General features: G+C 43.8%; 1 protein-coding gene across 4 annotated transcripts; it reads left to right on the top strand.

The window, feature by feature from the left end:
* Positions 1-48,825: 48,825 nt before the first annotated feature.
* Positions 48,826-60,702, top strand: TBXT (T-box transcription factor T). 4 transcript variants are annotated; one of them, XR_010305517.1, is made up of 8 exons: positions 48,826-49,623; positions 49,799-50,063; positions 50,623-50,757; positions 51,431-51,492; positions 51,585-51,646; positions 52,569-52,745; positions 54,782-54,854; positions 55,170-55,245. XR_010305517.1 is itself a non-coding variant. In XM_064158227.1 (8 exons), the coding sequence occupies exons 1-8, from the start codon at positions 49,418-49,420 to the stop codon at positions 58,616-58,618; spliced, it is 1,308 nt and encodes a 435-aa protein (XP_064014297.1). In that variant the 5' UTR covers positions 48,826-49,417; the 3' UTR covers positions 58,619-60,702. The 4 variants fall into 4 exon arrangements, 3 of the variants coding, with proteins under 3 accessions (XP_064014297.1, XP_064014298.1, XP_064014299.1); XM_064158227.1 differs by lacking the exon at positions 54,782-54,854 and adding an exon at positions 58,351-60,702 and having other exon boundaries at positions 55,167-55,299; XM_064158228.1 differs by lacking the exon at positions 54,782-54,854 and adding an exon at positions 58,351-60,702 and having other exon boundaries at positions 55,170-55,299.
* Positions 60,703-71,166: the final 10,464 nt, after the last annotated feature.

A 71,166-nucleotide genomic window follows, 5' to 3' on the forward strand; every position in this document is an offset into this window, starting at 1 on the left:
GGCTGAGATCAGACAGATGGAGGATGTGCTCCATCTCACGTGTGCCAGCAGCTAGCAAGTATTTCAGTCCACAGAGCCAGATTAGAGGTAGCCTGAAGGAAAAAAATCCCAAAGTGGATGTTGGGTCCTTGGCACTAACAGGGGCAAAGATGTACACCCAAAATACACTCATTCCGTTGCTTTTAAAGTGTCTGCAGTGCATCTCAGGAGGTGTGAACCTCTTGATCCCAGTGAGTCATTTGTTCTGATAGAATCTGTAAAACTCTTTTAAGACTTAACACTTTTAGCTTGACTAAGTGATGTATTGATACATGATGAAATAATCACTCACTTTTAATCCCAACAGCTATTTACTTTAAGTAACCAACAGACTGTGGGCCTGGTTGTGCAAATCTGTGCTATAAAAATGTCTGGAGGAGGAAGAGAAAAAAAACTGACTTCAGGGGGAACAGAGCAGGGTTTTGCTCTAAGCAGAGAACCTGCCAATATCCATTTCTCTGTTGGATGTAGTGCATATAAGGAGAAAACACCTACAAATTACATCTGCAGTGAAGCAAGGCATTTAAACCAGTGCTTTAGTTCTTCAAGTTCAATACCTTTCTTAACTCAAACCTCACGGTTGCTCTTTGTAGGAATGTATCTATGTGGTAAGCATGGAAGTGAATGGATGTATACAGTGTAGGTGCTGCTTTGCTCAACTCACTGCCTGCAGATGCCCAGGCTTTGCCTGCCTGTGAGATAGTGTCATTGGAAACTGGGGCTGTAAAACTGTGGTTTGTGACCTGTTAAGCTCTGTAGTGTCTCCTGGTACTCCTGTTTTATGATTCCTTTACATCTTTCTAGCCTTCCTAGTGCTCAAATTACTGGAAGGCATCACCAACTTTGGGATGAGACAGGTGAATGCTAGTAAACTAACAAGCAGATTAAAGCTTTTGCTCCTTTCCTCAATCATATCGGAGTTCAGTAAGAGTATTAGTGTGACAGGATCATAGGCATACTTGAAGGAACACAAGATGTGAAATACTGTATGGAGGCCAGTGTTTCAGTTGTGATCATGACTGTTACTTAAACCTAAATATCAGTATGGTGCTAGTAGGTATCTGTTCATATTTTCAGCCACAGCAATGCAGTGAAAGGCAAATCTCATGTCTACATTTTATCTGTTTTGTGAAACTGGGCTCTGACTTCTAAAATTTGTAGTTACTTTCACTCAGATGCTCATTAAGTCACATTTTTATGCTCTCTCCCCATTTTGTAAATAATTGACATCAGAAGAGAAAATCCTAAAGGGAAGGATAGTAGGAAATGAATGGAGGAAAGCAGTAAATGCAGCGTCTGGCCACCTCTCAGCTTATCTTTGAGTTGAGCTTATTCAGGGCTTGTGATGTAGCACACTCTTTCCCAGGCTGGGAGAAACTGGGCAACCAGTAACAGAATACATGTTACTGGCACCATTTTTCAATTCATTTGACAGCTAGCCTTGCAAAAATGACAGGCATGAATCTCGTCAAAGTATAAAATACCATTCCTTATTTAAAGTAAATACAAGTGGCTTAAAGAAACCTGGAGACTGTCTGTAGTTGATCTGAGCAGGTTTTTTTGGTTTGAGGGGATTGTTTGTGTCTACTTACCTACATTACAAGTAGTAAATGCTAGTGCATACACTTGGGTACCATGAAGAGAAACAGTCATTGCTATCTGGTTTAGTAGTGCAAGACATACCATCAAGAATTACTACTAATAGCATCTATTCTTGCTATTTGCATGAATATTATGCTAAATCTAAACAGAAGCTTTGCACTGCTGAAGAACAGTAGATGTGAAAAATCTGCAATTGACACTGTGGTGTCAGGTGACCTAGAGCAGCAAGCTAAACAAGTTCCTCCTCTGGGTTTGTGTCTCAGGACAGCTCTTAGGGCTTCATCGCTAGTCTCTTGGTTGATGCTGTGTTCTCATCTTTTCCCTTTGGCTAGTGCTCACAGATCTGTCCTTTACTTGCTAAGCATGCTCCCCCAGAAGGTTTAATATATCTTTGTTTTATATGTCTTTGTGTTATATATGTTTCATATAGCTTTGTCATATTTAAATTAAATCAGCCAGCGGGTTTACAACAAATAATTTCTTGACATTCAGAATGTGAACCTCATTTCCTTGGGAAAGCAGAACAGTGTGAACCTTGTTTCTCCAGGAAAACGTGCAAAAACCCTCACACCCTTTGAATGCAATAGATTCAGTGGTCTACAGCTTGAAAGATGGAGACTCTATGATGATTTCTTTTTTTTTCATGGGGCAATTGAAGTTTGACTGGCTTTGATAAGTCACATATCAAGTGAATTTTTCACAAGCTTGTGAGCCTGTATAATCCTCTCTAATCTCGTAGCATGGGATTCCTCTTAACATTAGCTGCTAGAAGTTAAGTGTCTCTTCTAAGCTAGTCATCTATGACGCTCCCTCCCCCACGTGGCCGACAGCAATGCCAGGGTGATTCATCTCACCTGTTTTACTCACCTATCCTAGAATGGGATAAATGGCAATCTGGAGGCGCTTATCTCTCTTGCTTGACTACAGGAGGTGCCTAGATGACTGGCTTCAAGGAGCTACCTGATTTGTGGGTGACTACAAGCCAGAAAGACTACTTCTTTCGATCTCAGTTGTATTTTTCAAAGATGTTCTCCTAGTGCTGAAAGGATTGCTTATATACATATGCACATAATTCATGGAATCACAGAACTCTGTACTAGTTACACCTTTCTTACTACTGAGTGGTTTGTGTATGGATTTGTGTGCATTTAAGTAATCAGTATTAAAGTGCATAATTTTGTGTCCCAAATTTCTTTTTTGAGAAGTAGTTAAGACAAAACTGAGATGTGTGTGTGTAGTACAGTTACACAGATGCAGTAGTGACATTTCCACAGAGAGAGTGATTGGCATTGGAATGGGCTGCCCAGGGAGGTAGTGGAGTCACTGTCCCTGGAGGTGTTCAAGCAAAGCCTGGCTGAGGCACTTAGTGCCATGGTCTAGTTGACTGGACAGGGCTGGGTGCTAGGTTGGACTGGCTGATCTTGGAGGTCTCTTCCAACCTGGCTGATTCTATGATTCTATGATTAAGGCTTAAGGCATATAACTGCTAATTCTCTGAAGCTCATAGAATCATAGAATTGGTTTGGTTGGAAAAGACCTCTAAGGTGATAGAGTATGACTGTCAGTGTAACATCACAATGGCAATTGAACCAGGTCCTGAAGTATCATGTCTACACTTCTTTTGATCACCTCCAGGGATGGTGACTCCACCACTTCCCTGGACAGCTTCTTCCAATGTCTGACTACTCTTTCGGTAAAGAAAATTTTCCTAACATCCAATCTAAACCTCCCCTAGTGCACCTTGAGGCCATTTCCTCTTTTCTGTCACTTGACAGTAGGAAGAAGAGGCCAACACTCACCTCACTACAACCTCTTTTCAGGTACCTGTAGAGAGCAATAAGGTCTCCCCTCAGCCTCCTCTTCTCCAGAGTAAAGAATCCCAGTTCCTTCAGACAGGAATTCTGGAAAATGTTGCAGAGTTTGTCCCACAGTGGCTGATGTTTTTTAGCATGGTTTGTAGGGGTTGCTGCATGCAGAGACTGCATGTGAACTGCTCTGGCAGGCTGTTGGAGGAACAGGAGTTGGGAGCTTTGGTTAAGAACTGACAGCAGAGGTGGGTGTAAGGAGCTAGAGAATAGCTGGCTGGGCATGCCTTTGCCAACAGGAAGCAGGGATCTTGCATAAATTTCTGTTGTAAATTTACTCCCCAATCTGCTGATGTTTGCTGTGCTGGTTTTCTGTCTGTTTGCTTGCCTTTCTTTTGTTGTTGGCTTTTTGTTGCTGTTTTGTTTTGTTTTGTTTTGTTGTTTAGGGTTTTTTTTTTCTTTTTTTTTAGATTTGTAGATGGCAAGAGGCAGGGAGAAAACAGACCTAAACTGTTAAGAAGGAAAGAGAATTCAAGTGAGGCAAGCATGTGTTGAAAGAGTTGACCTGATGTGGAGAGGTCTGAATTAGCACAGTTGAGGTCTGCCTGCCTTACTTTCTTCTAATGCCAAAAAGAAATGATCAAACATAACTGATAACATTTTGGTTAACTTTCATCTAGCAGTGATAAGGGAAGCAGAAGTGGCATATGAGAGTACCTGGGATGTTGGTGGCTGAAAAGGCAAGGTTAATTTAGTGGAGCCAAGAGGATCATTCCACCCACATTGTGTTACATCATGACACATATGCTGGAAAGAGCTCTCAGTTCTCTGGGCTGGATTCTGGTATGCCTGTGACTCTTGCAGTGACGTAATGCTGTGGAAGTACTTTTGTGCTTGGTCAAAATAGTGATTAAGTGGTAAAATCGTGGTTTGAGATACTCCAACCTTCCTTTTCTTCATTTTATGGTGTTAAGATGAAAAAAGAAGAACCTAGTTTGAGTCACATTTTAATAAGTTGTGCCAGGGGAAGTACAGGCTGGATGTTAGGAGGAAGTTCTTCACAGAGAGAGTGATTGGCATTGGAATGGGCTGCCCAGGGAGGTGATGGAGTCACTGCCCCTGGAGGTGTTCAAGAAAAGCCTGGATGAGGCACTTAGTGCCATGGTCTAGATGACTGGATAGGGCTGGGTGCTAGGTTGGACTGGATGATCTTGGAGGTCTCTTCCAACCTGGTTGATTCTATGATTCTAAGACTGTATCTTTACCCTAATAATGTGAGACACAGTTTGTTATTGACTTTAAAAGGCTTGAACTGTTTTTCTTTTGAGGTCCTTTTGAAAACAGGCAAAATATAATTAATAGAAGGACCTCAACATTGCAAGGATTTTGTGGAATATATTTTGGCTGAAGTAGAGTGTATTTCTGTGTAGTTCTTTGTTGAATTATTTAAAGTCTTCACTTAATCAAGTGGTAAAATCTTGGTTTGGGGTACTCCAACCTTCTTTTTCTTCATTTTACGGTCTTAAGATGAAGAATAAGAACCTAGTTTGAGTCACATTTTAATAAGACTCTGTATCTTTACCCTAATATTGTGAGACAATCTGTGATTGGCTTTAAAAGGCTTGAACTGTTTTTCTTTTGAGGTTCTTTGGAGAACAATGACAAAATATAGTTAATAGAAGGACCTCAACATTGCAAGTATTTTGTGGAATGTTTTTGAGCTGAAGTATATTTTTCTGTAGTTCTTTGTTAAATTATTTAAGGCTTTGCTTAATCTTAAGAGCAATATCCTTTTTGCTCTGTTTTACCAAAAATGTTGTGCTCTGAAAAAAAAAAAAATATAATGCCCTTGTTGTAAAATCTGAGAATTCATAGGTATTGTGTTGTGCCTTCTCCTGCCAAAAAAAAAGAAAATTGAAAAGGGGAGACAAAGAGGACAGGGATCACAGTATCACAATTTTATTCTCTTTCCTGAAATATATTCTCTTTGGACAGACAGTAATTGTAGTTTCTAATGACACAAACTTGAAGGGAAACAGAAGACGACTACAAACAGGTTTATGGGCCTATCAGCAGGAATATGTGGCTACAAATTGCTGAGTAAATGAAACAGCCTGTTGTTTCCTAAGACTGAGCTTGTGAGTGCTATGCCAAAGTATTTGAGGAGGAGCTAGAGCACCAGGCGGTGTAAAGAATACCTGCTGGGTCCTAATTGGTGCCCACTGTTGTTAATGGCTTCCTGTGGCTGAATGTTTACTTGTCATTTGTTTTGTGCTTTGTTTCCCAGCTACTGGAAAGGGGAAAAAAATACTGGCCAAAACTTTATTTTGCTTTCAAGTGGACATCCTTAAACATCAAGTGCTGAGCTACAAATTGTTTCACAATGTTAAGTACCACCAGTCACTTCTTCAGTCCTGCCATTAGCTGGTATGCTTCGAAAGTTAGATTTGCTTTGGATATTTATTTTTGGTTTAATTTGGATTTTTTTTCTTCCTTTTATATATATATATTAAAAAAGGAATATATATGTGTACATACATATATATATATCTAATTATATAACAAGACAATTGTGTGATTTAAAAGCCTACTGCAAGGCTTTGCATGGTTAGACATTAAAAAAAAAAAACAAACCAAAACCAAAAAAACTCCACTAACACAGATCTATTTTTAAACACCTGTGTTCCCAAAATGGCAATGTTTATGATAAATTTCAATTTTTATCATAAATTTCAATTTTTGTGTAGGATACTTGGGAAAGATGAGGAAGAATGAAGCCTTACACACTCAGCCCTTCCCTGCAAGCCTTCCCACGTGTGGCACAGCCACCCTCTGGGTTTTAGCTGTATTTTTTTTTTCTGTTCTAATCCAAAAAGGACTGGAAAAAATATATGTCCAGGTCAATGTTTCAGACCCTTTGCTTACTCTGTACTTGGTTTCCCTAACAAGACAGCCAGTTACAGTGTGAACACCTCCCTGCTGGAAGAAAGGGTGTAAACCGCTACTTTTGCCTAGGCCACCAAATAGTTTGTAGTGAACAACCACGTACGCACATTACTGATCAAGAAAGAATTAGAACTAGTAAAAACATTCCAATCCTGTAATTCTAAATCATTTGCTTCTCCTGCACTGGGTTGTGGGGTTGTCAGATTGTGGATTTTTGAGTGGTGTCAAGGGACATGTAGTTTCAGTAATCCTAGACAGCAAAGAAGACTTCTAAGAAAAGAAAATCTATATCTCAATTGGGCAACTAAGTCTTATTCTGCACACCTCTATCTGAAGAGCTTTTAGTTATTTGTCTTCTGTTCAGAGAGATATGAAGCTTGAAGCAGGAAAGAGTAGTATAATTGCAAAGAACTGAATCTCTTTGTGATAAGACTACGTTTGAGAGCCACTTCTCCAGCAGTCATAGATTTCAGTTAGTGTTTGAAATGCCCTTAGAGGCAATGCAATATGGGAGAAGTCTTCAATGAAGTAGAGTGTTTTGTCTGGAGATGTAAATCTAAGTCTTCCATTAACACTGACTGTCATCTCTGCTTTTTTTTCACATACATATCACTTCCATATGCATTTGGCTTGTAGACCTTGCAGATGCACAGTCCACAAAGTATTATCTCATGCTATTTTGTGTTAGCATTCCAGATAATGCTATATGTAGCTCTTCTTTTTCAGGCACTGAGTCTAGAAGCTGCTAGGAGCTGAAGGAAATTTCACCCAGTGTGAAAGATGGGAACTAAATATTGAGTTCCATATAATTATTTCTTTTAACAGAGTGGTAAAGAGAGGAAAGGAGGATGGGTCTAAAATTGTTCATGACAGGTACCTGGGCAAATTTCCACTTTGTAGGCTGATGTCAGGGAAAGGAGGTCTAACTAAGTAACCCTGTAATTCCTGCAGGCACCTAAAAGAGGCACCTAAGCTTCGTCCCCCTGAATAGAAAGATGCTGTTTTTAAAAAAAAAAATGGAAGGAGGAGTTAGCAGGTTTCTCTAAGACAAAGATGTCATAGAATCAGTCAGGGTTGGAAGGGACCACAAGGATCATCTAATTCCAACCCCCCCTGCCATGCCCAGGGACACCCTACCCTAGATCAGGCTGGCCACAGCCTCATCCAGCCTGGCCTTAAACACCTGTGGTAAAGGGTTGGGACTTGATGATCTATGAGGTCTCTTCCAACCTTGATGATACTGTGATACTGTGATACTGTGATACCTCCAGCCATGGGGCCTCAACCACCTCCCTGGGGAACCCAGTCGAGGCTCTCACCACTCTCATGCTGAACAACTTCCTCCTCACGTCCAGTCTGAATCTCCCCACTTCCAGCTTTGCTCCATTCCCCCCAGTCCTGTCACTCTCTGAGAGCCTAAAAAGTCCCTCTCCAAATTTTTTGTAGACCCCCTTCAGACACAAGAAGGTCACCTCATGGTGGCCAACTGAAAACAAGTGAGCAATTTGTATTGTCGCTAAAGAAAAGACTTGTGCTTTCAAACTGTGCTGCTCAGACTGGAATTATGTCATCCAAAGTAATTTCTTGCTGTGTCTAAACTGTGCTTGGTGTGGGAGAATAGTAGAGGCAGCTACTGTGAGCCAGTCTAGCAATAGACCTAGATTCTCAGTTCTTGTAAAGCATCCTCATCTGTGTTTCACATGATTATACAAGCAAAAGAACTCTTTTGCTGATAGATGTTCTCTGGACACAGTAAGTAGAAGAAGATTTTTGACTGTCAAGCTGTGTCCTTACTGTGGTTTTGCTAAAGGAGTTGTCTTCCATGGTGCTGGAATTAATTTCCTGCCGTCCCTGTGGTATTCTTAAGTTATACTGCTGCCTGGCAGGGTTTAAGATGTGGAGCTAGCTTTAAGGATAAGTTCATTGGTCTTTCCAATTCTTTGTAACTTGTGAAGAATGAGAATGAACTCCTTATCCTTTCCCTTGTGGACTAAAGATGATCCTCTCATTTTACTATTAATTTGAGAGTGAAATCATGTCCACCTGCATATCACTACATTGTATGATGGGAAAGGACTGATGAAGTTAGAAGAGAGGAATGTTGATTATTCAGGTAGTGTTTTGAGGCTAGGGAAGTTCTCTTTCAGATTCAGGAACCTGCTGCTTTTAAGGGAAGGTGAGAGACCTAAAGAAAAGAACCTTGGTAAAAGTACCCAGTTTTTCATTGCTATACACAGGAATTAGGGAGAGTGTTTGAAGATACCTGAGTAGAAGAGGAGTGATGCAGAGGTAAGGAGAGTGCAAATGCTTAAAAGATTTAGGGATGTTTGCCTCTGGATTCTTTGTAGAACACCTACCAGCTCCTTATTGCCAGGTGTCCTGTGCAAAGGTGGCGTAGATTGAAAATGCAAAAAGAAAAGAAGGCAAGAAAAAAAGGGCATGTTCAAAGGATGGTAATGAAGAATGCGTGGAAAGACTCAATAGCACTCTCAGTTGCACTTAATGGAGAGATTGCTCCTACTATCTGAAAGCTCTTTTGGTTAAACCCCTCACTTTTCAAATAATCTGCCGATGAAAACTGCTGGGCTGAAACAGCAGCAGGATATAAAAGAAAGAAAAAATATGTCTCTATGAATTGAGAGGCCGTTTCTCACCTCCTCCCATCAAACCCACTTGTTTCTCCTCTTTGTGTACAGTTTGACAGCTGTGCCTCACAAGATGAGCTGGGGTGGGCCACGTTCCTCATACCCCTGTGCAATGCACACATTGCTCTCCCAAACTGCCAGACTTAGCAGTATTTCTTGGGCCAGACAGTCAGATTGCTGAGTATAACTGAGGGATAATTTGCAGTTTGCATTCTTTTCCTAAGTACTGCTCTGGGGAGAAGTCATAAGCAGTTGCATGATTATGAACTCAATTGCTCCTATCCATCAATCTTCTAATTTAAGAAGGTCAGTTCTGCCCGAAAGATATTTCACATGTTGGGCACACTAAGCTCAGTTACACTGCAAGGGGCAAAAATATCTGTTTCTAGGGGAATGCAAAATCTGGTGAATCTCCACCTCTTCATGACAAATTAAATATTCTAACCTTAAATCCAGATTTGATTTTTTTATTATTACATGTAGATATGCCTGCAACAGTTTTTGTGCATGAATTTACCTCTCGGGGGGCATATAATTTGCTGTATATGTTGCTGTGTTTGCTATAGAATCATAGAATCAGTCAGGGTTGGAAGGGACTGCAAGGATCATCCAGTTCCTGCCATGGGCAGGGACACCCTACCCTAGAGCAGGCTGGCCACAGCCTCAGCCAGTCTGGCCTTAAACACCTCCAAGGATGGTGCCTTAACCACCTCCCCGGGCAACCCAGTGGGGCTCTTACCCCTCTCATGCTCAACAACTTCCTCCTCATGTCCAGTAAGAGAAAGGGAGATTTCAATCTTATATGTCCCCTTTTTTTCCCTGCAATTCCAGAGATGGAACAGGAAACAGAAGTGAATTTTGTTTCAAATAAAGGTATTTGATTTGTAAGAAATAGGGAAGTCTCCTCCAGGGATGGCAACTGCACCACCTCCCTGGGCAGCCCATTCCAATGCCAATCACTCTCTCTGACAACAACTTCCTCTTAACATCCAGCCTAGACCTCTCCTGCCACAACTTGAGACTGTGTCCCCTTCTTCTGTTGCTGCTTGCCTGTGAGAAGAGACCAACCCCACCTGGCTACAGCCTCCCTGCAGGCAGCTGCAGGCAGCAATGAGGTCTGCCCTGAGCCTCCTCTGCTGCAGGCTGCACACCCCCAGCTCCCTCAGCCTCTCCTCACAGGGCTGTGCTCCAGGCCCCTCACCAGCTTTGTCACCCTTCTCTGGACATGTTCCAGTATCTCAACATCTCTCTTGCATTGAGGAGCCCAGAACTGGACACAGCACTCAAGATGTGCCCTGAGCAGTGCTGAATACAGGGTCAGAACAACCTCCTTTGTCCTGCTGGCCACACTGTTCCTGATCCAGGCCAGACTGCCATTGGCTTTCCTGGCCACCTGGGCACACTGCTGGCACATGTTCAGCAACCATCTGCCAGTACCCCCAGGTCCCTCTCTGCCTGGCTGCTCTCAGCCACTCTATCCCCTGCCTGCAGCACTGCTTAGGGTTGTTGTGGCCAAAGTGTAGAGCCCTGAACTTGGCCTTGTTAAGTCTCAACCCCTTGCCCTCTGCCCACCCATCCAGCCTGTCCACTCAGATATGGACTTTTTGCTTTTAGTTCACTGCACAGTAGACAATATCAAATGGTGTCTTTTGACTGTAGGCTGAAAAAGAGCTTGGGTAGAGAAATTTCATTCTACTTTCTCTTTATAGATCTGACAGCTGCAGTGTCCAAGCTGAACACAGGGTATTTCACAGTGAACTGCTCTGGTGAATGGACATCCTCTGCAGACAGTGCAGCTAGGTGCTACTGCATGGTTTTGTGTCGCCTGATAGGAAATCTTACATGGACAGCCATGTATGAATAAGACCAATTTATTTTATTGCCATTCAAAGCAACTTTGAGGCCACATTCTGGATAGATGATGCCTCTCTAAACTGCAATCTTCTCTATTCTTAGCATTACTTAGGCCCCTGACGAGGCCTTCAGGAGGATTTAGATTGGCTGGTATGCAGTGTGCAGATCTCGCCAGAAATCAACATGGAAGAAAGGTTCATTTCACTCCCATAAAAAGCAAAAGCAAAAACAAAAACATGCAGTTGTGATTTGTTTCATTGTTAAGGAAAGAAAAATACTATGGGTAAACTACTTCTAGTCTAGATTAGCCATAAGGAAGGCAAGCAGTGTGCCCAGATGAAGTCCTACCCAGTTTCTCTCTCTGAAAGCACACTGGCTAAGCCCCATGTCTAAGTGACCACGGAAAATAGTTTTTAAGTGCTGGAGGCAAAAAGCTCTATCTCTTAGCTTTTGGAAAGAGATTTATTTGTACACACTTTCAGGTGACTTTCTGTAATCGTTCTCAAACGAAGGGAAGATTAGCTCAGATGTCACCAAACTGTGAGGAGGCCTGGTTGGCCTTTCATCCTGCCCCAAGCTGAAGGTGGGCTGCATAGGCCCTGTTTGCCTGACCCAAGGCAAATATGTCTTGGCTCAGTGCTTGTTTCTATATGGTTGACCAAAGCAGAAGTGATTGTTCACAAATAGGTGCAAGAAAAATAAAGCAGAGAAATGAAGGGACAGCCTTTTGTGCACAAAAAGAGGAAAAGGCAAGCTGGAAAATTGCTAGCAAATCTCCAGACTTGTCAGGCTCTTATATTGGCATTATGATAAGAAGCAAAAGTGAAGTGTAGTGAAGATATTTTTTGAGGCTCTATTATATTTACATATATACAGAAAATAGTTCAGTCCAGAGTTTTAGAGATGATGGTTGGGTTGGCTTCTTTTGGCATACTCAGCTTGGGGCAGTGTCCCGGGTTAGGGTGGACCCCTCCCCCAGTAGAGTAAACTCACAGGGATGTTCTTGGAAAGTCAGGAAAAGTGAAAATTGTATTTCATGTAGTTTAAATATAACAGTATAAGGAGAATAAACTACTACAGCAATGGAATAACCTCAAGGAAGATGGGGAAGGGGTCAAGCAGTGGCGAGGCAGCAAAAGCAGCAGCAGCCAAAACAGTGGTGGGGGGAAGATAGCAACAGGCACAGCAGAAGCAGCAAGGGGAAGGTCCAAGCTGTGCTTCCAGACATAAAGCTCTTGATGCTCCAGTGAAATGCTATTAACTTATCCATTGTTGCCATTGTATGGCCTGTCCCTAGAATGGTCACCTCTCCACTCAGAGCTTCCACTTCTAAGTTTCTCTGTTCCAAATTTATTTCAATGTCTGAGCTAGAAATCTAGCTCAAATGGCCACAATCTACCCCTTTAATATAATTCCCATTGGAGCATCAAGTCATTCCATCTAATAAGGGACAACATCAGTGTTATGGATGGTAGTTGTCCAGGTTTCAGGCATTATCTCAGAGTTGATGACTCGGAGTGGATGACTTTTGTAGCCAGGTGAGGGTCGGTCTCTTCTCCCAGGCAGCCAGCAGTGGAACAAGGGGACACAGTCTCAAGTTGTGCCAAGGAAGGTATGGGCTGGATGTTAGGAGGGAGATCTTCTCAGAGAGAGTGATTGGCATTGGAATGGGCTGCCCAGGGAAGTGGTGGAGTCACCATCTCTGGAGGTGTTCAAGAAAAGCCTGGCTGAGGCACTTAGTGCCATGGTCTGGTTGATTGGACAGGTCTGGGTGCTAGGTTGGACTGGATGATCTTGGAGGTCTCTTCCAACCTGGTTGATTCTATGATTCTATGAAATTTTTGGGAGAAAGGGCAACAAGGTGTACTTGAATATAAGACTATAGGTCCCCTCTTCCCCGTCTGTTTCTAATCACAGTAAAATAAATCCCAAAATGTCTTCACTTCATGATTCAGGCACCCTTCTTTTCCCAGTACAGTATCACTTTGCGTGTTTCCAATGCCTCGTGTCCTGAAAAAGCCTTAGGAGCTTGAGGAGGAAGAGACACTGTGTGAGTGGTGGATCTGGCCCCTTGGTGCTGGGGCAGAAGGAGAGGATGTCCCTCTTGGTGTCAAAGAGCTTTTGAGGAATTGCATTTTCTGAGGACCAGCCTTGCCATCCCCAACAAAATGCTCTTTCACTTTTAGGTATAGAAATTTCAGAAAAGCAGCCGCTGATGACATTAGTTGTATAAATACATTCCCTTCCCTTTGCAGTACCTCACAGAATCAATTAACCAGGTTGGAAAAGAAGGGGACACAGCCTCAAGCTATGCCAGAGCAGGTTTAAGCTGGACGTTAGGAAGAAGTTCTTCATGGAAAGAGTGATTGGCATTGGAATGGGCTGCCCGGGGAGGTGGTGAAGCCTCCATCCCTGGAGGTGTTTAAAAGGAGACTGGATGAGGCACTTAGTTTAGTTAATTAGAAGGGTTAGGTGATAGGTTGGACTCTTCTGCTCGTACCTGTAACACTCAAACCAGAGGTACTCCAGGCACAACAGCTAAGGTTAACGTGGAATTCTGTTATATGAAATTGTATGTTTTAAAAATCACTTTAAAGTCATTGAGAATTAAAAATAATCAAATTGTTTATTTAGAACTTTTAAGGCAGTTCATCCTAACATAGAGCAATGTTTCGATGAAAACTGCTTTGGTTTTTTCCTGTATTGGAGACAAGTCATGGTTTTGGCCTTGGTTTAAAGTTAATTTTTATCCTGCACTGTACTAGCTTGCTGGTTATGAAGCAGGTGGATTATGGATGTAAAATAACCCATGCAGAAAATGGTGCGAAGCAGCTTGTATATCTACACATAGCTGCAGTTGCCCCTAGAGTGAAACTTGATCATCAGGGGAAAAAAAAGTCCAGAGTTGTGAACCACAAATGCTTCCATGAGTGGAGGAGTCTGGGATGTGATATTGGTGGTCTCTTGACACTCCAGCAGAGGAGATTAATGTGGAGAATGTGAGACCTGTGTTAATTCCTTTTCAGTGGATGAAGAAGGCTGGAGAGCACCGCAGGTCTTCAGGAACCTTACAGTGAAAAAGCAAACCACAGTATCATATAGCTCCTTTCTTAGAAAACCTGGGTTATTCAGCCATGTAGTTTACAAACAGTAATGGCTGAGGTCACAAGCCAGCGTGGCCAGGGAGTTTCATACTTAATCTTGCAGATGCCTGTAGTGTGCCCTTGAAACTGTGTCACTGGGGCAGATGCTTGTGGGAATTGAAAGTGCTCTCCAGGAACCACGATGCCTTGTGTTGCCAAGTCCTTGATCAGTGTGGACTGTTCTCTTTATCAAGAGAACTGCTTTGTGTGCATATCAATGATCAGCAAACCTCTTATAAGTCCAGTGTATAAAATGTGTCATGTATGTTGCATCTAGCTCCATACTAGTATTAATAGGTGGACTTAGGTCTAGCTTGCAGTATGTTAGAATCTAGAACAAGAATTTGCTTTGTAAAACGTTTGCAGGTGTGTTTGGCTGAGCCACCTTGCAGACCTGTTTTGCCAAGTCCTTGATCAGTGTGGACTGTTCTCTTTATCAAGGTGGCTGCTGGGGGAGCAGGTCCTGCTTCATCTGTGCCAAAGAACAAATCCCTATGTGTTTTAAAGTGTGCTTAGAATGAAACATGTCAGCAGGGGCATTTTACTGGTTTGTGTGCGTATCAGTGATTAGCAAACCTTTTATAAGTCCAGTGTATAAAATGTGTCATTCATATTGCATCTAGTTCCATACAAATATTAGTAGGTGCACTTATATTCTAATGTTCTATATTCTCACATAGATCTAATATAATATTCTATACTCTAATATAAATTAGCTATATTCTGATCTAACATTCTAATGTACAGCAAGCAAGACCTAGAACAACAGTTTGCTTTGCAAAAGGTTTGCAGGTGTGTTTGGCCGAGGCTATACCTTGCAGACCTGTTTTTTATCACCTTGCTTTTGTGTTGTCATTTATGTCAGTGCAAGTAGGTGCAAACTGCTCAGCTAATTCTGGGAGGTGGCAATGACAGCCCAAGGTGCAGAGACTAGAGAACTGGACTCTATTTTAGTAATACCTAGTATCTGGTATTACACTCAAAAATATATCCACCTTAATTTCTCATTCAGAGCACTTCTCACACAGAGACCTACATCTTGTGGCGTGGGATTTTGGGTTGGGTTGGGTTTGTTTTTTGGTGTTTTTTTTTTTTTTTTTTTTTTTTTTTTTTTTTTTTTTTGTGGGTTTGGGTTTTTTTGTGGGATTTTCTGTTGGGTTTTGTTTGTTTGCTTGTTGTTGTTTTGTGTTGGTGGGGTTTTTTGTTTGGTTGAGTGGGATGTGTTTTGTTTTGTTTTTCAGATTTTTTTTGTTTGTTTTGTGGGGTTTTGTTCTGTGGGTCTTTTAACAGAAGAGCAGTCAGAGCGATTTTATCCAAACCATTTTTTTTTTTGAGCACCTCAGAAATAGTGCTGAAATCAAATGCAAAAGGAGCACTTAGGGGAATAGTTATTAAAAGTTGTCTTTTGCTAAGTATTTTTTAACTCCTCCTTGAAAGCATCCTTAGTTTTGTCTGACATATGGACATAAGACCCGCACATTCCATTGTGAAAGTATCCCTAATGATGTGCTAGTTCTCAAGGATGTATCAGAGTGCTGCAGCTAACACCCGGTAACACTGCTCACTCCAGTGCTGGCACACTTTGCCTGCTGGGTGCAAAATCTCTCCTGAAACAGATCTGAAGCAAGAAGTGGGGATCTGCATTGACTTGCAGGACCATGCAGTAAGCAGCACAAAAATCAGCTCTCACTCATACTCCTCTTTGTCAGGAGGCTAGGTGGAACGCCTGATCCTTTCTCTCTTCAGACGTCTTCTCTTCCCCCTGGTTTCCTGTGTGCAGGAAATGCAAGTGTTACTCATCTTGCAAACACTTAGCTTTTGGTTTTTAATAGAGCAGAGCAGAGATACACTGTGGCAAGATTTTGCTTTTATTTTTCCACAGGACTGAAATTAAAGCAGACCTACATTTGACACATCCACAAAGATGAAGGGGAATTATAATGAATATCTTTGCTCTGAAACTGACACTTCCTTACCTTTTGTTTTGCATAACAAACGTGCCGGTTAAAGTAATTAATGTCTCAGAGTTAAGGCTGAGTATGCTTCTGACAAACTATGGGATGCACGGGCTCGTGGAGGTTGCTGCAAATAACTCCCCTTCCTTTCTTTAACTCATGTTTGCCGGCTGCGTGGGGTTTTCTGCAGGGAGATAGCTTCAAGGACTTTGTTGTTTACAAAGTACACCTCTGGCACTGGGGCTGGGAGGTTAGTTCACCGCTTTCTCTCTTTGCTCAGCTGGCCTCCTGCCTAATCTTCCTGCTCTAACTGAGGAGTTTGTAGGTACTTTCCCTCCCAGTAGCAGCTTGTTTTGCTGTATGGCCAGAAAGACCGTTTGCATGTTTCTTAAATTAGACCAACTGCAAAAAGGAGATAGTTTCTGGGGCACACAAACTCTTTCTCCAGGCTGAGACTAATAATCTTGAAGATTGAAGAATGTAACCAAACCTGAAAGGATGTTTTTTTTCCTTCATCTAATCTTGTCATTATAAATCGCATCTTAAGGCCAAGAGAGCCCAATTATTGACCCTGTCTCCTGCTCAAGAATCCAGTCACACAGGGCAGTGACTGCTGTTTGGCTAAGGAGGTGGTCCAGAGAGACATTTAGTTTTGGTAATGACCTCAAACAATGCTATTTATAAGTGCTTTTGGTAAAGTGCTCAAGAGAAGCAGGGAGGGTGACTAGGTTAAAGCAACTAGATCAAAAACACTGCACTTTGGCCACAACAACCTGAAACAGCACTACAGGCTGGGGTCAGAGTGGCTGGAGAGCAGCCAGGCAGAAAGGGACCTGGGGGTACTTATAGACAGTAGGCTGAACATGAGCCAGCAGTGTGCCCAGGTGGGCAGGAGAGCCAGTGCCATCCTGGCCTGGATCAGGAACAGTGTGGCCAGTAGGACAAGGGATGTTATTTTGACCCTGTACTCAACACTGGTCAGGTCACACCTTGAGTGCTGTGACTGACTGGATGATCTTGGAGGTCTCTTCCAACCTGGTTGATTCTATGACTCATTGTTTCCTTTTCACAGCCTATAATCTAATTCTTCTCACCAAAATATTCCAGCTACCTTCAAACTAGCACAGTATAACAGCTATTGCTGTTCCACTCCCCATCCCATCCTTAGACTTTTGCTAGTGCAGTCAACTAGACCATGGCACTAAGTGCCTCAGCCAGGATTTGCTTGAACACCTCCAGGGATGGCAACTCCACCACCTCCCTGGGCAGCCCATTCCAATGCCAATCACTCTCTCTGGCAAGAATTTCCTCCAGCCTAGACCTCCCCTGGCACAACTTGAGACTGTGTCCCCTTGTTCTGTTGCTGGTTGCCTGGCAGAAGAGCCCAACCCCCACCTGGCTACAGCCTCCCTTCAGGCAGTGGTAGACAGCAATGAGGTGACCCCTGAGCCTCCTCTTCTCCAGGCTAAATGTTATGCTGTACCTTCTGCCTTTCAAGATTTTTAGATTAAATGTTTTTCAGACATCAGGTAGCTAAGCCTTTGAAATCTAGTTGAGTGGACAGTACCTGAAACATGGTCATGTCTGCTGTATTTGTACCAGCACGTATGAAACTCATTCTAGAGCTTGCAAAGTTAAGATAACAAGGCAAATTTTAGGAAGCTAGTGAAAGTATCTGAATTGGGTTAATGTAACAGCTCCTGAGTGGTGTTGGAGGAATCACAGCATGAAGAGGACTCATGTTTCTCTACAAACTTTCTTCATTCATCTCTTCAAGATGGTAATGCTTTTTCTCACTGTGCCTGGGAGTCCTTGTTCCCTTTGATCACCATCTCATCATCTTGCAGTTTCACTTCTCACTCTGGCTGTTGTCTCAGAATTCCTCCCACTTTCCTCTCAGTTTCCAGATCAGAACAAGCCTAGCCCTTGTCATATAATCACAGAATCACAGAATTGCTTAGATTGGAAAAGACCTTCAAGCTCATCGAGTCAAATCATTAGTTTCATACTGACAAGCCCTTGACTAAACCAAATCCCTCAGCACAACATCTAATCACTATGAATCGCTATGGTGGGAAAGAACCACCAGGATCATGGATTTATCAAGTTCTAATGTTCTTTAGCAATTCATTGACTGGAATTAACTGAGGGGTGGGTGGGAAAGAGAAAAGAATAAACGGGAAACTCTTATATGCTTGAATTCAAAATTTTTTCCACTGTGTTTTATTTGATTTAGAGTTCACGTACGTACTTCACTGTGTTTTACTTGATTTCAAGTTCACATACTTCAGCACTGTGGTAGTTTTTAAATTGTTGCAGTTTGAAAAGAGTATTTCAGTTCAAAAATAAAAGCACATAAGCTTGGCTATAGCTTATACTTGTTTCAGTTGTTATAAGCTGGCCAGTTGGAATTCAATAAAAGGTGGAAAACCCAAATATTTGTAATTGAAAAGTTTGCAAACAAGTCTGGATAAAACAAGGTGTAGTAAAAACTTCTGGTTGTTTAAGTAAACTAACCGAGTTACAAGAAGCAGGATAGCCCTTCTAAGCCTGGTGCTCCATCCAGGTTCAGATCTAACCTCACAGTGCATTGTGCTGCACCTCATTCAGTCTTACTTTTGATGATAAAATTAGAATGATAATGTCATAACAACATAACATTAAATGTTGAACAAGCAAGCTGGTAAAAATCAACATTTGCTATCACAAAGGTACTTAATTACATCAAAATATACCCCACAGCTGCACTGATACAAAGCAGAGAGATGCTAACAGCAGTCTCCAGAAACTATTTTGCCAGGGTATAACATTGGTGACCAGTATATATTTTAAGTAGCCTATAGGATTTAATAAAGTAGAGGGTGCCCTGCTGTGGTCACTTGCAGGCTGTGTCACTTGCAGGCTAAAAGTCTGTGTAGCATGTGGCCAGGAGCTGCAGTTGCCACAGCCCCAGCTGTGCAGAGAAAATCCCATCGCACAGTCCCCTTAGGATGCTCACAGCTGAACCCAGATAGACCTTTTAACTGCCTATGAAGAACGGTGAGCATATCTGGAAGCCAGATGCTTACTCCGTGAGGAGAGACAATGTTTAACATGTATTAAGTTGCCTTGAATTTGTCTTCACAGAGCTGGACTTAGAGGCAACATGAAACACACAGACATCATTCTCTAATGCCCTAAGAAAGGGCACCTATCTATTTGTTTGTCAGCAAAGCCAGGGTCATGTCAGTTCTGTAGCTGCCAGTAACTTCTATGCTAGTTGCAACTACCAGCACAGAGAGAACCACACTACATTCTTTGCTCCTGCATACAGTAAGGTCCCTTCTGCCTCCCAGTGACTTTTCTTAAAGAGAACTCCTGCTATCTAGCAATGTCTGATGTCACTCAGTAACACAACCAAGTGCTGGAGTGGTAGCAGAAGCATAACGTTCTGCTTCCATCTGATTTATGCTTGGCATTGCCTTTGTTCAGCTTGTGATGGCTCCTAGTCCTTGTTTGAGTTTCTAGAAGTTACTAGATCAGAAATGATTGTCAGGAAAATAAAGCCTTGGGGGGAAAAAATCCAAACATATGTAAGTAGGTCAGGACCCTGAGATTCATCTATCAATGCTTGCCATAGCAGGCACATCCATCATGTAGGTTGAGGTGGATATGCCATTCCAGAGCTGAACTTCAATCTTTCAGCTTTGGGCAGTGTGCCCAGCAGCTCTGTATCTTTAGAAGCTGCAGCAGAAAGTGTAACTCTTTTGCAGAACGATGTGCAGGCAAATCTCTACCAACAGAAACTGTAACTCTTTTACACAGTGATGTGTAGGCAAATCTCTACTTTGCTAACCTTTTGGTGTAAGTAAATGACGTGGACAAACAGCAGAGGTGACAGTGTACCTGGCACTTTTCTGCCTCAGTGTCTACTCTTAAACTTCTCCTTCCCTCACTGCTGCTTCTCTCATCTCATTCCTACTTTAATTACTTCAGTATCTGAAGGGGGCCTACAAAAAAGATGGGGAGGGACTCTTTTGGCTGTCAGGGAGTGACAGGACTGGGGGGAATGGAGCAAATCTGGAGGTGGGGAGAGTCAGACTGGATGTGAGGAGGAAGTTGTTGAGCATGAGAGTGGTGAGAGCCTGGATTGGGTTGCCCAGGGAGGTGGTTGAGGCCCCATGGCTAGAGGTGTTTGAGGCCAGGCTGGATGAGGCTGTGGGCAGCCTGCTCTAGGGTAGGGTGTGCCTGGGCATGGCAGGGGGGTTGGGACTAGGTGATCCTTGTGGTCCCTTCCAACCCTGACTGATTCTATGATTCTACTCTTTGTTAGCACCAAAATTTTGCCCAGATTTAAAACACTGGTGCAAAGGAACAGGGCTAAAATATAGATGCTTAAGGATCAGGGTGCTAGGGGATCTAGGATCTAGGGGTAGCGGAAAGTGCTAGTGTCTTAAAACTAGCCAGGGGTTTGAGAACAGATCTTAAAGCCCAAAATGCAACTGCTCAGGCTCTCTCTCCTAGTGGGAAGTAGGGACACTAGTTGAGATTAGGCACTAAATATTTTGTGAAACCTGGTGCATGCCTCAGTGTTTGATCTGCAAGTTTGTGCCACTGATTCTGAGTGGCAGAGAATATAATGTGTTGCTGGTTAGTTTCAGGCACCCACGAATAAAAATCTTGAACCAGAGTTGCTTAAAGTTGCTTTTTGGGCACACTATAGAATCATCATAGACTCAGTCAGGGTTGGAAGGGACCACAAGGATTCTCTAGTTCCAACCCCCCCTGCCATGGGTAGGGACACCTTACCCTAGATCAGGCTGGCCAGAGCCTCATCCAGCTTGGCCTTAAACACCAAACTTTTAAGTGACTTTTTTACAAGCTGAGAGCTGTAGATAATATTTATTTCAAGAAGAATAGCAAGTGTTTGTGGGGTTTTTTCCCCATTATTGTTTGTTTGCTTCAGCAATTGGCTCTCTCTGCCTTCATTGCCTACCTTGCCTAAATGTACAAGATTAAAGTTTTTTGACATAAATGAGCCCCATGTGGTTTGAATTTTGTCTTCCTCTCTTACAGCCTCATAACAGGAGCTGGCTGCTTATCACTGAGTAAGATCATGGAATGATTTATTGTGGGGTTAAATAAAAAAGTAAGAGTTTTCATACTGGTGCGATGAAAATCCTTTGTCCAATTAAAGCCTCAAAGCATCTTTTAAAAGCTGTATAAAAAGTGAATAATTTCTGTAAACAGCCCTTAAAGTGAAAACTCAACACCTTTGCTGTGGGAGAAGTAATACAATCTTAAATACCTTTGCAAACAAAGAGTCCCTGGCCTTCTGCAAGCTGCTCTCTTTTTTCAGCAGCTCAGCATGGGGTGCCAGAAAAATCATTAACGGGCCCATCTTACACTTCTGGCTTTTCCACACCTGTGTATCACGATCCCTGCTGTAACTTTATGGACCGTGAGGAGGCAGCTTTGACGCCATGAAACACAGGCTGAGCTAACAGCTGCAGGATGGGCAGAAAGCCAGACAGTAAAATGTAAAGGGGAGGAAGGAGAGGGATCACCTTTGAAGTTTACAAAAAAAAAAAAAAAAAAAAAGAAGAAGCATGACTTTGACCACTTCCTATTTTAATTAGCTGTCTCAGGTACATTGAGCCACAAGCTTGAATGGTGAAACTTGGGAATTTGTTGGTAGTGCTGAAGGTAATTCTCTGAGAGATTCATCTGTATGTGCTTATTGCCTTTTTTAATGCTTTGGTTTGGTATTTTTGGTTATGTGGGTTTGGAGTTAGTTTTTGTGTTACTTTTTTGTGTTTGGTTGGGGTTTTTGTTTTTGTATGTTTGTTTCATTGTTTCGTGGGGTTTTTTTTATTAGTTAAGTTTAACATCCTAACACAATGTCAGAGAAAAGAGCTTATTCTATTTGGGAATGCCAGAACTGCAGTTAAAAATCTGTATCTTGCTAGTGTGAAAAACAACATTAATGCAGTGTTGAAAGTTAGGATTTTGATCACACTCTCACCAGGAAATTCATGCTTAACAGTCCCATAGCAACCAGAACACATCTCCAGGGTACACAGGTAGGTTTTTTTTATACATGTATATAGTGTTAATGTTTGGTCAATATCCATACTAGCACCAGGAGGTTGGGTTGGATTTGCTTTACTATCACTGAAGGCTAAACAGTAGGGGGAACCTGTAGAGGAATTGTTGTTGCTGCCACAACCAAATTTTCCCATGCCTTCAAGACAACAAAAGTTCATTTTGGACTAGTATGTTCCCTGTACTTTCTATGCTTATTAAACCATGTACAGGAGGAAAATACAATCTGTAGTTGTCATCCATGTAGGAACTATATGCATTTAATATATGAGATTGTAAATCAAGAGTAAGTAATTGATGTTGGTAGTCTATTTTAGTGTCAGATACCTAACCATGGGAATTCTTTTCATAGAATCATAGAATCAACCAGGTTGGAAGATGTGCTTTTGTAACTAAAAAGGCTTATGCTTGAACACAATTTAAGGATAGGGAAACATATTTGTTCCCACAAAGGGGTTATAATTCCTGATATTCGAACAAGTGTTTCTTGTAGCAGGGGATTCAGATTATTTGCATAGTGATACTTCACAGTAGGCAGTAAGAAACCTAAAGGCTCAAAACGTTTTTTCATTTCTCCAGCTGTCAATTTATCAAAGGCATTCTCCAAATGGAAGCCTGTAACTCAAAAGAAGAAGAGGAAACCAAACATATTTCAAAGTGCCATAGATCCTCTAAGAAAGTAGATGTAAACGATGCCCCAGATTCTCATTTTAGTTATAAATATAACAGTCTCATAATTCTGCACCGAACGACCTAACAGGCTGAGAATTTCTATGAGGCAATTAAAGGATAATACAGTCATTGGGTATTGCTCAAGCCTGGGAAAAAAATTATTTGGGAATTAACTGGAGACAGCAAAAATCCTTCATAATAGAGGATGAAAAAAAAATCATCAAAATGATGTAGTATCCTGCTGTAAAATGCAGAGTGATCTCACAGGAGTTGCCATCCCTGGAGGTGTTCAAGAAAAGCCTGGCTGAGGCACTTAGTGCCATGGTCTAACTGATTGGACAGGGCTGGGTGTTAGGTTGGACTGGACGATCTCGGAGGTCTCTTCCGACCTGGTTGATTCTATGATGCTATAATCAATGACATAAAACTTCATTGTGATTTGTAACTGCAATAGGCCTGAGAAGAAAAATCAGTTTGAAAAGCTACATTGGATATTAGCATAAATCCACTGGATTCAGGTAGAAATAGATCAGGTTTATACAGTGCTTGAGTCTGGTTCATTGTGCCAGTATCTTTGAAAGGCTTCAAATAAAGGCAAAAAGGGGGCACCAAAGTGTGTGTTGTGCCACACACAGTTGGCTTGTATAACTTAAATAAATAATTTTGATTAATTGTATTATTTTAGTCTGGAGAAGAGAAGACTGAGAGAGGATTTAATAAATGTTTATAAACATCTGAGGGTTGGTCAGGAGTGGGGGGACAGGCTCTACTCACTGCTCTCTGGGAGAGGACAAGGAGCAATGGGTGTAACTTGCAGCACAGAAGGTTCCACCTCAACACAAGGGGGAACTTCTTTACTGTAAGGGTCACAGAGCACTGGAACAGGCTGCCCAGAGAGGTTGTGGAGTCTCCTTCCCTGGATATTTTCAAGGCCTGTCTGGATGTGTTCCTCTGTGATCTGTGCTAGATTGTGCGGTCCTGCTCTGCAGGGGGGTTGGACTGGATGGTCTCCTTGTGTCCCTTCCAATCCCTAACATCCTGTGATCCTGTATTCTTGCTTGTGCACACTGTGTTTCATCTCTGTGTGCTGGATATCTGCCACTACTTATGCCACACTTGCAAGTTGTTAGTCACTTTGTATTCTAAGTCCAGCTTCCTGGTAGTATCTTCCCACATGGTGTCAACCACACGTTTAATAGATGCATCCACTACTCTGCCATCCAGATCCCTGTATGATGTATCATGGACTCTAATATTAATAAGGGAGCAACATAAAAGTATTTTGTCTAAAGGATTAAAGTTGCCTCTAGTGGTTCTAGTAGTGATTCTCAGAATACTAAAGGAAAAGCTGTAATGGTGTAATATATGGATGTACAAGGACTTATGACCCAGAAAAAAATAACACCTTGCAAGTAACAGGATAAAAAAGCAACAAGATTCATCTTCCTGAGAGAAATACAACCCTACTTCCTAATGATGTACTGATATCTCTAATGACATAACTAAATGTTGAATTGGAGAGAACAGATATAATTCTTCTGTTGAGGCTAAGATCACTTTTCCCATTTTTCCAGGTAGTTTATGAGTGTCCCCTGCCATAGTTCTCCTGTTTCCATTGTGTCAGAGATTGGATGATAGCTGTGTTGCACTCAGAAGCTGACTGCCTTTTTTTCCTGCTGATGTACAGTAGAATCTCTGTAAGTCACTCCCAGAAGAACTCTAACCACAATCATAGAATCATAGAATCAACCAGGCTGGAAGAGAGACCTCCAAGACCATCCTGTCCAAAATATTGCTTTGGAGGACTACCCAGAAATTCCAGAGAGTGGTGGAGATAATGGTGGGATGCAAGCGATAGTACAGGCAGAATAGAAGGCTTTTTCCTTTGCATCATTGCTGAGTAAGAAATGTAATAGACTGTAAGCCACCATGTTGTTTTACTGTGTGATGGTCTGAAGAAACCTTAACATGGGTTTTTCTTCCTTGTAAAGTTTGAACTGTTGTCAAATTCTTAAAGTAAGAATGGTCTAACTGGAAGACTGTGCCGAAACACAGTCTGAAATCTGCAATCTATTCTGCTGGGCTCACTTTTTGCTGTTTTAAGCTAAAGATGAACGTTGCTCTATGTCCCACAGTTGGAGCTATTTCGGCCCTCTGAATCACAGACTTGAAGAACCTTGGGAGGAACTTTGGGAGGAGGTGAGTTCTCTCAGCAAATCTTGACATCTGTCTTTTACCCATGCTTTCTTCTCATTCTCTCCCATCACATCCTGACAACAAGAAGAAAAAAAAGAAAGAGAATAAAAAAAAAGGGAAGTTTATTTGAACTCTTGTAATTATATTTATCTGGAAGAGCAATCAAAGTGTCAAGGTATCAAAGTGAAATTCAGGAAAGTCAAGAGCAAGTAATGACATGAAGGGGCAAAATGAAAGTAGAAAAAGAAGTTGGTCTTTCTCATGGTAATAGTGATGAAGCCAAGCTGAAAAAAGCCCAGACAACAGGCTGAGTTACTGTACTGTAAAGTGCTTCCTGACACTGGGCTTCACAAGGCACCTTCACTGAGCTGATTAGGGAACCATGGTGCTGCTCTGTTTGTTTCTGACCCCTGGGGAAGCTTGCCAAGCTTTGGAACTTCAGTCCCTTGGCATTTCTGGTTTTCACTCTAGAGAAGTGAAGGGACAGAAAAGAAGCAAACCACTTGCTGCTTTTGTGTGGGAAGGTTTTGGGTGGCCAAAACAACATTTCTTCTGCTCAAGATCCTCACTGCAGGAGGCTGAGTGTTCTCACATACTGTCTGGCTTCTGTGCCATCTGGGCCTGACAGCGAGCTGTAGGAGGTAGTCCTCAGACTTCCCTTGCTGGCTCTCTCTCCCCAGTGTTAAGAGCTGATTTTGTGTTTGGGAGCATGATGGAGGTGGCTGTCAGTACTGATCCACAAGTGGTCAGTAGAAAATGACTTCTCAGCCCAGAGTCCAGAACCACAGGAGACTCACTTTCTGTGATGCTTCGCCATAAGCACCCTGCCTCTGTCCATACATATCCCCTCAGGCCATCTAGTCCTTCAGGGATGCAATCAGGCTTCTAATCAATTAAGCAAATCAACTTCAGGGGCAAGCTATTTCCTATTCCTGACAACAAGCCCTGGTTGCATTAACTCTGTATGTCCCAGGAATCCTGATTCTCCATACCTTGATGGGGCTTTTTTCAGGTGCTTGAGGAACAAAACTATAAAAAGGAATTTCTTATGAAAAGGAGGTAGAGGAGCTTCCAGTAGCAGTGGATATGCTCTGAGGCTGCAGAAAGCAAAACCATTTAGCTAAATGTGAGAGGATTTTGGTGACCCTTTAAAACAAAATAGCATTAGTTTGGACTCAAAGTTGAAGGGGATGTGATGGAAGCATCTGCTCTTTAAATCTGAGTAATCCAGACATAGTTTGCATGAGCAGCCTCATGATTACTCACAGAACTAGTCCTGTATGTATTTACATCTGTAGCTGCTACAAGCAGCTGTGACATGGTGCTTACCAAATATAGATTTGAAAGTCCTGAAGACAAATCCAGATGAAAGCTAAGATTCACTTTTTCTATCGTTCTTCATAGTAGGGTTTTTTTTTTTACAGAGCTCTGCAAGGAGTTCTGCATAGATAAGTCAGTGAATTCCCAAAGCCTCCATGTAGGCACAGGCATATTGAGATACTGGAATGTGTCCAGAGAAGGGTGACAAAGCTGGTGAGGGCCTGGAACACAGCCCTGTGAGGAGAGGCTGAAGGAGCTGGGGCTGTGCAGCCTGCAGAAGAGGAGGCTCAGGGCAGAGCTCATTGCTGTCTACAACTACCCGAAGGGAGGCTGTAGCCAGGTGGGGTTGGTCTCTTCTGCCAGGCAAGCAGCAACAGAACAAGAGGACACAGTCTCAAGTTGTGTTGGGGAAGGTCTAGGCTGGATGTTAGGAGGAAGTTGTTGGCAGAGAGAGTGATTGGCATTGGAATGGGCTGCCCGGGGAGGTGGTGGAGTTGCCATCCCTGGATGAGGCACTTAGTGCCATGGTCTAGTTGACGGGATAGAGCTAGGTGCTAGGTTGGACTGGATGATCTCGGAGGTCTCTTCCAACCTGGTTGATTTCATGATTCTGTGATTTCTGTTTTCATTTTGGATGATGTTTTTATACTAATGTTTGCTTCACAAGCATTTTTTTGTGTCACCATTTGCAAAAGGGTTTTACTTACAGTAGTTTATAAATGAGTACCAAAATGATGGAGCAAAACAAATGTTAGAAATATAAAAAAATCATTAAGATGAACCTACTCACAATAGTAAATCTGCCCAGAAGATGAAGGGCAAGGGTTTGTATCTGCTCTTTTCAACCTCTCCCTATTCTGCATTAATTTTAATGAAAATAAGTTCAGTTGAAAGAATCTGTCTGTAAGCATAAAGAAATGCATTTGAAATAGTCCTTGGATGTAGATTTCATGGGTTTTGTTACTCTGCAGGTTAGGAATGTTGTACTGGGATCAGTACTGGGTCCAGTTCTAGTCAACATCTTCGTTGATGAGGTGGTTGAGGCCCCATGGCTGGAGGTGTTTAAGGCCAGGCTGGATGAGGCTGTGGTCAGCCTGCTCTAAGATAGGGTGTCCCTGCACATGTCAGGGGATTGGAACTAGATGATCTCTGTGGTCCAACCCTGGCTGGTTCTATGATTCTAAGAAACAAGACATTTGAATGCTGTTCTTTCACAAGTTTCTTTTGCACAATTCCTCCAACTATTTGCTCGCACCTTAGCAAGCAGTATGCCTAGAGGTATTCATTACAAGAGCAAACCCACATAACATATTAGCAGCATTTATCTTACTTATTTTTATGCATATGCTTCAAACATCTAACCTCCTGCCTGTCTCACCTGTTCATCCCCTGTCACTTATGAAGAATCAAGGCTAACTCAATCAGAATTAAGTTAGCTATGAATCTGCTAAATGGCAGAAGTACACTTATTTATGCTAAAATGCATTCTAAATCTATTATTTGGGCTAAAAAGTGGTGTAGTAACTTACAGATTCTAATAAATTACAGATATTCTAGTAACTTACAGATATTGTTCAAAGCTTGAGGTGAAAATGCATTCCATTCTGAGCCTGTTATTGATTGTTACAATATTTGATGCTGTGCTGGTTTGAGGCTAATTGGAATATTTTACTGAGAGAAATTAAATCCTTAGCTGTGACAATAAAGAAAAAACCCAACGGTACCCTATATCACTCATTCTTCTGTTGAGAAACACAGCCTGCCAAAATATAGATAAAACACTCACCTCTCACACACTTCCCAGCTCTCACTTCTGGCTTTGCCTTCTTTGGCACCTTCTTTGGTGGTCTGGTCTCTGTGGCTGTCTCTGCCTTAACTCTAATCCAACCTAACCCTTTTCCCTCTAACCTCCTTGTTGTCTTTTTGACATCTCACCTCAGATCTCCAGATTTATCACATGAGATATATGTGGGTTGATCTGGTTATATCTGAAGGGAGGGAGCATGGAGGAGGTTTTGGGTCAGGGATCCTTCCAGTAGTCTGATTGTTCTGGGAGGGGTGTTGTGTTTCCAGGGACCTTTTAGGATATCAGATAATTACAGGATTAGGGGAGATTCAGACTGGACATGAGGAGGAAGTTCTTCATCATGGCAGTGGTGAGAGGCTGGACTGGGTTGCCCAGGGAGGTGGTTGAGGCCCCGTCCCTGGAGGTGTTTAAGGCCAGGCTGGATGAGGCTCTGGCTAGCCTGATCTAGGGTAGGGTGTCTCTGCCCATGGCAGGGGGATTGGAACTAGATGATCCTTGTGGTCCCTTCCAACCCTGACTGATTCTATGATTCTATGATATTACCTTTAACTTGTATATTTCTATATATAGCTGTATATATTGTAAATATCTGCTTGTATATTGTGCTAAGCTGTAAATATAAAGCTTCGTTTCTTAATTTCCAGGTGGCTGAGTCTAGTCTGAGTGATTTCATAAGGGAGGGGGGGGAGGGGCAGGTAACACCCAAACAGTCACAGATGTCCTTCAGCTGTCCGTGGTATTCTGCATCAAGAACGCAGATTTGCTTTTTGTTACTCAAAATATTTTGGTTTCTTGTATCCCAAGGTGAATTCTGTATTTCCAAGAAAACATAAATCACCCAGTGCCACTGAGAAAGAGATGAAAGGGAAATTTTGGCCAGACAGAAGCAACAGGGACAAGATTGCGAGAGCTCTTCCAAAGCATGCAATAAAGAAATCAAGAAAATACTGGCACAGAAGTGTGAGAATATATATTCCCTGTAATGACTTAAGTCAGAATATTTCCCCAATCACAGCCATCCTTGCAGGAAGCCCTGCCTAAAATGTATTTCTACAAGAATAACAGAAGTTTCTGTGGATGAAAATGACTATGTTCTTTAATTCTCTGCCTGAAAGCAGAGTAATAGAATCATAGAATCAACCAAGTTGGAAGAGACCTCTAAGCTCATCCAGTCCAACCTAGCACCCAGCCCTGCCCAATCAACTAGACCATGGCACTAAGTGCCTCAGCCAGGCTTTTCTTGAACACCTCCAGGGACAGCGACTCCACCACCTCCCTGGGCAGCCCATTCCAGTGGCAAATCACTCTCTCTGGCAACAACTTCCTCCTAACATCCAGCTCAGACCTCCCCCAGCACAACTTGAGAAAGCTGATTTATAATAAACAATAAGGTCTCCAAACCCTTTTTCCTTTGGTAACTGTGATTCAGAACAATGAAGTTCTTAAGTAATCACACATTCAAATACAAGTAGGTGTGACCTTTCAAATATACTGAAAGTGAATATTCAGAACATCACATCCTGGTGTTTGCTTCTGATGTTGAAAAAAAAAAACCTGCTGTGCAAACCAGGATGCATGTTTTCAAAAGTCCATAACTTTGCTATTTTGAAGCCAGATTTCTTCAAACAAAACAAGAAAATCAAGGCATATATTTACCCTCTAGAGATTTGTGCCATTTATGCCAACTCTTATGCCCTTCAAATAAACTGATTTTGAGTTCTCTCGAATGCAAAAATGCATGTAAAAAGAATTTCCACATCTCACTGTAGAGAAACCAATTCATATGTCCCAGAGTAACATTTCACTAAGAGTTTCACTAAGATATTTCGCTCATTTCACTGAGTCTTCTCCTCAGCTGAGGAGGTTTGACATTGTGCTCCCAAAGAAGAGAGATGTAAATAAAGGAAGAAGCAGAAATTAATTCATTACAATAGAAGAATAACATCTAATATAATCATTCTGTGAACACAACACTGTGCTGTGGAGACTTAAGTAAGGTCTTCAAATTTGTTTATAGTGAGCACTTTCAGAGGACTTTTTTTTGATGTATCTTGCAGTTCAGAGCATCAGAAATCTAACAGCGATGCTTTAGACCTACAAGAAACTGAAGGCTGTGATTCTGTGAAAACAAACCCTATGCCTCTGGCTTTTCAAGAGGTTGTTTTGAAGCATTCAGTGCTGGTAGGTCGGTCCATGTTTACTCTACCTGATCATGTTCAGTTCCATAAGTTTGTTGTACCACTTCTAGAGGCTTTGTCCAATTTCTGATCAACTGAAGGGAGATTTGAGGTTGACTTTGCACTCACTGTCTGTCAGTAGGCTTGTGCATATTGGTGTGAATGCCTTCTCCCTCAAAGATACTATGAGAAACTTTAAAGGCACAAGGTTTAGGGATCTGGTTAGAATTGGATCTGATGAAAAGCATTTTGAAGCATTTTCTTCTTCCTAAACAAGATCAACAACAAAAAAAGAAGTAAAATATTTTGATCCCACTCAAAGATGAAATCAGTCTGGCAATAGGAGAGCTGCATTTCAAATTGAAACCCAAACAACTCCGTCAACTAGAATTCTGATGTTTCTGCCTCAGCTTGTGCTATTTCTGTCTGATGCAATGACACCAAGTGCTGGATGTGAGGAGGAAGTTCTTGAGCTTGAAAGTGGTGAGACACTGGAATGGGTTGCCCAGGGATGTGTTTGAGGCCCCATCCCTGGAGGTGTTTAAGGCTAGACTGGATGAGGCTCTGGCCACTCTGCTCTAGGGTATGGTGTCCCTGTCCAATAGCAGGGGGGTTGGAAATAGGTGATCCTTGTGGTCCCTTCCAACCCTGACTGATTCTATGACCTTATTATGTCCTTCTGACTCATGGTATGGTCTCATGAAAAGAGACTCACGCACTACCCCTGCCACAATCCCACATCAAAACTGTCTGCTGTGCCATACTCAGTCATGAAACCTCCTAAGCTTTACCAGAGAAGAGTTCTCCTTGCATCATATGCAAATATAGTGTTGCAGAGGGGGGTATTCTGCTCCCCATGCCTATTTGGCATAGGGGAGAAATTAATTTGGACAATATAATTTTATATAAAAATGCAGATTTATTAAATTCAATATTCTGAACTCTCGCCACCCCCAACCACTGTATATTAACATTAAAGGTCGGTACACGGTTATGAAAACAATTTAGGATAAAATATGTAGAGGGGTTTGTTAATTAACTAGCAAACACTCAAACGATAAACAGAGAGAGGAGTTTTCCCCGCAGCAAATGCCATTTGGGGTCATATGCTATTTGCTCAGCAGGGCGAGCTGGAACTCTTTCTGCGCTTCATTCTTTGTGGGGTTTTTTAACTTTCAGAAGCTAAATCTGGGAGGGCTGTTTTGTTTCTGTATGACTTTTTAACTTGTATATTTCTGTCTAGCTGTAGATATTGTAAATATCTGCTTGTATATTGTGCTAAGCTGCAAATAGAAAGCTTCATTCAATTTCCAGCTTGGCTGAGTCTAGTCTGGGTGATTCTAGTTAAGTGTGTGGGGGCAGGTAATACCCAAACCCTCTCAAATTTCTGCACATGTAAGAAGCAGTTTCTTTAGTCTCTAAAACATGATGGGGAAACTGGTTATCCTGTAACAGTTGTAAATTCCAAGGCAAATTTACCAGGTACCTGTGCTGCACTCTAGGTCTGTGATGTCTGAGTGTCACCCACACTTAAGAAAATCACCCAGACTGAACTCAGCAGCTGGAAATTAAAGAATGAAGCTTTGTATTTACAGCTTAGCACAAGATACAAGCAGATACTCACAATATCTACAGCTATAGACAGAAATATACAACGTAAAAAGTAATACAGAAGCACAGCAGCCCTCCCAGAAAACGGAGTCCCCCGGAGGGGCTCCCAACCACCCTTCCACCTCCTTTCCACCCCTCTGCCTTATCCCAGATGTTGCCTTACATTCAAGGTGAGTTTGGAGAATCGGCCAGAGGGATTAGGAGACAGAGGGATTAATTACACAGACAGCAGGTTAGAGAGAGAGAAGTGCAGGCAGCCAGAGCCAGAGAGCAACTCTGTTATCTGTGTTTGTGTTCTTGTTTTTATCCATCTCAGCAAGCCTATGAGTGCAGCAGACATCACCATTGTTTCCTTTCACAGCTTATAATTTAATTCTTCTCCCCAGAATATCCCAGCTAGGCTCAAACTAGCAGAAGGTCCCTGAGACCCAACTGGCCAAGTGTCAGCTTGTTTAAACACAGATGAAGTCAATGCTCACCCAACTTTTGGAAGGAAACCCCTACAGCAGGTATTACAAGACTATGTATTAGTGCCCATTGCTAGGTAAGCATGGACCCCACCTGGAGTACTGCAACCATTTCTGGAGCCCCCATTACAAGAAGGATGTGGAGATGCTGGAGTGTGTCCAGAGAAGAGCCACAAGGATGATGAGAGGCCTGCTATGAGGGCAGACTGAAAGAGTTGGGGCTGCTCAGTCCAGAGAAGAGGAGCCTCCGAGCTGACCTTCCTGTGGCCTTCCAGGATCTGAAGGGGGCCTACAAAAAAGCTGGGGAGGGACTTTTTAGGCTGTCAGGGAGTGACAGGACTGGGGGGAATGGAGCAAAGCTGTAGGTGGGGAGATTCAGACTGGATGTGAGGAGGAAGTTTTTGAGCATGAGAGTGGTGAGATCCTGGAATGGGTTGCCCAGGGAGGTGGTTGAGGCCCCATGGCTGGAGGTGTTTGAGGCCAGGCTGGCTGAGGCTGTGGGCAGCCTGCTCTAGGGTAGGGTGTCCCTGCCCATGGCAGGGGGGTTGGAACTGGCTGATCCTTGTGGTCCCATCCAACCTTGGCTGATTCTATGATTCTAAACCTTTGCATGACGTTTATCAAACTGCAGCCACACAGAAGAAATTGGCTGGAACACCCTGGTTACTAGCAGAGCACATGTAATGGCAGGGTAACTTCCTTGCAGAAGAAAAAAATCTGGAAAACAAGTTTGTTTTTTACTTCCAGAAAGGGCTGCTGATTTGGTATATCTTGCACAGAACACAGCCAATATGTCTTGAAACAGAACCAACCAAAATGGTAAATGTGTGAAAGGCAAAGGCAGTGATGACACTTTACAAAGCCAACAACCTCAGCACTGGCTAGCCATGGATTTTCTGGTAAACAATTCATATTCACAGGAAGAACATTCCAGAAATTCATAATGCCTTCTTTCGAGCCCTTTTTACCCCCACCTAGGGATGAACAATAAATTGATGTTTAATCCAGTTTTATAACCAAAAAAGACATCAGAGTTTAACCTCATTTACACCAAAATAAATAGCTTCATTTCCAACTATCAATTTCAGAATTCCAATCACAGGAGATAAAGAACTGGAAAAAAAAGGTCCCAAACATCTATGACCAGTAGAGAAAGTTTGCCAACCTTTACTCATAAATTTAGGAGAAAAGAACCCAAATTTACCTTCTACAGAGGCAAGGACCCAAGAAATAAAAATACTACTTACTACAGACGTGCAAGCTTCTAAAAGGAATTAGTAAAGACACATTTAGTGAAGTCACCTAAAACCCAGGACAAAGGTTGTAAGATTTTTTAATGCTATATTTCTGCACTTAACTGCTAATAAAAGTGGCTACTAATTGTTAGGCCCAAGAGTTATATAGGAGGGACCATTAACATGTTGTTCTGTTTTTGAAGTATCTCCCTGCATTAACATAGGCCATTGTAGTGCAGATTACATTGAAATGCTGACTACTCTGCTATAATATTGCTAGGAGAAAAACATTCAATCCTACAGAAAGGAATTTGTATTAGTTAACTTAGAAGAGGTAACTGTTGCTCTAGTTTTGGTGTTTTAGGTAGTGTGCTTAATGACTGGAGGTACATATTAATTTCCCATGAAGATCTGGCATGTTCTTCTTTATAGAAATCAATGGTTGCTGTCAGGAGTTTTTAACCTAAATAAAGCAGTTACATCTATTTAAATCAATGTGTCAAGGTCAATGAATTCAGAGTCTGCAGCTTCACTATATTACATTTCTCAGCTTTAAATTTTCATATCAAACTTTTTTTTCTTTCTTTTTTGTCCTAAGTGAATGAAGTGTTGGGATGGGGGGGGGGAGATGGCATAATGAATTGTCACAATCAGAGCAACAGAGCAAAAGAAGCATGTTTCTTTGCCTGTGCAAATCAGTTCCCTCTGTGTATTTATGTTTCCCCTCTCCTTGGTGCACACTGACAGTGGATAGGAATAACAAATTTCTTCTAACCAAGCAGCTAGGCTTCTTCCATCATCAATCCTTCCCCTTTGTTCTCTCTTCCAAACAAAGAAGTTTCTCCTACCAGGTTTCTCTTCAGCTTACCAGATTTGACTCCTTTCTGCTCCCATTCCCCCTGCTGCCTCATGGTCCCTTCCCCCACTGCCTTGCCAGTCTCCTGAGTATTCCCACTGGTTTTCCCCCTTCCCTCCCAGCTCTTTGTTCCCCCAGCTCTCTGGAGCTGTGCAGCAAGGGCCCAGCTCTGGCTCACTCTCTTTTTCATTTTCTTTTCCTCAGTGGGGAAATCTGGAACATTTGAAATCTCATTGACATCAGACAAGCAGATAGCAGAGAAAGGACACAACCATCATATACCTCAAAAAAAAAATTCTCCTAAAACACATACAGAGGATTTCCTTCAGAAAGGCATCCACAAGTATCAAGAAAACTGCATGCAACTTGCATGCAGTTATGACCAGCTTGCTGTTCAAGCCATTTGTACAGAATTAAGGCCTTTTCTTCATAAGAAGGTTAACAATATTTTTAGGAGCACATCTATACCTGTGAAGGGAAGAAAAATTAAGCTGAACAGTCAGGCAATTTGAACTGAAGCTACCTCATAATGTTTTCAGGAACAAGTGCAGCTGGGGAGGAATAATAAACTGCACCAGTACAGGCTGGGAGGTAATCTGCTGGAGAGCAGCCCTGTGGAGAGGGACCTGGGGGTCCTGGTGGATAACAAGTTACCCATGGCACAGCAATGTGCCCTCGTGGTCAAGGCCAGTGGGATCCTGGGGTGTATTAGGAAAAGTCCAGCAGATCAAGGGAAGTTCTCCTTCCCATCCACTCTGCCCTGGTGAGACCTCATCTTGAATACTGCCTTCAGTTTCGGGCTCCCCAGTTGAAGAGGGACAGAGATCTGCTGGAGAGGGTCCAGCGGAAAGCTAGGAGGATGCTTAGGGGACTGGAGGGCATGGCTTATGAGGAGAGACTGAGGGACTTGAGGCTTTTTAGTCTGGAAAAGAGAAGACTGAGAGGGGATTTAATAAATGTATATAAACATCTGAGGGCTGGCCAGGAGTGGGGGGACAGGCTCTGTTCACTGCTGCCTGGGATAGGACAAGGAGCAATGGGTGTAAGTTGCAGCAAAAAAGGTTCTGCCTCAACACAAGGAGGAACTTCTTTACTGTAAGGGTCACAAAGCACTGGAACAGGCTTCCCAGAGAGGTTGTGTGGTCTACTCTGGAAACTTTCAAGGCCTGCCTGGATGTGTTCCTCTGTGATCTGTGTTTAATAGCATTGTCTTGCTCTGGCAGGGGGGTTGGACTCAATCTCCTTGTGTCCCTTCCAACCCCTAACATCCTGTGATCCTGTGAACAGTTTGGAAAATCCTATCTGCTTCCAGATTATGCTCGAAGTAGACATAATATGTTACTTAGCATTAAGTAAATTGATCAGGCAGCCACCAGACCAGTACAGAGGTCCACTTAAGTTGAATAAGCAATGCTGAGGAAGATGATGGTGGCTAGAAATTCATTATTGCTAATATTAAAGATCAAAAGAGTCAAAAGTTGCTCTGCAGTTCAGCATGTAGATTACTTTAGAGAAGAATTCTCATGTGTCCTGATGAATCTATGAAAGCTGGTAGACCACTAATAGGTGGTAAAATAATTACTGCAGAAGTTTGCTTCTGTTTGTTTGCATACCTTTCTGAAACAGAAATTTGCTGCTGTTTCCATCTGAGTTAGAATCATAGAATCATAGAATCAGTCAGGGTTGGGAGGGACCACAAGGATCATCTAGTTCCAAACCCCCTGCCATGGGCAGGGACACCCTAACCTCCTCCCACAGATTGAAAACAATAAAATTCTACCTGAATTAGGACAAAAGGGAAGGCAATTTAAACGAGCTCTAAGAAATCCATTTCTCAATGTGATAAAATGCTGCTGTCCTTGTCAGAAATTCTCTTACAGCATACAGTATACCTGTGTATACTTGCATTGTGAAAAACCTTGCATTGTGAAGAAACCTGAGTAGACAACCAGATCCTCATCTTCTGATTCCCCTGCTCCTGCAATATTACACAAATCCTAGCAATCACCAGTTATTCTGCCATCCTGAAGCCATTTGGAGCTACATTAGAACCCTGACGTTGTATCTAAAGTTATTCAGAAGCCAAAGTCAGTGCAGACTAAGAGGCTTAAGCATTTTTATTACAGGGGCAATCTAAAATCACTCACTCCAGCTGAACTGTGACTTGGAGTCCTCCCTAAAAGGGGCACCCTTCATGCATGTAAAACAGAAACTGAACTGCTGGACAGCTTTTCCTTGGAAGGTACTGGAACCCACTTCTTTGGATCTAGCTACACAAAGTGTAGCAGTTGGCTTAGCCTATTACAAATAATCATTTCATAATTCAGAATGGGAAGGAGATTAAGAACTTTGGAGAGAAGCTCCCAAAGCAAAGAAGACTTACAAAAAGGGTTAGAGTTTTTCCCTTTTTAACTGAATTTTGCTATGCAGTTGCTCAAATGTAAAATGACTTTGTTGAACTATCAATGGTAGGTTAAATCACAGAATCACAGAACCTAAGAGGTTGGAAGGGACCCCCTATGGTAGATAAAGACATCTTTTAATTAGCTGCACATAAGTAAGGTAATTTAGAATGCAAAGAGAAGGTAGATAGTGTAAAGGCCAAGAAAATACCTCAAGAATCAATCTTGTCTTCAAAAGATTGTGGTGTCTCTACCAACTTGTTATTTGATGGTGTGTCAATAAATGCCAGACTCAAATAATTGTTTCAGATTAGGTTATCAGGTATAGGAATTGCCAGCCACTGTTAGGCACCACAAAGAAAACAAACAGTGTATATTTGGAGTGATATTTGAAATCTCGTCATTCTTATGACTCTCATAGATTGTATTGGCTGTCTTCCAAATCAATCCCTACTTTGTCATTGTCACCGCAGTCTTCAAACCTTGGATATTTGAATCTTAAGATCCTTGCTTCTGAGATGCTTAAGTAATTAGAAATTCTGAGACCTTTTTATACATTAGTCCTGTGACACGGTGCTGCTGACCAGAAAGGATTCTTACTGCAGTCATCCAGAAGACAATTCATGCATAACGAGCTTGTAACTGTATATCTGTTCAATTTACTTCATTATGAGCTGCAGCCATTTCCTAGAGAGCTTCTGAAGACAACTGCTTGATAGACTTTACTGACAGCTATTGCTGGAGTCTTAAAAAGGACCTTTTGCAAAACAAAGGGCAGCAGTACACCCTGCTAGCTAAACTTTTCACTTTTCTTCAGAGATTTTCCTTAAAGAGGCGAGTATAGAATCACAGAATCATAAAATCAACCAGGTTGGAAGAGACCTCCAAGATCTTCCAGTCCAACCTCAGCCCTAGACAATCAACCAGACCATGGCACTAAGTGTCCCATCCAGTCTTTTCTTCAACACCTCCAGGGATGGCAACTCCTCCACCATCTTGGGCAGCCCATTCCAATGCCAATCACTCTCTCTGGCAACAACTTCCTCCTAACATCCAGCCTAGACCTCCCCTGGCACAGCTTGAGACTGTGTCCCCTTCTTCTGTTGCTGCTTGCCTGTGAGAAGAGACCAACCCCCACCTGGCTACAGCCTCCCTTCAGGTAGCTGCAGACAGCAATGAGGTCTGCCCTGAGCCTCCTCTTCTGCAGGCTGCACACCCCCAGCTCCCTCAGCCTCTCCTCACAGGGCTGTGCTCCAGGCCCCTCACCAGTTCTGTCGCCCTTCTCTAGACACGTTCCATTATCTCAGCTTGTAAGTGTGTATCTGTTCAATTTACTTCATTATGATCTGCAGCCATTTCCTAGAGAGCTTCTGGAGACAACTGCTTGATAGATTTTGCTGACAGCTATTGCTGGAGTCTTAAAAAAGACCATTTGCAAAACAAAGGGCAGCAGTACACCCTGCTAGCTAAACTTTTCACTTTTCTTCAGAGGTTTTCCTTAAAGAGGCGAGTATAACAAGCATACACTTAGAATCACAACCACAGGATGACAGTCTTTCCCTGAGAGGATGTGCAGTGTCACCTCCTCAAGATACTGCCTGACATTGTTCAGGCGTACATGTGGATTTGTTGGTTGGTAACATACTTTGTGAGATACGGCTGTGTTCTCCTATGCTTAAAGACTGGCAAAATCTGAGCCACTAATTCACAGAATCACAGAATCAGTCAGGGTTGGAAGAGACCAAAAGGATCATCCTATTTTCAGTCTCTCTGCCATGGGCAGGGACATCCTAGCCTAGAGCAGGCTGGCCACAGCCTCAGCCAGCCTGGCTTTAAATACCTCCAGGGATGGAGCCTCAACCACCTCCCTGGGCAACCCATTCCAGGCTCTCACCACTCTCATGATGAACAACTTCCTCTTCATGTCCAGTCTGAATCTCCCCATCTCCAGCTTTGCTCCTTTCCCCCCAGTCCTGTCACTCCCTGAGAGCCTAAAAAGTCTCTCCCCAGTTTTTTTGTAGGCTCCCTTGTCTCGGTACTAATTTAAATTTCCAGAGACTCAAATAAACTTGATAGAACCAATAACAATTTTAGAGATTGCCCTTCCCTCTTCCCCTTTTTTCCCAAAAGACAGAGATTAGATGGAGAGAGAGAGAGAAGTAAGCACAGGCAAATAAATGAATTTCACTCAATTTGGAAGTTAAAAAAAAAAAGTTTAACAATAACTGAAAAAGGTATCTGAGGTAGGGAAGTTACAAAGGATATAGGCAAGGGGAAAAAATAGCAAATACAAAATGTGTAAATACAACCCGATTGTGATGGTGATGGTTTTGCCTGCCTCGTGGGTGATGGCCACGTGGTGAAACAAAGAGAAACCAGGAACAGATGGTGATGGTGGTAAGACCAAGGCAGGGAGCGCAGAGAGATGCAGAGAGAGAGTGAAACAGGCAGTCCCCCTGCTTTTATGGGACAGGAAGGAGGACTGGGATAACCGTCACCTGGTGGTATTCAGACCCACCCCTGGGGAGTGGTCAAGACCACCTAGGGTCAGGTTCAGAGTTACTCCCCCTGGCGGGTTAACCCTATACACCCCATCAGATACTGGAAGGCCACAAGAATGTCACCTCAGAAACTCCTCTTCTGCAGGCTGAACAGCCCCAACTCTTTCAGTCTGTCCTCACAGCAGAGCTGCTGCAGCCTTCTGAGGATCCTTGTGGCCCTTCTCTGGACACGCTCCAGCACATCCATATCCCTCTTGTAACACAGGCTCCAGAACTGGATGCAGTACTCCAGGTGGGGTCTCACCAGAGCAGAGTAGAGAGGAAGAATCACCTCCCTTGACCTGCTGGCCACACTGCTGCTGCTGCAGCCCAGGCTCTGGTTGGCTTTCTGGACTGCAAGTGCACACTGCTGGCTCATACTGAGCATACATATTCTATCAAGACTAGATATGTAGTCCATCAGAAATATGTAGACATCCATGTTGCTTTGTTAACTCTGAGACAATTTATAGAAATGGCTGTCTTTTTTTGAAAAAAAAATCTATTTACAATATGATGAAGCTATGATTGAAAATTAATTCAGATTTTTACAGGAACAGCCAAAAAAAATTAATATGTTATAGTCTGGAGAAGAGAAGACTTAGAGAAGATTTGGTAAATGTCCATAAATATCTGAGGGCTGACTAGGTCCAGCCAACATGGGTTTAGGAAGGGCAGATCCTGCCTCTCCAACCTGATCTCCTTCTATGATCAGGTGACTGCTTGGTGGCTGTGGGGAGGCCTGTGGATGTGGTCTATCTGGACTTCAGCAAGGCCTTTGACACTGTCCCCAACAGCAAACTGCTAGCTAAGCTGTCAGCCCATGGCTTGGATGGCAACACTCTGTGCTGGGTTAGGAACTGGCTGGAGGGCCGGACCCAGAGAGTGGTGGTGAATGGTGCCACATCCAGCTGGCAGCTGTCACTAGTGGTGTCCCTCAGGGATCAGTGCTGGGCCCCATCCTCTTTAACATCTTCATAGATGATCTGGATGAGGGCATGGAGTCAGTCATCAGCAAGTGTGCAGATGACACCAAGCTGGGGGCAGATGTGACTGAGTTGGAGGGCAGAAGGGCTCTGCAGCAGGACCTTGACCCCCTGGACAGATGGGCAGAGTCCAAGGGGATGGGGTTCAATAGCTCCAAGTGCAGGGTGCTGCACTTTGGCCACAACAACCCCATGCAGAGACACAGGCTGGGATCGGAGTGGTTGAGAGCAGCCAAACAGAGAGGGATCTGGGGGTGCTGATTGATACCCACCTGAACATGAGCCAGCAGTGTGCCCAGGTGGCCAAGAGAGCCAGTGGCATCCTGGCCTGCATCAGGAATGGTGTGGTCAGCAGGAGCAGGGAGGTCATTCTGCCCCTGTACTCTGCACTGGTTAGACCACACCTTGAGTGCTGTGTTCAGTTCTGGGCCCCCCAGTTTAGAAGGGACATTGAGATGCTTGAGCGTGTCCAGAGAAGGGCGACGAGGCTGGGGAGAGGCCTTGAGCACAGCCCTACGAGGAGAGGCTGAGGGAGCTGGGATTGGTTAGCCTGGAGAAGAGGAGGCTCAGGGTAGACCTTATTGCTGTCTACAACTACCTGAGGGATGGCTGTGGCCAGGAGGAGGTTGCTCTCTTCTCTCAGGTGGCCAGCACCAGAACAAGAGGACACAGCCTCAAGCTATGCCAGGGGAAATTTAGGCTGGAGGAGAAAGTTCTTCTCTGAGAGAGTCATTGGACACTGGAATGGGCTGCCCGGGGAGGTGGTGGAGTCGCCGTCCCTGGGGCTGTTCAAGACAGGATTGGACGTGGCACTTGGTGCCATGGTCTGGCCTTGAGCTCTGTGATAAAGGGTTGGACTTGATGATCTGTGAGGTCTCTTCCAACCTTGATGATACTGTGATAGGCTCTGCTTACTTGCTCCCTGGGATAGGACAAGGAGCAATGGGTGTAAGTTGCAGCACAAGAGGTTCCAGCTCAACACTTCTTCACTGTAAGGGTCACAGAGCACTGGAACAGGCTCCCCAGAGAGGTTGTGGAGTCTCCTTCTCTGGAGATTTTCAAGGCCTGTCTGGATGTGCTCCTCTGTGGTCTGTGTTAGATAGCATTGTCCTGCTCTGGCAGGGGGGGTTGGCCTGGATGATCTCCTTGGGTCCCTTCCAACCCTAACTTCCTGTGAGCCTGTGATTTTCCTCTTGTTTACATGGAAATTCCTATGCCTCAACTTCACCCACTGCCCCTTGTCATGTTGTTGGGTATCACTAGGAAAAGCCTGGATCCATCCTCTTGGCACTCACCCTTTACATATTTATAAATATTAATGAGGTCACCCCTCAGTTTTCCCCCATCTTCCTCAGTCTCTCCTAGTAAGAGAGATGTTCCACTCCCTCAATCATTTTTGTGGCTCTGTGATCGACTCTCTCAAGCAGTTCCATGTCCTTCTGGAACTGACTGGCCCAGAACTGGACACAGTATTCCAGATGTGGCCTCACCAGGACAGAGTAGAGAGGGAGGAGAACTGTTATCCACAGGCCTTCTAAACACCCCAGAATTGCATTGGCCTTCTTGGCCACCAGAGCGCATTACTGGCTCATGGTCAACTTTCCATCCACTAGGACCTCTAGGTCCTTTTCCCCTTCACTGCTCTCTAACAGATCAGTCCCCAATCTATACTGATACCTGAGGCTGTTCATTCCCAGGTGCCAGACTCTGCACTTGTCCTTGCTGAATTTCATTCAGTTTCTCCCTACCCAACCCTCCAGCTTGTCTAAGTCTCTCTGAATGGCAGCACAGCCTTCTGGTGTGGCAGCCACTCCACCCAGTTTTGTGTCACCAGCAAACTTGCTGATAGTGCTCTCTGTTCCCTCATCCGAGTCGTTGATGTCTATATTGAACAGTACTGGTCCCAGTAGTGACCCCTGAAGGACTCCACTGGATACAGACCTCCAACTAGACTCCGTCCCATTGACCACAACTCTCAGACTTCTTTCTTTCAACCAGCTCATATCCACACCACTACCCAATCATCCAGACCACACTTCAGTTTAGCTGCAAGGATGCTGTGGGTTAGTTTTGGGTTGGTTTGTTTCTTGAGTTTGGATATGGGGACAAGGTGTCCTTGTCCTTGTATATCTTGTAAGATGTAAAAGTTAAGAGAGAACTGATTTGAGGTAGCATATGAAGATATGTCTAGGAGGAATAGGATGAAAGACAAGCAGAGTGAAACGTGTGTAGCATATGGCAAAAAAAGCTTGCAAGTGGGATGTATTTGTCTATAAGACTGTTTTCCAAGGAAAACAATGGAAATTTTAGCATGCATAGGCACTGGCAATGTATCTGGATGAAAGAAGGCATTTGCTGGACCCTGCATAGAAATGGGTTTTATCTCCAATATTGACTCTGGATAATGTTAAAAATAGTCATTATGCTTGAAAATATATGGGGCAACCATAAGCTTCTGGACACTTATGCCTTGCTGAGACATCAGCTTCCATAAAATAGAGTTCCTTTAAAGAAGGTGCTATGCTGTCAGCACATCTGTCTTGAGAAAGGGAAGAAAGCACTGAAGGTGAAGGATTGCTGTTCATGGATTGAATCATATTGAATGTCCAGGCAGACCAGTACTTGAGGCACCCAAAAGGCAAAGAACTTTATATTTCTCCCCATGCTTTTCCTTCCCCACACCCGTTCCCAAAAGAAAGGACTTGCCATAACCTCCTTGTGGCTGACTCTAGTCTGGGTGAATTTCTTAAGTGGATGCACTACTGCATCTGTGTAACTGTACTACATACCCTCATTTCAGTTTTGTCTTAACTACTTCTCAAAAAAGAAAGTTGGGACACAAAATTATACACTTTAGTATTAACCACTTAATTGCACACAAATCCATACACTAAACACTCAGCAGTAAGAAAGGAGATATCTGTACAACCAGTGATATTTGTGCCCCTCCCTGGGCAGCCCATGCCAATGGCAAATAACCACTGTTAGGCAGGACATTAGACAGCACAGACTACTAGTCCTAAGTCACAGAACACATTTCTTAACAAGAGTGAGAAATATTTTCTGGTGAGGGAGAGGAGTCTAATGTGCAGAATTCAGGCTACAAACATAACAGAAAAATTATTTACAGGAAAATATGGTAGTGACTTTAAGGTTGCCCCCAGCTCAAACTATTCTAGGTTTCTATGGCTTAATCTGTTCAGGAGTTTTAAAGAAAGTGAAAAGTAGTAATGCAAAGATATAACAGATGTTATATGGGTTTAAACTGGAAGAGGGGGGATTTAAACTGGATGTTAGGAAAGGGTTCTTTACAGTGAGGGCGGTGAGACACTGGAACAGGTTGCCCAGGGAGGTGGTGGATGCTCCCTCCAGGGAGGTGTTCAAGGCCAGGTTGGGTGAGGCCTTACACTCAAGGTAGTTTGAAGGGTTAGCCAGGGGGGTTAGGAAACAGAGGGGTTAGTTAGCAAGTTAGGAAGAGGAGTGCCTGCAACCAGAGCCTAGAGATAGATTATGTTATCTGTATTTATGTTCTTGTTCTCATACATCTCAGCAAGCCTATGAGTGCAGCAGACATCACCACTGTTGCCTTTTCACAGCCTATCATCTAATTCCTCTCACCAAAATACTCCAGCTAGGCTCAAACTAGCACACCCAGGGAATACTAAAAATGGTGCACTTATTCATAAAATTGCCTTTCCTGTGGTATGGTGAGGAGGAAGAAGAAAAGCATTAAAACAGTAAAGGAAAAAAAATGATTTTTTTAAAATTCTGCATTTACAAATTAGGATTAGTATTTTTTTTTCAAAGAGGTGTTAATATTGTGTGCCTGTGAAGAGCTCAGTTGGTCTTAAGCTTTGCAGTCATTGCCATGAAATGCTCAAAGGAGAGAGAAAGGACAAACTGTGGGCTCTCGATTTTCCTTAAATCTTTTGCTGATAAAGAAAGGAAAAGCAAAAATAATATGGCCTGGTCGATTCCTAGCACCACAAACTTGCATAAAGAGAGATGATGCTCAGGGAAGACATGAATTATTACCAGTGAAAGTATGTTGTTTTGGTTATTAATCTCAGAAAAGCTGGGGACTTTTGTACCTGAGACCTGAACATTGGCTTTTCAACTTAGCCAGAAAAGTTGCATTTACATTAGTGCCCTTCGGGAACTATGAGGGTCAAAGAATAGGAAAAGGTGTTGTTTATGGCAAGGTCTCTCAACAGGACTCCTGCTGGGATGTTTATGATGAGACAAGTACTTTCTGTCATCAGACTGCTGTAGTCCCTGTTTGAAGCAGAATATGTCTTCAGTTTGTATGGGTTTCCTGTTTTGTTGTTTGGAGCTTTGGTTTGTTGCCTTTTCTTTTTAAAATGATTCATTTGGGTATGATAAATGCTGTAGACAGCAATTCATAATGCTACCATTTCTCTTTACAATCCTAGTGCTCCATTGTAACTTGTACCTGTTCCTCTTTAAAGAAAAGGCCCCTTGGGAGACGTGAATGGCTCTTACTCCTGTCATCTACTTCTTCCCACTAGCTCACTCAGGGTAACTTGATTTTAATAGCTCTAGTCTCTCAGCAATAACAAGATACTGAAAAGGATATTCTAGCTTCAAATGTTGAGTTTGGATCAAAAGTACTCTGCCCTCAAGTTTGCTGATTTCATGCATCTTTCAGTCAGACTGTCCCTTAAGGGTTTTCACGGGAGCTTTAGTTTGTTTTGTTGGTTCCCCCCCCCCACCAAGCCGGTGCTGTCTGGTGCTGCAAGCGCCGAACTCATTGGAAGTTTAATCGTTGACTTTCATGAAGGGAAACCTCAGGATCTTAGCATCTGAGATGGAGAGGGTACTTAGCAGTACTCAAGCAAAAGATCTGACTAAGTCAACAGGAGTCTTGTCACCTTCAGAAAATGCAGGATGCGTTCCCAAATGCTGAAGGGGGAAAGCAAAACAAATCAAAATCAACATGTTGTCCTCTGTTCAGACTTGCCGGGGGAAAAAGTGTTTTTTGAAAAGCGTGTATCCTTTAAATTCTTTGGAGGAAAATCAGTCCTATTTCTGAAATACCACAAGCAGAGAACCTGAAACGTTCTTCCAGAGGCTTAATGCTCACAATGTATGATCTTAAAATGGATAAAACCTCTCTGCTTTCGTGTTATCTTTCCTTTGTAGGTGTATGTTAGTGCGTTAGGGATGTAAAATGGTGAGTTCATCTAAAGAGCTCTCCCAAAACGATCTTGAAGCTTGGTTGTTTGTTGTTTAATCCTTATGTCTAAGGAAAATGATATGACAGATTAAAATGAAATCCAGAAACTTCATACGAAAAAAGGCATCTGTGTCCTCAACCAATGCCTCAACAGTAGTATCAGTACGGCATTCCTCTCCAGTGCCAAATACAAAGTACCTGACAAGCAGAGACAGAGATATGCATCTCTGTTACATATAGTTTATACTGAATGTATTAATTTGCCTTTAGGAAATATATTTTTGTGTGTGTGTATATATATGTATGTTGGGAAAGTAGATATTTATTCTGCAGGAGTGAGACTTTTTGCCTTTTAAAGGTGAATTTCATTCCCGGGCATGGAGGTGGGGGGAATGCCCGTTGCCATTCCAGCCCGGCGCCTCTCCCGGGGAGGCGGCTGGAGGCGGGGGCTGTGAGGACTCCGGTCCAGCACCGAGGGCCGTGTTGAGTGCGTGTGTCCCACCCCGCACTGCAAGTTGGAAGATAATTAAACATATGACTCCTGTGTCTAACCAGGTCATAATTTTCGCACGACATCCACAGGCGATTAAATGTAGTAACGGAGAGCTGCGGGAGCGGACACGGACTGCTTCCCGTGTCCCCGTTGGGAAGGTGTCTGGGGATTGGCGATGTCCCGGGGAAATAAAGTGGGGAGTGATGGACAGGTTTTATGAACCCGAAGTAACAGCTGGAGGCTACTATCGCCCCATGCAAGAATAAAAGTATTGCTGTAAATCGGGTCTCTTTATAGCTGTTCGGCTGGAGGAAGTTTTTTGGTTGTAAACTGTCATGCACTGGAGCTCTCGGTGAAAAGGCTGTGGGACTGGGGAGTCCTCTCTCCTGAGAACCGAAGTGCAATTAAGATCAGAAAGAAGGAGAAGGAAATAAAATAAAGACGACAGGAATCTAAGCTGAGGACAAACAAGGCTTTGGGTTTGGGTTGGGTTTATTTTCCCATTCCAAAGATTATCTATCACTTCCAAAACTTTTCTGTCATGTAAAAATGTAACATTGGACAGACTTCTTTTTGAAAAGACAGCCAGATTTGAGTGCACACATTATTTGTCTAGGATGAGCAGCACGGTGATGTGAAATACATCACATTAGAAACAACTCCCTTTGCTTAGAGAGAGTAGTCAGTGCAAAAAGTAGTAAGCATATAGTGTCTGCTGCCGAAAGTTGAGGATGGTTCCCCTGCCTTGTGTGTATATATATACATATATTCGTATATATGCATACACGCATATATAAGAACAGACCCTTCCTTGAAGCATCCACCCGGAGGAATTACAGAAGTGTTTTAAAACTCGTATAACCTGAATACACGTTAAAACGGGATCTACTTATTTTCTTTATTAGTTTTCGGAACAGTTCATTCTCCATTCAAACAGCCCTGTCGTTTGCAGTCCAAGCCGGTTCTCGGCTCTTCAACATGTTCATTGCCAGGTAATGCCGAATTGAGGAAGAACTGCAGCTGGAGTTTACCCTACACTGGACTCATCGCTACCAGCCCCACCAGCCCATCACAACTCTTACCTTCCTCCCCCGCGAACCGTACTCTAAAAAGAACGTTACTTCTACAAGGGGAAAATAGTCTCTTCCCTCCCCTTCACATGCATGGAGCGAGGGACTGTCTGCGCGGGTCCTCCTCTGGAGTTACTTTCTCCCGGTGCTCATCGTTGTGAGGATTAAGGTCGCCTTCGAAGAGCAAACCTAAAGATGGAGCCGTCAACCCCACCGATGGACTGTCCCCCGTAGTCTTTGAGAGTTTGAACTCTCCCAGTTTTTGCTAGTTTGCTTAAGGAGCACCTTAAGTGAAATAAATATGTGGGAGTAAAAAGAAAACCTCGAAATTACCTATAGAAGGGAATACATACTAATGTAGTAATCTTCGCCGATAATTTCAAATGCCTCTTTCTCCTTCCGAAGAGGACAAGCAGCAGGCGGCAGGCACTTAGGCAGAAAGAGTGTAATGAACTTTAACTCAGGAATTATTCTAAAGGGATAATAATTTTTCGCGTGTTTCTGGGCAGTGGTTGAAGAGAGCTGGTGTGCGGAATTTAACATGTCAGGTTGAAGGGGAAAAAAAACTCTGCGGAGCTGAGCAAATTAATGAGTCACCGATGGCGCGGCGTAATGAAAATACAGCCGTCAGTCGTAGCTCCCAAAACAAAGAAACCGAAAATCATAGAGGAAGGCTTTGGTTTATTTGAAGTGCAGACACGCTCGGGCTGCTGCTCCGCAGTGTGCAGAACGTGGAAAGGCAGGGGTGTAGACAGGGGGTGCAAGCGGGGCGTGCCTGCTCAAGAGTCGGTGCCCAGACTGGAACACTGTCCCGCAAAAGGAACCCTTTCAGCGCGCCTTCCCCTGGCAGCCCTGACTTTCAGCTCCTCCTGTTCCCAGACAGCTTGCCCGTGTAACTCGTGGCACTTTCTCCAAAACTCTTAAAACTCGGCAGCGACAGTGAGCAGTGTTTGGAGAGATACGAGATGCCAGTTAAAACAAACAAAGAAACAAAAATCCCCTCAAACCTTTATTTTTACACCGCGCTGCTTCTTTCCTCTTCTCCTTTGCTCCCATTTAAAGAACTTGCTATTGTTTAAAGGAACCCCATTGAACTATTTCCTGCTCATTGTCACCTCTCTCCCCCTCGCCCTCTATCCAGGGATTCTCACGGAAAGGTAATAAACTGTTTCCCTCACACCACAGACCGCCGCAGCCGCGGAGAATGGCGACGAGAGGGAGTGTTTCAAAACAGCTCTCCTCTCCCTTGCTCCATCTCTTGCTTTTGTGCCGAACAGCCCCCAGAACAATTCAGCCCGATCCAAAGTTGGAGCCGTGAGGCTCAGACTCGAAGCCTGGCGCAGAAACTCGCGAGGATTTTTTCTTGTTGAACGAATCGCCCCCCTTGGATAAAGACCCATTTTTTAAAAAGAATGTTTTCATTTAGGTGTGATGGCTTGAAACCACCGCGGTCAATTTTAGCGGCTGCGAAGGCACTGCCTGTGTAGGCGGTGGGAGGTAAACTCTGCGCCCTTCTCACGCGTGGGCTCTTATGCTCGCTGGGGAAATGTTGGCAGAGGTTGCCCTTCATGTGCCAGGTTTCTGGTCAGCTGTTTTACAGCTTTTTTTTGGCTGAATTTTCCAGCAAGGGTTGTCGTTGCTCACTGCAACCTTCACTTCAGCAGAAGCACCGCGACTCATGACGAGAAAGCGTGGAAAGTTTGCGGGGTCGGGGGAGGGCGGGCAGCCTGCGAGAACCTGCAGAAGACTCTCAATATTTTTCCCTAAATATGAACCCACGGTTGGGGAGGTGGGGTGTCTTCCACTCAGGAAGCCTGAAACCAGACCCGAGGGCTTGCTGTGGCGGGGCCGGTGGCCCCGCGGATGACGGCTGCGGGGAGGCGGAAGGGTGCTGCGCGCAGGTTATGAGGCTGTTGCTGAGATGGGCCATTTCCTCCGCGGCTGATGGAGCCTCAGCCCGGCGGCTTTGATAGAGGTGCAAACATTTGGGGACAGATTTACATAAAATAGCCGCGTTTAATCCCGTGGGCTGCAATTAACATCACAGGCTTCTTCGGACACCGTTGTGATATGGCCGCAGGCAGCCAATTGGAAAGGCCAGACGGCCAGATCAAAGCAGCCGTCCGCCAATCAGCAATGCCCCCCTGCCGGCATCGTGATGTCACCGGGGGGGTGTTTATGGCGGGGTATAACAGCGGCCCCTTGCCCGCTCCCGCTCGCTGGGGCCGCTGAGGTCAAGTGGAGTCAGTCCCGGCCCCGCCGCAGCTTGGGGCTGTGCCAGGGCGGCTGCCCCGCCAGGCGGGCGCGGGGCCAGGATGAGCTCTCCCGGGACGGAGGGCGCGGGCAAACCCCCGCAGTACCGCGTGGATCACCTGCTGAGCGCCGTGGAGAACGAGCTGCAGGCGGGCAGCGAGAAGGGGGACCCGACAGAGCGGGAGCTGCGGGTCGCGCTGGAGGACAACGATCTGTGGCTGCGCTTCAAGGAGCTCACCAACGAGATGATCGTCACCAAAAACGGCAGGTAGGGGTGCCGTGGGCTCCGCGCCCTCCCGCCGCCTCTCACCCTGTCGTCCTGCACATATCCTCCTGAGGGGATGGGGAGCGACGGGGTTTCGGTGGCGGCGGCCGCCCGGGTGAATTGGGGGAGGGCAGGGGCTGCCTCCCGCCGTGCCTCGCGCCTCCGTGTCGCCCTGCAGGAGGATGTTCCCGGTGCTGAAGGTGAGCGTATCGGGGCTGGACCCCAACGCCATGTATTCCTTCCTGCTGGACTTCGTGGCGGCCGACGGCCACCGCTGGAAGTACGTGAACGGAGAGTGGGTGCCGGGCGGAAAGCCGGAGCCGCAGGCGCCCAGCTGCGTCTACATCCACCCCGATTCGCCTAACTTCGGGGCGCACTGGATGAAGGCGCCTGTCTCCTTCAGCAAAGTCAAACTCACAAACAAGCTCAACGGCGGCGGGCAGGTAAGCGCCAGTAGCGGCGGCGGGATATGCCCCGGCACTGCGCCGCCTTCGCAATGCTCTGCGGGGCGGTACCAGCCCCTCCGCTCCTGTCCCTGCGGGGCGGCTGGGCTCTTCCGAGCCAGCGCTCACGCCCTTCTTAACGCCGGGTTTTAATACCACTGTTATCAAACGTGCCGGGATGGGTTGCGCTTCCTCCCCCGTCTCAAACTGCGTTCTCACAGCAGAGAGGGTCTTTCCACCGAGGATGGGTACCTTGATGCTCTCACTTAAAAAAAATAAAATGTTTTTTTCTGGTCTGAGCATCTGAGAACGTCAGCAATGCAGTAGACACCTCTTGTCAGGTTTATCACCTACATGTTTGTGACTGCGTCAAAGAATAGGGATGAGAGTAACTAGGCAAAAGTGTCCGACTACAGTGTTCACTTTCCCTTGTCGCAGCTTCAGTTTATTGGTACTTGTTGCCTCATTCTTCTCTGCTGGAAAGACAGATACTTTAAAACCTGGGTACTCTCTGTGCTCGCCTGTCTCTGCCACTGCTTACCTATCTATTTGCTCATAGATTATGTTGAACTCTCTGCACAAGTACGAGCCGAGGATTCATATAGTGCGAGTGGGTGGCCCACAGCGGATGATCACCAGCCATTCCTTCCCAGAGACCCAGTTTATAGCCGTGACGGCCTACCAAAATGAGGAGGTATGCACAGCAGGGGAAAAAAAAGATTCAAGTACCGAGAGGTTTCAAGTGGCAAAGTGCATGTTACACAGGGCAAAATAATGGATCTCATTTTTTCATTTTTTTCTGTGCTTTGCTTGAAGCCAAACATAAAATACGAATGAAAGATAGGTAAAGGCCCTCTGAATATGTAATTGTACAAACTTCTGATCACTGTTTGCCTCAATATATACTGCAAATTCATTTCAGGAGAACAATTCTGAAAATATTCTCTGGGATAAAAAACACAGTAGGAAAGACAGTCATCATTTTCAGCTACTCAGTGAAATAACTGGAGGTGCTGTTTTCAAAACTGGCCTTCGCCAAAATGCCCCCTGATCTTTATTAAATCTGTAAATCACTGATCTTGTTGATGTCCATTCTGCTCTGTCTCAAAATGTGAAGCTTTTTACAGCTCTGCCTTTATTAGCTGATAATAAACCAAGGCAATTCAGTCTCTTCCTAGCCCTCTGCTACTACTTCAGACTTTAGGGGCTGTTTAATAATGTGCACAGATTCCTAGTATGGGCCAAATCTTATTTCTTCGAATCTGTGATTACACTAATTTCGATGGATAGTCCTAATTCAAATCCTAGTATTTGCATGATAATGAATGGTGCTACTTGCCAATAAAGATATTTGTTATTGTTTTTAGATCACAGCTTTAAAAATCAAATACAATCCATTTGCAAAGGCATTTCTTGATGCAAAAGAAAGGTGAGAACTCCTAAGCCTATTCTAAAGTGATGATTTTTTTTAACTGTTTATAAAGCATTTTCTTCACTGATTTGACATGGTTTCTTTCATAGAAGTGATCACAAAGACATGATGGAGGAAGTGGGAGACAACCAGCAATCTGGGTATTCTCAGTGTACGTTTCCTTTCATTCTGCACCATGAGCATAACTTTAATCTCTTCCATCTCATCTATTAAGACGAGCTTCAAGAATGATATTTGCTGTCTGGCTTGTTAGTTTGTAGGGAGAATAACATTATCAGTCCTCATGATTGTGTTTCATGTAGGTTTATGATCATATAAACACTACAATATATGTTTGTGTCATTGCAACTTCTGTATTACATTCAAAATCCTTTAATAGAATCTTGGAGTTTACCTTCATGTCCAAAAAGTCAGCTGCCTTTGTATATGAGGGCAGCAATATTCATATGGATATGGAGACAAAAGCTTATTTCAAAACATGTCAGAAAATTATTGACATTCTATTTTTGTTTGAAGTACTTTAAGGGGGCATTTGTTGGTTTTGGGGGTTTCTTTCCAGATTAATAAAATGTGGATTTCTGGCTGAAGAAATTATAGCCAAAAATATCTGCAGCCTATGAAGGGGGGAAGTTGAGCTGCAGAAGGAATTACTTTTGTTTCAGTGAAAATACTTAAATTTTAAGAGGTCTTAGCAGTCTGAGAAACCTCAAACCCTATAGATTGAGACTGCCAAGGAGCAGTTTAAAACGGAAGACTACGCTATTATTTAGCACACACTACCTATGTAAGGGTTTAACCATTTCAGGGTTTCCTTACTGTGACTGTAATTAAATGCTGATTTAAAAAATAACTTTAATTGGAGGCTTTTCCTAAATTGTCTAATTTTCCTTCATAAGATTGCCTAAATTGTAAAGATCCAGATTTTTCAGCCGCGTTGAAACAGTTTCCTTTCCTGAGTGTTTCCTTGCTGATAGACAACTGATTGATCGGTAGATTGATTTTTATCCCCTTGCTGTGATTCTTTACCTGGTTGCATTATGTACCTGTCTTACAAACTCCTTGCTTCCCCACAGTAGGTAGTTGGCTTATACCGGGGACTGGGACTCTGTGCCCACCTTCCAATGCTCACCCTCAGTTCGGAGCCCCCCTGTCGCTCTCCTCTGCTCACAGCTGTGAAAGATACTCATCGCTGAGAAGCCACCGTCCTGCCCCATATCCCAACCCCTACACTCACAGAAACAATTCACCAAGTAAGTCTGATGTTGCAGCTCTGTAAAACAATGGGAAATGAGCTGAGGGATGCAAGCTTTGAGCAGTGGGCACTTCGGGCAATGCGACAGCAGCTGAGGTCTCTATCTAGCTCAATTTGTGCAGAGGGCTTGAGGCCAGCACTGCAAAGAAACAGGGCTGATGAGTACATGCATCCATGCATCTTCAGTCTCTTCATGATGTGAAAACAGGGTGTGTAGGCCTGTCTCCTGCTATCTGATCTGGTTTTATTGGAATGGATTTATTATGTGCTCTTGAATTCCTGTAACCACTGAGCTTAAACTTGCCCTTTTTTTTTTTTTTTTTTTGGTTAAGTTTCAAAGCAAGGATTTTAACCATTAGTTATAGGCAATGCAATGAGATTAGGAATTCTATGTTTGCTTCTGGTAGTGTCACTTGTTATTAATATGTAATAATTGAGGACCTGATTCAATTTGCTTGACTGTTGCTGTAGTAAACATCAAGTGCATTAAGGTTGCTCATAGTGAATGTGCCACAACTGGATACACAGAGACAATATGGAGCAGAGTAAACTGAAGAGCTATTTAAAACTTGTGCTTAGAAATAGCCAAAGAGCTCGAGGCTTAGTAGCTTCACAGGATCACAGGATGTTAGGGGTTGGAAGGGACACAAGGAGATCATCCAGGCCAACTCCCCTGCCAGAGCAGGACAATCCTATCTAACACAGATCACAGAGGAACACATCCAGACAGGCCTTGAAAGTCTCCAGAGAAGGAGACTCCACAACCTCTCTGGGCAGCTTGTTCCAGCACTCTGTGATCCTTACAGTGAAGAAGTTCCCCTTTGTGTTGAGCTGGAACCTCCTGTGCTGCAACTTACACCCATTGCTCCTTGTCCTATCCCAGGCAGCAGTGAACAGAGCCTGTCCCCCCACTCCTGGCCAGCCCTCAGATGTTTATATACATTTATTAAATCCCTTCTAAGTCTTCTCTTTTCCAGACTAAAAAGCCTCAAGTCCCTCAGTCTCTCCTCATAAGCCATGCCCTCCAGTCCCCTAAGCATCCTCCTAGCTCTCCACTGGACCCTCTCCAGCAGACCCCTGTCCCTCTTCAACTGGGGAGCCCAAAACTGAAGGCAGTATTCAAGATGAAGTCTCACCAGGGCAGAGTGGATGGGAAGGAGAACCTCCCTTGATCTGCTGGACTCTTCCTAATACACCCCAGGATCCCATTGGCCTTGGCCACGAGGGCACATTGCTGTGCCATGGGTAACTTGTTATCCACCAGGACCCCCAGGTCCCTCTCCACAGGGCTGCTCTCCAGCAGATCACCTCCCAGCCTGTACTGGTGCAGTTTATTATTCCTTCCCAGATGCAGGACTCTGCACTTGTCCTTGTTGAAGCTTAAGCCATAGATACTTTAAGGAGAGGAGAGAAGGATGTTTTTAATAGTGGGGTTTGAGGTTTGTTTGTTTGTTTGCTTGGTTATGTTTTGTGGACAAGGTTTGCAGTAATTTTGGGTTTGTTTGGTTTTGGTTTTCTTCTGGTAATGGCCTGTTAAACCTTTTTGCCCTTCAACTTATGTAGATATTGGTGGTTCCCATTAGAAAGAAAGAAACAGTTTGAGTTGTGAAGTAACACGTGGGCTTCTAGATGCAGCCTGACCAGTCTTCTGTGTAGCTTTGTAATACACTTTAAAGTGGAAAACTGCCTTGCTGGGGACTTTTCTTGCATCTTTGAAATTTCATGCACATTTTGCCACTTGAAACAGAAGGAAAGAATGAAACACCTCCAGTGTTCCTTCCTGTTTTCTGGTTCTCAGCAAGGAACCTCTTCTTCCTTTAGCCAGCTGTGACAGCAGCTTCTTTCTTACTCTGGATGGCTGCATAGGATTCCTTCCTGGTGCCTCTACTGCGTTGACCAGTTTTGGTCACAAGCCCCAAGAAGTCGAAGTTACAGTCACTCCTAGTAATTCCTGAGGCAGACTTCAGAGCCTGTGGTGACATGCTTAGCTCAAAACTGAGTGACAGTATTCACCGATATGCTGTTATTATCCAGGGCTGTCAGACTCTTAATGCCAATGGAGATGACTGGGATAAAGAAGATCCCCTGGAAAAGTGATTGAGATAGTGTAAGTAAGAAGCCCACCTCTTCCTACAGACTAAATAAGGAAGCATGGGCTGAAACAGCAGGCAGTTTCAAGACAGCCTTTTGGCCATAGATGCAAATCAAGACTGAAGTTGTGAGATGAGCATCAGCAGGGACAATGCCAGGGAAAATGTAAGCTTGACACAAGTGGTAGCAGACCTCAGTTTTCTCTGAGTGTGTAATTTTGTAACGCAGTAATGGCAGGGAAGGGGTATAAATGTGTATATTGTGTTTGATTACAAGATCATTATTTGGTCTGATGCTAGTGTGTTTAAGTGTTTGCTTATTTTCTCAGCAGCCTATGCCGATAACTCCTCTGCCTGCCTTTCCATGCTGCAGTCCCATGACAACTGGTCTTCTCTAGGAGTTCCCACACACACAACCATGCTGCCCATGAGTCACAGCACTGGCACAGCTACCAGCTCCAGGTAGGAGTCTGCAGAGGTGTGTTGACTCTTTCTACAAAGAGAAGGCTGGAAAAGGAGATAAAAATTCACATGGCCATGTGTGAATCATTAGCTAACTAGTGAGGGCACTTAGATGCTCCAGAAAGGGCTGTGGAGCATCTCTCTTATGAGGAGACGCTGAGAAATCTAATGTTTTTTGGCCCAGAAAAGAGAAGACTGATGTGATGGTTTGGGTGTTACCCTCACCCCCCACACTTAAGAAAAATCACCCAGGCTAGACTCAGCCAAGCCTGGAAATTAAAGAATGAAGCTTTATATTTACATCTTAGCACCATATACCAGAAGGTATTTACAATATCTACAGCTATAGACAGAAATAGACAAGTTGAAAAGTAATACAGAGACACAACAGCCCTCCCAGAAACCAGAGTCCCCAGGAGGGGCTCCCAGCCACCCTTCCACCTCCTTTTCATCCCTCTACCTTATCCCAGACTTTGCCCTACGTCCAAGGTGAGTTTGGAGAATTGGCCAGGGGGGTTAGGAAGCAAAGGAATTAGACAGAAAGTTAGAGATAGAAAGGAGGCAGCCAAAGCCAGAGAGCAACTCTGTTATCTATCTTTATGTTCTTGTTTCTATACATCTCAGCAAGCCTGTAAGTGCAGCAGACATCACCATTGTTTCCTTTTCACAGCCTATAAGCTAATTCTTCTCACCAAAATATTCTAGCTAGTTTCAAACTAGCACAACTGGGATGGGATATTATCAATGCATATTAATACTTAAAGGATGGAGGTCATAAGGATGGGGCTGGGCTCTTTGCAGTGGTGCCCAGTAACAGGACAAAGGGCAGTGGGTACAAACCAGAACACAGGAGGTTTCACTTGAACTTAAGAAAGAAAACTTTACTTTGAGACATATGAAGCACTGGAACTGGCTGCCCAGAGAGGTTGTGGATTCTCCTCTGGAGACTTTCAAAACCTGCTTGGGACATGTTTATGTGCAACTTGGTCTAGGTGAACCTGTGTAAAGCAAAAGATTTCATAGAATCATAGAATCAACCAGGTTGGAAGAGACCTCCAAGATCATCCAATCCAACCTAGCACCCAGCCCTGGCCAATCAACTAGACCATGGCACTAAGTGCCTCATACAGGCTTTGCTTGAACACCTCCAGAGACAGCAACTCCACCACCTCCCTGGGCAGCCCATTCCAATGCCAACAACTTCCTCCTAACATCCAGCCTAGACCTCCCCCACCACAACTTGAGACTGTGTCCCCTTCTTCTGTTGCTGCTTGCCTGGCAGAAGAGCCCAACCCCACGTGGCTACAGCCTCCCTTCAGGTAGTTGTAGACAGCAATGTGGTTACCCCTGAGCCTCCTCTTCTGCAGGCTAAACGAGCCCAGCTCCCTCAGCCTCCCTCATTTGGACTAGATGATCTCCATAGGTTCTTTCCAACTCCTAACATTCCGTGATTCTGTGACTATTCACAAGGAAAACAGACTGAAGAAAGATAAATACTTGTATTTTCTTTTCTAGTCTTGGAAACACAGATACCTGTGACAGCAATATTTGATTGATTAAGGATTGCAAATCAGCTCAATTGATTTTGAGGCTGGCCTTTCATCTTTCCTAAGAACAATGCTATTTTTGTGAAGTTTCTTTTTGCTGTCTTTCATTTTATCTGGTCACTGCTTTCCCAGCTGTCTGTGCTAATTCTTTTTCTGCTACAAGCAAAGGGGCAATCAACTGTAGTGTGAAGAAAGGGCAAACGGGGCAGTGAGTCTTTCCTTAAGCACTGCCACACAAGCCAGCACAGCATGGTGAAACTCTTTGCCATTTTGTGATCCTATAAAGGTACCTTTCTTCCTCTTTGTACTTATAATGTTAATTAAACTTTGGGATCCTCTAGCAGAGATGTAGCTTATTGTCAGTCTTTTTTGGAGCTAAATTTGAAAATCCAAAGAGTTACAGATAAGGTGGGAAAATCTTTGCTATTAACCACAGAGGGATGAGGTTTTAGGCACCTTGCTCAGCAATTCACACTTCCTGCTCCATTTGTGGAAAGCATTATGATTTCAACCATGCACATGGTCACTCAATTGCTATTCAGACTGAACATACGTTCAGTTTTGAGCATATGTTAATCAAGTAAATGGGGTCCTCCTAGCACTTATTTCTATGTCTGACTCCCAAAATATATATTTGGAAAGATGCAAACTCCACTAAGTAGAAATGGAAGTGAGTGACCTCAAGAAAGGCATTTTTGCCACCTTTTTTGGTCTAAATTCCCATCTGTAAAGTAATACTATTGTATCTATTTCATTAAGCTAGAATCACAGAATCATAGAATCAGTCAGGGTTGGAAGGGACCACAAAGATCATCTAACCCTCTGTCGTGGGCAGGGACACCCTACCCTAGAGCAGGCTGCCCACAGCCTCATCCAGCCTGGCCTTAAACACCGCCAGGGATGGGGCCTCAACCACCTCCCTGGGCAATCCAGTCCAGCCTCTCACCACTCTCATGCTGAACAACTTTCTCCTCACACCTAACCACCTCCAGCTTTGTTCCATGTAAATGCTTGGAATCAATGGTTAGAAAGTGTTGTGTAGTTGATGAACAAAGAAGGATAAATTGCTGTCTGGAGGCATCCATTCTTCTCTGACTCGATTTAAACCTGCCCGGATTCAACACCTTCTGTGCCCACCCACCTCTATCGCATGCCTTCAGCCTGAGGCAAGGGTATGGCATGGCTCAAGAGTCACCTTTCAAAAACCTCTGTATTTTTCAGCCAGCCTGTTCATTCCTCAGCCTAGTGTAAAATTTGCTAGCATACCTAGCACTGGAACCTGCTGTTAGAAAACAGGAACATTATGTTTATTAACGGTATGCCACGAATATGAATCCTGCCTGGCCACCTTTCCTACTTTACAGTGGCTGGGAGAACTTCCTAAAGAAATTCACTGTCTCAGGCTAATGCACCCAGCCTGGGAGCTGCATCATGAGCTGAGCAACTGCCAGTAGGCACCAGAGTCACTAACAACTTGTTTTATTTATCACTTTCCCTCTTTCAGTCAGTATCCTAACTTATGGTCTGTGAGTAACAGCACCATCACGCCGGTGTCTCAGTCGAGTGGGATGTCCAATAGCCTGAGCTCCCAGTTTTTGCGCAGCTCTCCAGTGCACTACACTGCCCTTTCGCACCCAGTCACTGCCGCCGCCTCTGCCTCCCCGCTGTACGACAGCGGAGCACCCACGGACCTGCCCGACAGCCAGTACGATGCCTCCACACATGCCAGGCTAGCATCCACATGGACACCTGTCACACCCCCTTCCATGTAAACCCTTTTCTGTAAGACAGACTTTTTAGCTACTGAATTACTTTACAATGCTTAATCCTCAAGGAGGAGGAAAAAGAGATGTGAAGTAAATTATAGACAGCATCTGCCCTGCTTTGTGTAGAGCATCTACATTATACCTCGTTACAGTGAACAGTGCATCACTGACTTCATGTAGAGTTTACAAAACCTGGTGAGTGTGCAATTCTGAGAGCAGATTCACTGCTTTTAAACTTTCTCTCTCTCTTTTTTTTTTTCTTGTAAGTTTGATAGACAACTTTTAAGATTCTTTTACTTAGATTCCAAATGTCTCAGGGTTCTGATGTATTTGGACCTGAAGTTTTGCATTGTTCTTGAGTAAGTTAACTTCTAACTGGTTTTCAGTTGATTTTTCTAATGGCAAAACTTAGCTATAGTTGTGAGAAGACTTTTATTAACTGTCTAGTTAGAAGCATTCTGAAGTATGCACAAATGTAGCTGAGGAGTGAAGATTCTGGAAAATCATGTGCACTAACACGTATTTGCCTCACAAATACGTTGTGTTCTTAACTGTATGATTATTTCCTTGCTGCTGAATTCATGTCAAGACAATCTGCAAGAGCTACAATCTTCCTAAATAAACCCAGTATCCATTTTTTAAAGTTGTGATATACCCCAAAGCCTCCTTTTAGAGACAAGTTGTACTGTTTGGTTATATAAATTGACTGGATTTGAATCTGCCTGGGTCCAACACCTTCTGTGCCCACCTGCCTCTATCGCATGCCTTCAGCCTGAGGCAAGGGTATGGCATGGCTCAAGAGTCACCTTTCAAAAACCTAATTTTTCAGCCAGCCTGCTCATTCCTCAGCTTGGTGTAAAATTTGCTAGCATACCTAGCACTGGAACCTGCTGTTAGAAAACAGGGAGGTTACATTTATTAATGGTGTTTAATAAGAAGCCTTATCAAAAACATTTTCAAACCTACTGAAGAAAATTACTTGTTTTGTGGTTTGATTCCCTCCCCTCACCCCCTTCTTCTTGTGTGTGTGTGTGTGTGTTTGGGTTTTGTTTGTTTGTTTTTGTTGTTTGGGTTTTTTGTGTGGTCTCCAGCTCAGGCCTTAAGGGAGGGAATTCAACACCTGGGAGAATTTGTTCTAATTTATTTTCTTTCAATATTGTACTCTTTTGGTTTATATTTATTATTTGGTAAACTACAACTTGGTTTTCTACATGTTGAGATGTGTAAATAATCCCTCGACCTGCAGTGTACTCTTTGTAAGACAATCATATGTGGTGTATGTCACCCAATGGCACACTGAACAGTAGGGTTGTAAGCAGTTCACTTAAATGAAGGAGGGAAAGATCTAGCTATGAATAATTGGGGAGGAAAGTGAGATATGCTGAGTTTTAAAATACACTGACTGCTTGATTTGCTAGAAAGATCAAGTCTTGAGAAAATACCTTCTTCAGGACTGATATTAAATCATATGTTCCAGATTTCTAAAGCAGGCTAATCCAAAACATTGACTCAAAGAGTGCCCTTGGACATGTCTCTTTCTCCTACTGACTCTGCCAAGTACATATCCAGAGGAAATTGAACTGTTTTGCATAAGCCATAATAAATAACTTTAATAATGAAGTGCTTAATATAGTGAAGCAAAATTCTCTATCAGGGATTTCCATGAATAACTCCATGATGTGTGAGCTCATGTGCTAGAGCAGCAACTTTAGCATGAAAAAAAGCAAATATTTGCCACCATTTTGGTCTCTTTGACATCCTATGGGCAGGTCCCTGCACCTAGAAAGACTTTGGCAGGGCTTTCCCCCTGCAGAAGGATTTGTATGTGACTGCAGGCTGTGGTCTTCTGGAGGTAGTCCAGCAGGAGACAGCACCAGAAGCAGATGGCTGCATGACCAAGTTTTCTGTCAATATGTAAATGTTGATCTAAGTTCTCCTATTTTATTGTGAAGGTGAATTGTGTAAATTATGTAAGTGCATTATTATTTAGACTATTTGGTAGAAATCAGCAGCCTGTTTCATTGGGATTTCATTTGTATTTTGGAAGTATTTAAATTGAAAAAAAAAAAGAGTAAAGATTCTTAAATCAAGTCAATGACTGATTTTTCATTTGTTGGGGGTGGTGGGAAAAGTGAAACAAAGATGTAGTGAAGCTAGAATTGCTGACCTTCCATGCACAGTTTCACCAATGTTTCCTGCTGCACAGCAGCTTCCGGCTGTGAGCAGTGTTGAAAGTTTTTTTTATGAGCAAATTAGTAATGAAGAATTTTCAAAAGATCTCTTGAGATGCTGCATTTTCCTCATTCACTTCTCCACACTTTTTCTTTCACACCTTTGTTTCTCCTTCCTTTCGGTAAATCCTTGTCTGCCGGTCAGAGGTAGTGGCTGCAGTTGGTGTTGGGTGAAAGCTCTTTTCCCACAGTGCTCCATTTGTAGGGTAAATTCTGGAGCTGGATGCACTCCTGGCTCTACATTGATAATCAGATTTTAAAGCGCATGGCTGAATAACCTCTACCCATAACAAAGGCTTAGCTGCAGTCTGGTGTACTCAGCTACTGAAGGAATCTATGTAGTATTATAATGACTGTTGAAGTAGCTGAGTGTGCAAATGTGACTTCTTATAGCTGACACAGTCAGTAGGAGAGCCCAGCTCATATTGTAGGGAGAGGCCACATCATATTGTAGAGGAAGCCAGCTTTCTCCTTTGCCCCAGAGCTGAGCTATGCCCTTAAAGCAGCTGTGGATGACTATGATCAATTTACCATGAAGGGAAAGGCACCTGCGAAGTATGAGAGAAGTGCTCAGACCTGAGCTGAAAGAATCACATCACTTAGCCCCTGGCAGACAGCCCACTATGGGCTATCTTTGTTTCAGAGGCTTGTGTGGTGGACAGCCCACATCTATTGCCCAACACAGAGGTCATCAGTTTCAGGTTCTTACAGAGCTTGTACTGAAGAAAAAAATGCCATGTCCATGTGAATAAAAATATTTGGGGTTATTTAATAGATGACAAGATTGAACTGAGCCTTGCTGAACTAACCTGCCTGCAGCTAGGGCCTTCTGGATGTGAAAAGGAGGCAGTACCCATTTCCTGCATGTCCTTGGAGGCCTCAATGAAACCGTTTTGATGTGCACTCAGCAGGCACTGAAGACTCTGTGATACTAACGAAGACTCTGTGATACTAACCTGGGAGATCACAGGATCACAGGATGTTAGGGGTTGAAAGGGACCCAAGGAGATCATCGGGTCTAACCCCTCTTGCAGGAGCACACAATCTAGCAGAGATCACAGAGGAACGCAGATGAAGTCTGGGTCCTGAAATACTGCAAGACAATTCTTTTGCCTGATGAATAACCCCAACAATGCCAAATGGCTAACTTCTCTGCCGGTCAGTACTTGCTTACTTGCTTTAGGTCTTGAGCCAAAAGCAGATTACCATTAAAATAAATCAATTTCCATTAAAAGGTTTCTGAGCCCGAAGAACAAGCACACACATAAGGCCTTCAGAGACGCAGCACTGTACATCACTAGGATGCTCAATGCTGGTATTAAATAGACCATACCTAACTAGCTTTTCTGGTGCTTGGTTGGTTTGTTTGTGGAGTTTTTTGTTTGTTTGTTTGTTTGTTTCCTCTCCCATACCTTCAAACTGAAGAAATCAAAATCTTTAATGCCATTGAACACGACCTGAGTGCTACTTTAAAGAAGACTATTTCAAATTCTGTCTTTTCATACATGTTCTGCCGACATCCTTGTGAAATATACTTTTTCTCTTACTGAGTTCTTGTGGACAAGCAGCCATCAAATACACCTTGGGCTTTTCTGATAAATACCATAAGGGTTGTAGCTGCTGTAGGAGCTGGCCAGTCAGACCCAGAATACTACAAATATTGAAGTTAGCATGAAAACCACACAGACTTTCTGTGACTCATCTTGAGAGGTTTTCTCACCCGTGGGCTTGAAACAGCAGTACCACCCTGTGCTCTCTCCTGCCCTGGCTGCTTGTCTGTGTACTCCTGGGGTTGATAGCAGAGAAAAGATAGAGGCACAAATGTATCCAACATTTCCAAATAATGTGAGACAGCTCACCTCAGTCAGCCCACCATTGAGTGGGGCTCTGCAGTTTCCCTGGGCTGACTTCAATGTGCCTCTTCATCACTCCTGCCACCATGGTGTGGCAAACACCAGGGCTAGATATGACTGTGAGGGTGGAAAACATCCAAATGCTCAGACTAAGGTATCAGCAAATGCTTAGTACTCTTAGAAACCTATATTGTTTGCCACCTCAGCAAGTTAATGCTGTTTTCCCTTTGTTTTCTTTTGGGTAACAAAGAATTGCTCGCTGCAAAAGTCTCAATCCAAGGCGGGAGAAGAACATGAGACTGAGTATTCCCACACTTGTCTCCAGCCTGACTCTCCCCTGGAGACATCACTAGATTTGTGAGTTGAGTAAATACACATCACACTACTGCACCACTGATTTCAGTAGTCTAAGCAGTAAGTCTAATTAAAATAAGAAGTAATTGAAATAAAAAGTAACTAAAATAGAATGTAAAAAAAAAAAAAAAAAGCAAACCCCAAGCATATTCTTAGGCAGATGTAATGAAGACAATAAGCAGAAACATCTTCATCAGTGATACTGATGAAGGCACTGAGAGTCTGCTCAGCGAGTTTGGTGATGACACCAAACTGGGAGGCTTGGCTGATACAGCTGAAGGCTGTGCAGCCATCCAGACAGAGCTGGACAGACTGGAGAGCTGGGCACAGAGGAACCAAATGAGGTTCAGCAAGGACAAGTGCAGAGTCCTGCATTTGGGAAGGAATAATAAACTGCACCAGTACAGGCTGGGAGGTGATCTGCTGGAGAGCAGCCCTGTGGAGAGGGACCTGGGGGTCCTGGTGGATAACAAGTTCCCCATGGCACAGCAATGTGCCCTTGTGGCCAAAACGGCCAATGGGATCCTGGGGTATATTAGAAAGAGTGTGTCTAGCAGAGCAAGGGAGGTTCTCCTCCCCCTCCACTCTGCCCTGGTGAGACCTCATCTTGAATACTGCCTCCAGTTTTGGGCTCCCCAGTTGAAGAGGGACAGGGATCTGCTGGAGAGGGTCCAGTGGAGAGCTAGGAAGATGATTAGGGCACTGGATGGCATGGCTGATGAGGAGAGGCTGAGGGACTTGAGGCTTTTTAGTCTGGAAAAGAGAAGACTTAGAAGGGATTTAATAAATATATATAAACATTTGAGGGCTGGCCAGGAGTGGGGGGACAGGCTCTGCTCACTGCTGCCTGGGATAGGACAAGGAGCAATGGGTGTAAGTCGCAGCAAAAGAGGTTCTGCCTCAACACAAGGGGGAACTTCTTTACTGTAAGGGTCACAGAGCACTGGAACAGGCTCCCCGGAGAGGTTGTGGAGTCTCCTTCTCTGGAGACTTTCAAGGCCTGTCTGGATGTGTTCCTGTGTGACCTCTGCTTCATTGTGTGGTCCTGCTCTGGCAGGGGGGTTGGACTCGATGGTCTCCTTCCAACCCCTAACATCCTGTGAAATAGTTATTTTTTTCCAGTCACACATAAGCCCATTCCAGGGCCTTGGATCTGTGGAGAAAATTATTTCCTTTTCAGAGAGTCTGGCTTTAGGTGCTCGTGGATTTCTGTGCCTTTGGTAACAGATACAGAAAATAAGGGAGTCAGTCTGAGTGGCGTTAAGTGCAGTTGGAGTATTTCTCAAAGTGTCTAACAGCATCTTACACATCCTTTGTTTCTGGCAATGTTAAAAGTTCCTTGAGAAGATAAGATTAAACCCAACTCAGGTTCTCCCATTTCAGACACCACTGTGATATCAAAGATCTGGGTATTGTGGGCGTTAAAGGTCAAGGTTATATGGCTGGCTAAAACAGTTGCCTTTATAAACAAAGAAGTCCCAGGGCTCATCCTGAAGCCGCTAGTACTTTTCCACTCTCAAAACTTGTCCTCCAGTCTTTTGTATTCATCTGTAATCCTTGCTCTCTCAAACTGACACTGCTTATTTCATTCCTGGGAATGGCAGCAAAGCATCCACACGCTAAGATATAGTCTTTGTTAGCTAAAGTATCGACTTCTGTTTATCATGTTTATCATACTTATCATATTTATCATATCTCAAGTTCATCTACACTACTGAGATGAGCAGGGTGGGTGCAAAAGCCCATTCTTAGTAATAATTTCCCAAATCTGGCTGCAGCTTTGAGTCAGTATGGACCAAACAGCAGTGCATTGGGGATTACATATATTGTGTACTTCATGTGTGACCACATAGATCACATACATTTACATTTCAAGCCAATCAAGGTGTCCTCCTGCTTTCCTCCCCTCTCTTTTTACAAATGGCATGGTTATAATAATCTTAATATAATTCTGGTGCTTCACTCCCAATGTGACTCTGAGCTTTGCCTCCTAAGTCACTACCCTAAGTAGTTTCCCAGGTATGTGACCAGAGGAGAAAATATCCTCCTACAGATACCTGTCTGTACTTCCTGGACAAAGCAGCTTATATTTTTTTTTCCTCCCCTCTCCCTCTCCATCTCCCTGTCCCTCTCCTCTCCTCAATGGTATGCTGCTTCTCTATTTGCACTGGAATTACCCTTTTTGATAACTTTGAAAAACACTTTTTCATTATCTATAGTTATATCATGGTGATCCAAGTCCTTCTTCAGCCATTTTTGGCCAATGAACTCCTATCTTTTGGCAGAAAGTGTTATTACTATGTTCTTGGTGTGACTTTGTCCTTGTCCCGGTCAGCTGTACTCCACTTCCACTGCTTCTGAATTGCCTGCTTTGTGAGAGGTATCTAGTTTGCTTTGCATTAATGACATCTCTCAACCTCACATCCTCCAGCAGATTATTTTCAATGATATATTTATTTTTGGCCTACCTAGTTGGACTTCAGCAAAGTCTTTGACACCGTCTGCCATACCAAGATCCTGGCAAAGCTGGCAGTTCATGGCTTGGACAGATTCACTCTGTGCTGGATCAAGAACTGGCTGGAAGGCTGGGTCCAGAGAGTGGTGGTGAATGGTGCCACATCCAGTTGGCAGCTGTCACCAGTGGTGTTCCCCAGGGATCAGTGCTGGGCCCGGTCCTGTTCAATATCTTTATTGATGATCTGGAGCAGGGGATTGAGTCCAGCATCAGTAAGTTTGCAGATGGCACCAAGCTAGGAGCAGGTGTGGAGCTGTTGGAGGGTAGGAGAGCCCTGCAGGGGGACCTTGACAGGCTGGATGATCTTGGAGGTCTCTTCCAACCTGGTTGATTCTATGATTCTATGCCAGCACTAAATCAAGACTGGTTCAAGTTCTCTGCTAGCAACCCTTCTCTAATCTGGCCTTTACCCAATAGCTATGTCCTTACTTATTCTATAGACTGGCAAGTAATTTGCTGATCTCCATATGTGACTTTAGAGGATGGTCTCAGTGCTCTCTGGATGAGGACATCAGCCTCCCTGTTGTCAGTCACCAGCAAGGGCCAGAGATATCAGTGAATGATGGTGATGGGGGGGCAGGAGGGATGCATTTCTAAGAGGCCTCCTCCTAAAGCTGTGTTGATTGCCCTTGGCCTTGTCTCCTTGAGGAGATTCTGAGGGGTGGAGAAGAGTTTGACATCTTAGTGTTTCAGGTGAGGCCAGGAAACAATAAACCCACAGGCCACAACAGCTTCCATTTCCATCTCTGTCCTTCATTATCTTTTTTTCAAACTTTGTGGAGATGCCATCTCTTCTAGAGGATGAAACTCCCAAACTCTGTCATGTGCAACCATCTCTGTGGGTCTTGATCTTGCTGAAGCAGCTTCTTTCCCCTACCTTGTAAAACACATCTTCAACATCTGCTGTTTGCTAAATGTGCAACACCAGGCCTGAACTGAGCCTTGCGGCAGGCAGCTCTTGCCTCTGTGGTGGAGTAAATGTTTACTCTTCTGCCTTTCCTGGTAAGAGGGAAGCAGTGATGAGGCTGACTGCTGCTTGACCTGCCAGCGCTGGGGAGTAAAGGGCACTCTCCTTGAAGGGAAACTGGCTGGTGCCTAGGACTTGGAAGCTCTGCCCACCTTCAAAACTTAAAGCTTGCATTGGTGTCAAAAAAACTCTGATGTCTCCCATAAGAGGAATTTTCTCTAAGAGAAGCTGAAGTTGAGTGGTAGCTTAGGTTGTCTTAGCTTTGCCTTGACTTCATAGATTTCAGATGATTTTAGATACAAAGTGGCTGCCACTAATTACCCTTCACAATCATTAGCACTGTTTTGCAAGATTTTGGCTTGTTGCGTCGGGTTCTGGGCACTGTACTCAGACTGCACACAGACTCAGAACGTGTTTTTCCGTCCATATTAGTAATAGTAATTGTGAAACTTAAATAATTTTGAAAACTTCCCACATGAAAACCTGTGCTTCGATGCAGCAGAAGTGTTGGCTCCTGCTGTGAGCTCTGCCTGAATTGATGCCCATGGTTATATGGTCTGTGAGAGATGCAAGTAGCCCAAGATAACTATGCATTCTGGTTGCCCCCTCTCTTACTCATGAGTTTCCATTATTTGCCACTTCTTTGCCCATATATGTTGCCTGTGGTGGGTGGGAGATAAAAGACAGAAATTTCCACTTTCCCCAGCAGTAGGATTTTGCATTTCCTGTACTTACTTTGTGTCTCTGCAAACTCAAATGTGGTCCTACAATCAGAGCCAGTGGAAATTTCTGGCTTCTTCCTGCACCTTTGGTGCAGAAACATGCTAACTCTCAAACCCAACCAAAAGCATGCACGAAGTAGTCATGGGCTGGAGGGCTGGGTGCAAGGTTGTACTGGGTAAGCTTGGAGGTCTCTTCCAACCTGGCTGATTCTATGATTCTATCTGCACTTTTCTTATGCTCTTGGCAATCAGGGAATCTGTTGCTTTAGGTGGTACCTCAGCTGCTGTGGAGGATGTTTGCAAGGCTGGAGCTTGGAAATCTGTGCAGAGGAAATCCAAGTTTAGTTAGACATATAGGTGGAAAGGGAGCACTCATTCAGGAATTTGAAATAGAGGCCTGTAGGTTTTTGACATCTTGTGTACATAGAATCATAGAATCAACCAGGTTGGAAGAGACCTTCAAGCTCATCCAGTCCAACCTAGCACCCAGCCCTGTCCAATCAACTAGACCATGGCACTAAGTGGTCTATCCAATCTTTTCTTGAACACCTCCAGGGATGGTGACTCCATCACCTCCCTGGGCAGCCCATCTTATGAAATTCCCTTGTATCTCTGAGTGGTTTATTTCTAATGAGTGGCATGCACTCTACAGTATCTAGAGAGCACTGATGCAGTGTCCCTGGGGTTTTCATGGTGCAGATGTTAACAAGAAATTAATGAGAGTAGGTGTGACTGTTGTAAGCTTCTTAGTGCCATAAAACCACAGCAAGTGTCCACAACAAGTGGATGCTAACTTGAACACAAGGCTAGTGACACCGTCCATTCCAGAATGAGTAAAAAGAGATTGACTTTGGCAGCTGGACATACAGCAGCTTCTCCTCTCTGGTTTTTGTTTTGTTTTGGTATGATGGTTTAGGTGTTACCCACCCCCCCACACATTTAACTAGAATCACCCAGACTAGACTCAGCCACTGGAAATTGAATGAAGCTTTCTATTTGCAGCTTAGCACAATATAAAAGCAGGTATTTACAATATATAGACAGAAATATACAAGTTAAAAAGTAACACAGAAACACAACAGCCTTCCCAGAAACCAGAGTCCCCAGGAAGGGCTCCAAACCACCCTTCCACCTTCTTCCCACCCCTCTACCTTATCCCAGGCTTTGCCTTATGTTCAAGGTGAGTTTGGGGGGTCAGCCAGGAGGGTTAGGAAGCAGATGCATTAGTCAGGCAGCAAGTTAGGTTAGAGAGAGAGGTGCAGCCCAAAAAGCCCAGAGAGCAACTCCCGTATCTATGTTTGTGTTCTTGTTCTTATACATCTCAGCAAGCCTATGAGTGCAGTATACATCACCGTTGTTTCCTTTTCACAGACTATAATCTAATTCTTCTCACCAAAATATCCCAGCTAGACTCAAAGTAGCACTTTTTTTTGTTTTTGTTTTGTTAACCCCCCTCAACTTTTCAAAGCACATTTTTCTGTGTAGGTGAGGAATGGTGCTCATTTTGGATGCACTTCCTTCTGGAAACTGCAGAGCTGTTGTTAAGGAATGCCAGGGAGATCTGTAAATATGGTGACTGTCAAAAAATGGTAACAGTTAAACAGCCCTTGAAAAATTGCCTGCCAGAAGGCTAAATTTGCATTTTTTTAACCAACCAATGACAGCAAACGAAAATAACTTTTAATTTAAACTTTTTTTCATCTTGTTGTTAGTTTGTTACCCCCAAAGATTAAATGACAGCATTTCCTCAGCCTGCTGTTTTGCTAGTTTTAAGAAATTACTTCTTTTCCTCTCTTCTCTTCTCTTCTCTTCTCTTCTCTTCTCTTCTCTTCTCTTCTCTTCTCTTCTCTTCTCTTCTCTTCTCTTCTCTTCTCTTCTCTTCTCTTCTCTTCTCTCTTCCCTTTTTATTTTAGTTTCTTCCCTTCTCTCTTTTCTTTTCTTTTCTTTTCTTTTCTTTTCTTTTCTTTTCTTTTCTTTTCTTTTCTTTTCTTTTCTTTTCTTTTCTTTTCTTTTCTTTTCTTTTCTTTTCTTTTCTTTTCTTTTCTTTTCTTTTCTCTTTTCTTCCCTTCCCTTCCCTTCCCTTCCCTTCCCTTCCCTTCCCTTCCCTTCCCTTCCCTTCCCTTCCCTTCCCTTCCCTTCCCTTCCCTTCCCTTCCCTTCCCTTCCCTTCCCTTCCCTTCCCTTCCCTTCCCTTCCCTTCCCTTCCCTTCCCTTCCCTTCCCTTCCCTTCCCTTCCCTTCCCTTCCCTCCCCTTCCCTCCCCTTCCCTTCCCCTTCCCTTCCCTTCCCTTCCCTTCCCTTCCCTTCCCTTCCCTCCCCTCCCCTTCCCTCCCTCCCTCCCCTCCCCTCCCCTCCCCTCCCCTCCCTCCCCTCCCCTCCCCTCCCCTCCCCTCCCCTCCCCTCCCCTCCCCTCCCCTCCCCTCCCCTCCCCTCCCCTCCCCTTCCCTTCCCTTCGCCGGGGGCTGTGCCGGGCTGCTGCGGTACAGCTCTAGCGGAGCACGGCACGCCATCACTGACGGTCTGATAGCTCACTCTTGTGGACAGACTTCTCTTTCCTTCCCGTGATCTTGCAGCGGGGTGTCTGGCTTGGCACAGATCACAACCGAAAGGAATTAATTGCCTGCAAGCGCCCTCCAGTCTGACGAGATCCACCCACGAGTCCAGAGGGAACTGGCAGATGAAGTTGCTAAACCACTGTCCATCCTATTTGAACTAAAATCTTTAAGGGCAGCTTGTCATGGTCAGGCTGCCACTTGCTACTCTCTTCAGTTGCTAGTATGGTGCGTGGTAGCAACTGCTATACTACTGATCTGTGTAAGTTTTCAACAATGAGGAGAATAAAACCAAGCTTAGTTTTAAAAGTGCATATATGAAAGTTGCAAAAGCAGTGGCTTCAGATTTGCTTCTGTTGTGGTCACTTTGTTTTCTGCTTTTTCTTCTGCTTTGCACATGATAAACTGGAATAAATCTGTCCCTCTGGTTACTTGTTGTACAGTCACTTAGCTTTTGAAGTAGCATTTGCAGTGTTGCCTAGCAGAAGGTCTTGTCCTTTAACTTCTAATGGCAGTGCATTCATTCTTCTTGACCATTTTGATTTCTTTTAAAGAGAAGAACTGGCCCAAGGACAGATGATAGCATTTTGTTCCTAGGTAGGATTTTATAAACCCAGCATGGCCATTTTGATTTCTTTTAAAGGGAAGAGCTGGATCAAGGACAGATGATAGAATCATAGAATCAACCAGATGGGAAGAGACCTTCAGGATCATCCAGTCCAACCTATCACCCAGCCCTATGCAGTCAACTAGACCATGGCACTAAGTGCCTCATCCAGTCTTTTCTTGAACACCTCCAGGGATGGATTTTATAAACCCAGTATGGCAGCAGGGCAATTCTTGCACTGGTTAACTGTTGAGATTTGGTCTCACCTTTCTGGATTGTAAAGTCTGTTGATAAACACAAACTTTCCTGCCTTAAGTGATTTATTTTAAATTTAGTGCCCTTAATGTGTCTGTCCTTTTTGTAGCCTGCACTTCAAAAAAAGCAAAAGGAGAGGAGACTGTAAATCATTCCTCTGGAGTGGAACTCTCTGGTCCAGCATCAGCAGTGGCAAGGGGTTTCTCTTTGAGGCTTCTCAGTGCCATGCAAGATGTTTTTCTAGTTTAGAAAGAAGCATCCTCAGAAAATGTAGAAAAAATAGTTAAAAAAAATTGAAAACCCTGTGGGCATAGGAGGACAGTGTGGTGGACAAGAAAGGAGCAGACCTTAGCCAGATCAGCTTTTGCTGAACCATCTGCTTCCTGCTGCCTTATGGGAGACAGAGATCATTCTCTTGCAAAAGGCAAATGGATCATCTCACCAAACAGTGTTACACTGACACGTAAGCTAGGAGGCAGAGACGAGCTCTTGTTAGTACA

The sequence above is a fragment of the Pogoniulus pusillus genome, chromosome 18 (genome assembly GCF_015220805.1).
Source record: "Pogoniulus pusillus isolate bPogPus1 chromosome 18, bPogPus1.pri, whole genome shotgun sequence".
NCBI classification, from domain to species: domain Eukaryota; kingdom Metazoa; phylum Chordata; class Aves; order Piciformes; family Lybiidae; genus Pogoniulus; species Pogoniulus pusillus.

Coding starts and splice junctions, on each gene's coding strand:
- TBXT (XM_064158227.1), top strand. CDS start 49,418: ATGAGCTCTCCCGGGACGGAGGGCGCGGGCAAACCCCCGCAGTACCGC. Junction 52,746..55,166: donor TCACAGAAACAATTCACCAA/GTAAGTCTGATG, acceptor TTATTTTCTCAG/CAGCCTATGCCGATAACTCC. Junction 55,300..58,350: donor GGCACAGCTACCAGCTCCAG/GTAGGAGTCTGC, acceptor TCCCTCTTTCAG/TCAGTATCCTAACTTATGGT.